At 49.2% G+C, this 72,089-nt stretch overlaps 1 long non-coding RNA gene across 1 annotated transcript; it reads right to left on the bottom strand.

Annotated features, from left to right (window-relative positions):
* Positions 1-26,401: 26,401 nt before the first annotated feature.
* Positions 26,402-33,224, bottom strand: LOC132214577 (uncharacterized). Its single transcript, XR_009448319.1, has 3 exons — positions 33,042-33,224; positions 31,990-32,066; positions 26,402-26,685 (listed from the first exon to the last, which is right to left on the bottom strand). It is a non-coding gene; the product is annotated as an uncharacterized LOC132214577 (long non-coding RNA).
* Between the last annotated feature and the right edge of the window lie 38,865 nt (positions 33,225-72,089).

Raw genomic sequence — 72,089 nt, 5'->3', positions numbered from 1 at the left:
CAGTGTGTGAATGTGTTGACATCAACCTATTAATGCAAATGAGTAGGTAGAACCTATCAGAGACTGTGGTGTGAATATGCTGCAAGGGTGTGTCCCTTCACCACGAAGCCAGACATGAAGTAAGTGAAATGTTTGGGAAAGGGACAGGGATGACTTAAAGGTGGTGTTTTCATTTGGATGAACATTTGATGAGTTTTCTACGGCCACAGGTAAGTGGAATCATAGCTAAAATGTAAATGGTACATAGCCATGTTCATCTTCTTTTTTTTAATCCTCACCTGAGGATATGTTTTTATTGATTTTAAAGAGAGAGGAAGGGAGAGACAGAGAGAGAAACATCAATCGGTTGCCTCCCGTATGTACCGTACCAGGGATCAAACCTGCAACCTAGGTATAGGCCCTGACTGGGAATTGAACCCTCAACCCATTGGTGTCCAGGATGATTCATCCACCAACTGAGCCACCCGTCCAGGCTTTTATCTTCTTTTGATGATTCAATCATGCAACCATGTTTATGGCCACTTTATAAGTTATCACCTTCTCTCAGAGGAGTGATAAATACTCCCCTTAGCATGTCACATAAGCTTGTGTCCCAGGGGAGGCACTGGACAGCAGAAAGCCAGCCTGATAAGTAGGGCGTCCTTCAGCCCCAGTTGGAAGTGAGGTACTTCTTCCCAGAATGAATGACAATGTCATGTGTCGGGGCAGAGACCAGTGGTAGTTCCCCCAGTGTTCACCATCCCCTTTTCATACAGATAAAACTATTATTTCCCAGGCTCCCCTGCAGCCAGGAATGGCTATGTGGCTAAGTGCTCGAGGCTATGTAGGCTGAAGTTATTAGGTGAGGCTTCTGCCCTTCTCCTTCCTCCATCTTCCTATTTGGAATGCAGTTGTGAAGCTTGGAGCTGTGGCAGCCAGTTTGCAATCATTGAATATCTAAACCTCTTGAGTCTTACTCCAAATTCCCACACTTAGTAGTTTAGCAGTTGATCTAATTTTCCCATGCCTCAATTTCTCACCCGTAAAATCAAAATGACAATAATATCTAGTCATAGGTGAGGTCATCCGCATAAATGCCCTTGCAGGATGATCGGATATAGTGTAAGTTTTGTCAAAGATAGGAGCATTTTGTATAAGTTGTAGGAGTAGAGATAATAATAGCAGCAGGAACAATATAATTAGTGGTAACAATTATGATGATCAAATGAGCTGACTGCCAAACTAAGGAATACTTAAAATGCTATGAAGAGCCTGGCTGGTGTTGCTCAGTGGTTGAGCGTTGAACTAGAAACCAGGAGGTCACAGTTCAACTCCACATCAGGGCACATGCCCAGGTTGTAGGCTCGATCCCCAGTAGGGGGCGTGCAGGAGGCAAAAGATCAATGATTCTCTCTGATCATTGATGTTTCTACTTCTCTCTCCCTCTCCCTTCCTCTCTGAAATCAATAATATGTATACATAATTTTCAAGAGCTATTATGAGGATTTTGGCTTTTATTCCATGGAAAGGACATAGTGAATAATCTTAAACAAGAGAGTGACATGACTGCATTCAAGTTATAAAAAGAAAACTCTGGATGGATTCAAGAACCATGTTAGAAATGGAATTAACATCACTTGATACCAACTTATTTTTAGGATCACAAGGAGTTCAATGGGAGACAGGACTGCTATTTGTTGGGAGATTAACTTGATGTCCTCAGAAACCCTGAAGAAAGGATTAAATGGGGTGGGAGTTTCTCCCAAATGCTGTCTGCCCGGCAGGGGCTGATTAAGCCCGGAGCGGGGGGCTCCGGCACACTCACACTTGTCTTTGATTTTCCTTTGAAGGTGCTCCGGGCTTCACTGATGCGGCAATTCCTTAAAGCAGGGTTTTCCTGCACCTTCCTGTGAGCTCAGGCACAGGGATTTGGTAACTCGGCATTTGGACACTAATTTACCTTAAGACGTTAAAACATTTTCAAATCCTAGCATAGCAACTGCAACTGACTTAGACACCAACTACTGGGGTCATTGGCATTAATGGAAGAAAATACTATTTTACAAACATCTATGGCTTTAAAACGGGGGACTATAATTTGCTCCCAATTTAAAAACTGCTCTGTATTGCACCTTCAAGGAAATGGTGTGTGTGTGTGTGTGTGCATGCCTTGCTACAGAAATATTCTATAGAAAAACTATAAGACATTAATAGTTAAACTGGGGTAAACTAGATAAACATCGTTATTTTGCAGGAGTCTTTTTAAAAACTTATTTTGATAGAATCAGAAATCCAAAGGTACTATTATCTAAATTTTCCTTGGCTGATCAAAATCCCAATAGAAGATTGGAGCAGATTATCAAATTCACCACTGCTGCCTCAAATGTGTGTGTGTTCAGATGTCTGTGCTTAGACCCCTTCTAGCCATTGGGGAATCAAATGCTCAATTTCCAACTCTAATTTTTTTTGGGGGGGTGGGGGGTTCAGCACCATCCTGTTTGGGTTAGGTGGTTACAATTATTCCCTCCTAAAGTTCACGCCCAAGGCCTGTAGGAAACAGAAAAGAGGACACAGTCAGCAAAGGGCTCATGCGTAGACCAACACTGGCCAATGGGGACTGACGCTCTGGCGCCCCACGCTGAGGATCCTGAGACTGTGTGTGCAACTTGAGGGACAGCAGACCTGGTTGGTCAGTAGTGTCAGCCACGCCCAGGAGTCGGGAATACTCAACGAGGACCAGGATTCGCCAGCCCTGAGGAGCCTGGATCTCAGGGAACGGCAGCATGAAGTGAAAGTCTATCAAAGCAGCTAGCTGTCTATTTATTTGCAACCCATGTATTTCCAAAGAAGAGTTAAGGCCACTTACAAACATAAGTGTTATATCCATACGATGAAAAGTGAAGAAGAATACGGGCATGAAGGGAGAGTGATGTGGGAATCTAGGACCGTTAGATCTGGGGGCAGTGCACACTCAGGTTTTCATTCTCCAAGAGTGTCCTCAGATGACCTCTCAGGCCTCAGTTTCCTTGCCTGTAAAATCGAATGGAACGGAGCAGAGCCCCTCTGAGGTCTCTTCCAGCCCCGATCCTTGTGCTTTTCAAAATGTCCCACAGCCAGGCAGATGGCCATCGGCACGGCACATTAGCCTCCAGGGCACTTGCTAAGCACCAGGCTCCCTGCTAAATATCTCCTCCTCTAACAGCCCTCTGAACGAGGTGGTTACTACTATCCCGTTATACAGATAAGAACACCAAGGAGCCCTGAAAGTTCTGTAAATTGCCCTAAATCACAGGTATAGGAAGGGCAGAAAGATAAGTATATTGGGAAGCTGAAGAGAAAATGGAAAAGGCTAGGGGAAAAAAACAAACCCATGAGTAAACAGATGACCTGGAGAAAGTGAACTGAGTGAAGGTGTGGACTTTAGTCCACACCCCTGAGGCTGGTTTTGGCCTCCTCCCAGTTTTCCCTGACGGGCACCAGTGGGGTGCGTATCTCACCCGGGTTGGGCCGCCTCGGGAGCCCTCGGGCCCGGCCCCTGTGGCAGAGTGAGGAAAATTGGAGCGATCATGCAGGCAGCAGGCTTTGGCCATGTAATTTTCCTGTCCCCTTCGCTGTGGCTGTCTGGCCTCCCACAAAGCATGGGTCTCTTTGCCAAATGTAGGCCTTCTGGTTTACCGCAGAATGGCCAAGGTGACCACAAAACACAGCTGGAAGCCATGAGAGGAACTGAGGTTACACCAAGGGGGCCAGGGGCTGTTCCTGGGTGGGGATCCCAGACCGCCTTAGAGCCAGACCAGCCATGTCCCTGACTCTGCTCCCAGCTTGACCTTGAGAGAGAGGCCTCTGCCCTCCAGGGAGTCAGGGCTGTGACCCTCAGCTGGTGCTGGAAGGGGCACTGGGCTCTCTACAAAGTGCTCGGCAATCCTTAGAGGTAAGAGCTTTGGGGCCTCGCAACCCCAAGTGGGGACCAACGACAACAACGTCTCCAAGGCGCTGGTTAGACAGGAAGAAGCTGGGGCCCCCAAGACCTACTGAACACAGTGCATTTCTATAATATATTGTTATTGATTTCAGAGCGGAAGGGAGAGGGAGAGGGAGAGACATATCAATGATGACAGAGAATCATTGACCAGCTGCCTCCTGCACGCCCCACACTGGGGATCAAGCCCACAACCTGGGCATGTGCCCTGACCGGGAAACGAACACTGACCTCCAGGTTCATAGGTCAACGCTCAACCACCGAGCCACGCCGGCTGGGCCACTCTGCATGTTTACAAGATCCTCAGGGCAATGAGCGCACGTGAAAGTCTGAGAAGCGCTGGAGTAGAAGACGATTTACAAACATGAAGCGGTGGCTCTCACTTTGACAAAATTCGGACGTCTGCAGCCGGAACTAGAACGATTCTATCAGAACCCTGGAGGGGGTCCAGGCACGGCGAGCGTTGAAAGCCACCCAGGTGGTTTTAATGTGCACCCCAGGTCAAAGCCACGCCAAAATCTGCCTGCCCCCTCTCCAAACTCCAAGCCGGCACTAGCCATTTCTAGACAGCAGCTGGCAAGCCCCTGCCATTCCATGGCAAAGAGCTCACAACTCGTTCACAAAGAGAGGAGAATAAAGACAACATAATGAGCTTTCATTGGCACACACGCATTCTTCTGCAAGGATTGGCTTTTATTCTGAAATCATGTTCTTACTATTTTCTTTTCATCGTTTTCTAAAATGTCCTTCCTTTTATGTATCGTTGGAGGGGGGGTAAATGGTGTTCATTACAAAGTAAAAAGCAGCAAACCCTATTTGGTACCTTGACAATTTTTTTGTAAGAATCCACGAGCCTAAGAATCACAACTCTAGGAAATAGATTTAAAGAATTCAGTGGGTACCCTCCCCACCTCCCACCCTCACCCCATCCACGACCTCCTCAAAGTCGCCTCACTCAGTGAGGTGCTCCATCAAGAGCCAGAAATCAGGAAATGACTCTGGCCTTGTGTGCAGGCATTTCGATAAAAGGGAGGCGGGATCAGGTCAAGTTAAAGAACACAGCGTGTCCGTTATGTAACACGTTACGGTTAACCATCCAAACGAGCCATCGACAAAGGAGTTTCTTGGACATGCGCTGGATCAGCGCCTCTCAAATGTTAGCGCACCCCAGAACAACCCCGAGGGCGGGTTAAAATCTAGGGCACCCGTCTCACCCCTGGAGTGCTTGATTCAGTAGCTCCACAGCGGGGCCTGAGAAATCTGCATTTCCAGCAAGCTCCCAGGTGAAGGTGTTTGCCCAGGCACCACACTTGGAGAATCACGGATCTAGACAAAAAAACTGCTAGGGAAAATATGAGTCGCAAAGATATCTCTTGCAAAAAAGAGAAAAGAATATTTTCAGTTTAGTTTGTCTAGAGAGCATGTGTGCCTCCAGCAGAAATAAGTCATTCGAAGGACATGATTTGCAGTGATCTCATAAAGTGATGTAAATATATATATAATTTCAGAGAGGAAGGGAGAGGGAGAGAAACAACAATCAATGATGACAGAGAAGCATTGATTGGCTGCCTCCTGCACGCCCCACACTGGGGATCGCGCCCACAACCTGGGCATGTGCCTTGACGGGGAATCAAACTGTGACCTCCTGGTTCATAGGTCATCATTCAACCACTGAGCCCCGCCAGCTGGGCTAAAGTGATTTTAAAAACAGCCTCGTGTTAGCTGAGAGTTCCTCGGCGGAAGGGGACTGACTTTCTTCCGTTGGAGGCAGGTGAGTAATTCCATGGACAGGGGTCTCCTCCCGGGCCTGAACCTCACGGCCGCCGGTATCTTCCTGCCCGTCCCTTTCTCACTCCAATTGAACCTCTGATTTCTGGAACACCTCTAATAAGATGCCATCTTCCCAACGCTCGACTTCCTTCCGATCCCACCGTCCAGTGCTGACAGCAGGCCCACGAAAGGTAGCAGAAGTGGGGAAAAAACCCACGCGGCCCCACCTCGGGGCGCACCTGCAACCCACCGGCCAGCCCACCGGCCTCCATGGCGTTCTTAGAAAAATTAGGCTCCTTTTCATTAGCTCTCTGTCCCGTGGCCTCCGCAGGGCTGCAGGAGATGAGGGCCCTTTAATTAGGCCCTGCACCACTCTCGGGTGTGAAAAGGCTCTCAGACACTTTGATTCCCCACCGCTTCCCAGCAGGAAGTGGTTGGCGATAATTGACATAGGATTTCCTTGTTAACCAGCAGCAGACATGCGGGATTAAAGCGACAGAGATCTCCAGAAGAAAGTGGAGGAGATAAGGCGCTCGGGGAAAAGACTTCTGCTTATTTGGCACTTGAGTTCGGGGAGGAAACAGCGACTCCCAGAGTGGAAGGGCGTCCCCTTATCAGGCCCATTTCAGCTTGGCTGATCAAAGATTGACTCCCCGGAAAAACCACATGGGCCTGGGGTCCGGGCGTTTATTAAGCGGCAGGTTTTAGGAGTTATCACAGGTTTAAAGATGGATTGCAGTTTGTGTGAAAGGGGGGGAAGAGGATTATCGGGTTTTCATCTTAACAATTATAAACTATCACAGCTGAAAGCTTGCTTGCAAATGACATAATTTCCCACCGCCGACTCACCAGGTCATTGTGAGGCGGCGCCTAAGCGGTCTCCAGGCGGGAGGCGATGCAGGGAAATTAACTCTGGGGAGGAGTGAGGACCAAGGACCAAGGGCCTCCCAACGCCTCGTTCCACGTCGGAAGCTGGTGCGAGTCCATAGGTAATTACATTTAATTTCTTACCCGGGCTGTTGAGGTCGGCTGGCGTTGGGAGAGAGGGACGCAGCCCACCGCGATGGTCCTTCAGGAGCGGTTGTGATAAATGGTACCGAACTCGATCGCCATGAGCCGAGGGAAATGAAATGTCGACTTTGGAGTAGAGACAATTGTTGTCTGTCCCTTAATAACTTAACCGCACAAGCCGCATGCGGCCTTCCTACAGGGCTGGGGCCGCATGGGCACGTGATGGGACTTCCTCTTGACAGCTCCATGCAGGTCCCGGGGTCGCAGATCTGGGAGCCAGTCCGCAGTTGGCAGGGCTCTGTCCTTAACCGTGGATCCTGGCTCTAGTAACTGCCTCATTACAAGGGCTTCCATCCCCGCTGGTTTAAAAAAAAAAAAAAAAAAAAAAAAAAGCATGTACTGCCTGTTTTTTGTTTGTTGTTGTTAGTAGTAGTTATCACAGAAATATTTGTTATGGAAGAAAATTTAAGAAGCACAGCAAAATATTAAGAATGAATAAAAATACCTCCCCTCCCATCCCGGGGGAATCCCTGGCAAAGCCCTTCAGCTTTTGCTGTTCTATGTACACAAATATGTAATGTCTCTTAAAATCTGGACCATTCCTTGAATTTTTAACAACTGCGTTGTTTACTTCACCACAAATCGCTCCTGTGTTTAAGGCACATGACTCGAAGGTCTGGCTCTGGACCATGGCATTATGGATGACCACTTCATTTGCCCAGGTAATCCCAGAAGTTGGACATTTAGATCGTCATCAGTTGTTTTGCTGTTGCAAGTGAGGCTGACATGACCAGCCTTGGACACACATCGGTGTGGGCATGTTTTATGGCTTCCGGAGCAGAAGTAGAAGTAGAATTCCGTCTCAAAGGGCATGGACGTCTTAAAGGACACTGATACCTACATCAAATTTGTAGATTTTCAACGGAGCTTGAGCATGATTTCCCTGGTGCCGAAGCCAGACGCATTCTGTGGCATCCACCCCGAAATGAAAGCAAGTGACAGCAGCTATTCCGTCAAAACAAGATCCCCGTTCTGAGAGCGTCGCCGGGTTCTTTCCTTCAGATCTGACCTCACGCCGGCAGCCCCGTGACAGACCTGGCAGTAAACAGTGACTCAATAATCAAGTCACTAGGGCCACACTCTGGAGATCATCATGTCAATGCTGACAACTTAAACCCGGAACACATCTTTTACCCAAGAAGTTCAAGTTCTTCTACGAGCACCAATTCATTATCATTCACAAGTGCAAATGGCCTTGGTTGAAAAACACACACACACAACCAAACAAAAGCCTTCAAAGCAAACTGAAAGGGGGGCAGGAGGCGGGGGGCGGCAAGAGGAAGGAGATACTGTTTCTGGATGAAGCTTTTGGACAAAATAGCCCTCGGACCTGAGTGAATATAAAGAAGAGCCTCTTTTCTTTCTTTTTTCTTTTTTACTGTAAAAAGGCTGGAAGCTGGTCAGCCATCAAGCCTTGAAACTGTCTTGAAAACAACAAAACAAACAACAGCTTTGTGTCCTTAACTCCATTCAGTCTCTTCCAAGTGAGGTTTCAGACCTCAACGCCCAGTGGCTCCTCGTCTGAGGGGTGTTTGCGGATGGCCGAGATGTTACTCCTGAATTAAACAAGGCAGTGTGCATAGGCAAGAGAATATGCTACGATGGGATTTTTCTGCAGAATTGATTCATAAAGACTGATGCAAAAAGGATGCTCTCTGTAGATTTATAGCTTTGGAAAACAGATGTATCTAGGAAAAAACCTATGCTTTTCTACATATTTATCTATGAAGATAATCTTGCCTATATATTATCTATAGAAAAGACACTCTTAAAGGACCTATAGTCCCTAAAATAGATATTTATCTATGAAATTATTGTTTTAAAGCTCAATGCAGACATTGTCAATCTGATAACATATTATAAGCAATACTTAGCTGTTTATTATTTCAAAGCCACATACAGTCCTCCCTCTGTGAGCAAAGATGGAAAATGGTTGTTCCCTCTCCGCACTAAGCTCCTGTATTGAAATCACATGGAGCTCAAACACAGGGCATCATGTGCCAGAAATGAGCCTGCTCCTGGCTGGGGGTGGAGGGAGCGGCAGGGGGTGCGAGGGGGAGGGGGAACTAGCATAAATCTATTTATCCCAATTTTTTTCTTGTCCTTTTTATTTGGGGTAATCTCTATAAGGCAAAATCCAATGAGGTTGTTATCCACAGTGTAACCTGGTCATTTATGAATTCTGCCGCTATAGTGGTAACCCTGACTTTCAACACTTTTTTACTCACCTGAAGGGTTGAAGGCTAGCCAGCCTCCTTGTCCTCCCAATCCTGCTGATGGAAGAGACTTAGAAATCATTTCAGCAGCCGGAGCTGCTTTGCTCAGGGAAACATCTGTCCGGGAGAGGCAGGGAGTGTCACTCGCTGAAATAAGAAACAGCAAGGGTGTCACCTTCCCGGCCTGGTCCCAGAAGGTGCCTCGGGAAGGACTGTCCCTGGGCCCCCTGATAATTTAGGGTGCAGAGATCAGAGACAAATGGGTCTCGTTGTAATTGTTTTCTCATTACCAGTACAATGGCCCTGTGCTCCTGTCGCTGTCTGATTCACAATGCCGGCACGGTGGAGCCGAATACAACACTAACTTCGACGCTGGAGCTTCAGACTGTATCTATAAAGGCTTTCCACAGAGAAGACCAGGTGGCTCTTTCTAACCAGCACTGGTCAACCCGGCTTTGCCAGTAAGGATGAGTTTGTATTTCTATCTTATATCCAGGAGAACCCCCATTTTCAACACCTTATAATTTTCTTGTGGGGCCCAAGGAAACAAAATTTGTTTAAAAAAAATCCTTTCATCAAGAAGGGCTTGCAGTTTATTTTTATTTTATTAGCTTGCAATCTCTTGTGCATGATATAAGGGGCATTATGTTACATATATATCACATATGGCATATGTGATGTATCAACACTAATAAAAGAGAAAAATGGTAATTGGCGTACGAGCTACCCTTTTCATTGGCTAATCAGGGCTATATACAAATTAACTGCCAACTAAGATTGGCAGTTAACTGCCAACAAGATGGCGGCTAATTTGCCTATGTAGGCACAATGCAGGGAGGCGAAAGGGAAAGCAGGAAGAAGCCCCCTGCCACTGACAGTGATTGGAAACCCAGGGGGGAGCTAAGAGCTGGGGGGCAGGGCAAAGGCGGCCCTGGGGCCGCCTTTGCCCTGCCCCCCAGCCATGATTGGAGAATCAGGTGCCTTTGCTGCCCTGGCCAGTGATAGCAGGAAGTAGGGGTGGAGCCAGTGATGGGAGCTGGGCACGGTCCAAGCTGGCAGTCCCAGGAGCTAGGGGTCTCTTGCCTGGGCCTAAAGCGAAACCCACGATTGTGGGGCCGCTGCAGCTGCGGGTCCCCACTGCCCGGGCCGAACGCCTCAGCCAGAGGCGTCCTGCAGGGGCAGGGGCGGAGCCCGCGCGATCGCGGCGCCCCCCCGCTGCCACTGCAGGTCCCCGCTGCCCCGGCCGGATGCCTAGGCCAGAGGCGTCAGGCCTGGGCAAGGGGCCGATCCTGCGATTGGAGGGTGATGGGGGTCAATGCCTGAGGGCTCCCAGTATGTGAGAGGGGGCAGGCTGGGCTGAGGGACACTCCCCACCCCACACACACACCCAGTGCACGAATTTCGTGCACCGGGCCCCTAGTATAATATAAGGATATGTTATAATGTTATATGGCAAAAAAAGAGCAGCTCTGGCCAGTGTGGCTCAGTTGGTTGGGCATCACCCAGTGCACCAAAAGGCTTCCCGTTCGATTCCCAGCCAAGGGCACATGCCTGGATTGTGGGCTTGATCCTTCCTGGTGGGGGTGTGCTGGAGGCAGCCCATTCATGTTGTGCTCTCACATCAATGTTTCTCTCCCTCTCCTTCTCTCTTTAAAAAATCAATAAAAACTAAAAAGAGATAGAGCATAAAAAAGTGATATGTATGGACATTTTATAAGTTGTCATTTCTTTTTCAAGGGAAATTCTTTAAACGGAGGTAGAATGAACACATATCAGTTTCAGGTGTACAACATGCTGATGGGATATTTGTGTATATTGCAATACAGTCACACAAAGTCTAGTTCGCATCTATCACCATACATAGCTACAGAACATTTTCTGTTGTAATGAGGACTTATGAGATATAGTCTCTTAGCAACTTTCAAATATACAATACAGTACTTTTAACTATAATCACCATACTGTACATTACATCCTCAGACTTATTTATTTTATCACTGAAAGTTTGTACCTTTTAGCCCCTCCACCCATTGCACCCACCTTGTGAGTGATCATTTCTGACTTTTTAAATCTTTTTGGAGACGATGCCCCGTGTGAAGATTTCTCTGCAGGGAGGCCAGCACTTCTCCACCGGATCAAGCCCACACATTTTTCTCCAAGCTGATTTCTTCTCATGGAAGTCACCCACGTATATCAAGGGCTCCCTGTGTTACGTTGGGCATCGTTGTAAGCATTTTACATATATGATCTCATTTAAGCTTCACACCACGCTATGTTCAAAAACAAATTTCCCAAGCTCAAAGCCTTCATGTATTTATTTGTTTGTTTAGAAATAGGGATTGAGTGTCTGCTATTGGCCAGGCACTGCACTGCCTGTGGAGGATGTGAAGATGAAAACAGGGCACCAAGCACATGTGGGAGATATGGACCCACAGACACACAAGCCCAGTGGAGCATAATCGGAAGGAGGCAGGGCAGGCTGGTTAGCACTGGCTTCTGGCCCGGGCCTTGCGGTGGACTGTCAGCCCCATCACTGACCACCCGGTGACCTTGGGTCACACTTGCCTGTCCATCAAGTGGCAATAATAATACTGACAAGTTGTTGCAAGAACGAAAACAAACCAGCATGTCAAGCAAAGAGCAACAAGCCGACATCTAACATATACTTAATAAATAAATAGTACCTACTTATTATTCTTATTGGTACTATTCCTGTCACTGCTGTGACAATTAGGACAAGTGTTATGGAGTTATAAAAACTTTCAGAACAAGCAGTTTCCACCCCTCATCAGTGTCGCTCCTCACAGATTTTACCGGATCTTCCACTGGTTTCTGAGGACCATCTGCAGACCAGGGCTGAGCAGCAACCACAGCTCTTTTGGTCTGTGGAGCGAGCACCTTGGCCTCTCTCCTAGCGAGAAAGACTGACCTGAGGTTGTGTTCTTTTTCTTTTCTTTTTCGAAAATCTTCATCTGAGGATATTTTTCTATTGATTTTTAGAGAGAATGAGGGGAGGAAACCAGGGGAGAGAGAGGGAGGGAAGGAGAGAGAGAGGGAGAAACATCGATATGAGAGAGACACATCAGTCAGGGATGGAGTCTGCAACCAAGGTACATGCCCTTGACCAAGAATCAAACCCAAGACCCTTTGGCCCCTGGGACAATGCTCTAACCACTGAACAACACTGGATCAGGCGATTGCATTCTTTTTCAATGTCTATGTTGTTTAACATTGTGTGTGTGTGCATGAACATGTCCTTTCTCCATAGAATTACGGAGACAATATATACATTTGTGGAGGGATACTAATGAGATTACTTGGCAATAGTGCTTCCCTGCCCCCAACCTTAACTTTAAACATAATTTTGTCGCTTTACTAAATCTGGGAACCCTTGGGTTATACAAAGTGTTCTTTTCAGCCAAAGCAAAAGTCAACTTTCTTCCTAGAAAAAGTGAGGTTTTGGGGGGAGGGGGCATAGTATTTGTTTGCATTTTTCTGTGGCAAATGCCTTCTTCTGTGGCAGCGGGGCTTTTGAATAAAAGACTCATTTTTCTAAGTGATGCATCTGCTTTTAATGTCTTAAACGCTGGGAGGGAGCAGACATATCTTTCTGGTCTGGGTTTTCTTAAATAGCGAGAAGTCTTCATGATAAAGACAGCAGCCATCTAATAGAGAAATAACTCTAAGACAAAGTGCCCTGGCTGCCCGACGTCGCCTCCCTGACAACCTATAAATGGGCCATATTGATGAAGTGAACGGGACTCTCTGGTCATTTTCAACTGGAAACTAATAATCCCCGTCATGATATCAGGCGTGCAATAACCTCGGTTAAAACTAGGTTCATCAAATAAATCACTCAGGAATTTTTCTATTTCTTTCTCGGGACGCATTGCACATCTGCTCAATGAAAGGCAGGGAGAAGCAATATTTCTTTGATCAGGATTTTTTTTTAATATTCTGTATCTGTCCCCGGGGATGCGAGCTTTTCAAGTGGGTGCAGAGAGCCCATCGCTTTCTAATGAATGCAGAGAATTTATGAATTTGAGCTATAAAACCAAATCTGAGGGATTTTTCGTTTATCTCAACCTATATTTTATAGGAGGAAATAAAGTGGACCACAAGGCTGTATTGTGCCCCGTTCACTAAATCTCCTGACCCCTGGTGACCTTTTCAATGCATTCCATTTGTGGCCACATATGGGCGGGGGATGCAAACAGATGATCGCTTTGTACTTCTCCTCCCAATATGTCTAAATACATGTAACACTTTTCATACCCTCGCGGCCGCGGACAGTCAGAGGTTGGCCGGAGCGTCAGACGTCAGCCTCAGCTAATATTGTCAGATGTTAACATCCTACTGACTCCGTTAATACGTGCTAGGTCTTGGATGAATTTTTTGAAATTTGTAAAATGGACATAGTTGTCATCCTGGGTCCTGGGGATCTGACAAGCCCTAGGTCGGCTCTCCGAGTCTTTTAGAAGAGGTCTTTTCTGCTTGTAAAAGAGAAAATACCAGACAATGTCTGACTAGGGAAGCGAAGCCTTCCTGAATGTGGAGCACATCGTGAATGAAAAGGTGGAGGCTCTTGGTGCTCCATTCTGCCGGTGCCGAGCGGAGGCGAGCGTGGTAGAGAGCACACAGGGCTGGGGTCCAATGGACCCAAGTTCAAATCCCAGGTCTGCCACCTGCCTGCTGGGTGGCAGGGCAATTATGTAAACCTTGAGTTCCTCATGGGCGACTTTGGATAATGGTGCTGATCTCATCGAATTTAGTGAAGAATGAAATGACGTAAGGTTTAGGAGACATTTGGCATCTTGCCTGCGTCATGGTCGATGCTGAATGAATCCAGGTTCCTTTCCTTTTCCTGAGTTCAAGGCTCAGCCTTGCAAGCTGTGTGACCCTGAGAGAGGTACGGAGCCTCTCTGTCCCTCAGCTTCCTCCTCGGAAAATAGAGGCTATTATAGGATGTATCCTGCAGGGTCGTTATAAGTGAGCTAATGGGCACAAGCACCGGGAACAGTGCCCGAGTTACAGCGGGTGTCGTTTATTATTGTTTATTATTACTTTTTAAAACAGTCTTCCTGTTATTTCAATGATCATTATTGTTCCTCTTCTTGCTTCTTTTTCTCCCACTTCTATTTCTTCATCTGGAAACGGAGGGGGGTGGCCAGGCATACTTCCTTCCCTCCCAGCTCTAATCTGTGGAGACTGACATGTGAAATGACATTTGTAAGAGCAATTGACCACAGGAACCCTAATGCAATGTGAGGCAGAAGTTTTGTAATTTGCGTTTTCTACCAATGCTTTTTCCTCCCAAGAGTAGCAGTCGTCATCATTTATTAAGTGCTTGCTATGTTCCCTGACATACTTGGTGTTTAATAATTTTTTTTGTTTGGAATAATTTAGATTTACAGAAAAGTTGCAAAGAGTGTAGAGTGCCCATGTACCCTTCACGAGGTGTCAGTTTTCACTGATGTGACCATCATACATTACCACACTCGTCCGTCTAAAGCAGGGGCGGGGAACGTCCCAGCCGAGGGCCGTATAAGGCCCTGCCAGGCATTAGGGGTGAGTTAATTAAATGTTTGCCCAAACATAGCGGGCTGATTTTTAAGTGGGTAATTTTATATGGCTCGTGAATTATGTTATGATTTTCACCACCCCTGTCTAAAGGAAGGAACCAGGGTCTCTGTATGACTGTGAACTACACTCTGGGCTTTAACGGGATTCCACCATTGCCCCGCATGAATGCCTTCTTTTCCTATTCCACAAAAAAAGGGTAGCCATTTTTCAATCTTTTCTTGTTTTTCACTACCTTGACAGTTTTGAGAAGTGTCTGGTGTTTTGGAGGATGGCTTTCCATTTGGGTTTGCCTGGTAGTTTTCTCGTAGTGAAACGATGGGGTTGAGGGAAGGATACCACAGGGGTGAAGCGCCCCTCTCATGCTATCACGTCATTGAGACGTCGTGATACTCCTGTGACATCATGAGTGACGGCACCTGCCACACCTTTAATGCACAGCCCGTTGTGTGGATCGGTCACAGGTGGCCCCCTCCACAGTCGAGGGATGCCTGCGTGGCTTTCAGCTTTGGTGACGATGACTAAAGCCCCTGTGAACATTCTCATACAGGCGTTTGTGTGCACATAAGCTTCTCGGTCACGTGGGTAAATACCGAGGAGTGGGATTGTGGAGTCATATGGGGAGTGTATGTTTAATTTCATAAGAAATTGCTAAACTGTTTTTCAAAGTGCCTGTATCATGTTGTATTCCCCTAGCAACGTATGAGATCAAATTCTCCATATCTCTGCCAACACTTGGCATTTTCAGTGTTGTTGGTGGCGTTTTTTTATTTTTTTGGCCTTTTTAATAAGTGTGTTGTAGTTTCTAAATTGTGGTTTTAATTTGCATTTCCCCGATGACTAATGATTTTGAGAGTCTTTCATAAGCTTATTTGCTGAATAATTGTCTTCTTTGGTGAAGCTTTTATTAAACTATGTTGCCCATTTCTTTAAAAATGGGTACTTTGTTTTCTCATTATTGAGGTTTGAGAGTTCCTTGTATGAATGTTGGATACGAACCCTTTATTAGTTGTGGGATTTGCAAATATTCTTCCTAATGTGTTGTGGGGCTTTGCTGTTGCTGCTGTTTTGTGCTTTTTAAAACATTTTGCTTAACTATCTTTTGAAGAGCAGAAGTTCTTCATTTTGATTTTATCCATTCCTTTCTTTCATGGATCATACCATTCGGTGTTGAAATGGTATTTGAAACATTTGCTCTCCAATGTCACAAAGATGTTATTGCTTCTTCTAAAAGTAGACAACTCAGAATAAAATCTCAACCCACCAGCCCAGCTCCCAGTGGGGAGCTTTCACCCTCAGGGGCCCATCCCAAGGGGAACCCTCACTTTGTCCAAAGAGATAGCATTTTAAAAATCAGTAAACAGCCAAGCATCTCCAAGTTGGACCAACATTAAAGAAAGACACATTTTATCCGACTGCTCGCTCATGTTTCAAGATGCCCCTTACGGCATCTCTTTGCCTCGTATGGAGTTGGCTTTCGTGTGAGCCCAAGCATGTTTTCTGAAATTTAAGCATTTTCAGGAAGAACCTGATATGACCCAGCTGAGCTGTAAGACACCTGTTCGGCCTGTCCCCCAACACCAGAATGACAAAGGAGGTCTGCCAAACACAGAGGGCCTTGAATTAGTCCAACAGAGCACACCTTTGTGGGGGCCCTCGGGGACTCTGGCTTAATGAATGAAAAAGAGGGATTTATAATTAGCCCAGCAATTGTGCCTGAATGGGTGTTTCCAAAGTGATTGAAATGTACGCCTTACCCACGTTAAAAAGTGCCTATCATTCTAATTATACGGTATATAGGTATAGAAAACCCATTTTCTATAGACAAAGGAAAAGGGGAGGGAAACAGCTATTTCTTAGGAACCTACTATGTGTTTAGCATGTTGCGTTCATGATGTCATCTAAGCTTCACAGAGGCCCTACCCGCTCCCTGCCCCCCGCCCCCCAGGTAGCTAGCAAGTTCCGAATGGGTGGGGCTCAAAACTGAGGTTTGCTATATATTTGTTTCTCCCAGAAAAAAAGGACACATTTCCTAGAAACTGTACCTGACCCATAGGGTTATTATAGTCCATTGTGAGTGCCATTTAAGGGTACAGTGGGGCCTTGACTTACGAGTTTAATTCGTTCCGTGACGGAACTCGTAACTCAAATTACTCGTATGTCAAATCTTAAAGTGAACGAGTGAGACACGTGATGCTGGGCTGATGTTTTGGCGTTCACTGTGCCGTTCGCTGTGCCAACTCGCGGTGGGGTATCTGAAGCTGGCTCGTAACCCGAATTTTAGCTCGCAACTCAAAGCAAAAAATCGGCCGAGAGACGGCTCGTATCTCGAAAAACTCGTTAGTCGGGACACTCGTAAGTCAAGGCCCCACTGTATAATGAACAGCCACGCCCTGGAACTTCATATTGTACAACTCCAGCCAAGTTAGGCGGTCCCGCTGTCTACCCCACCCTGGCCCCTGGCCCTCTGGGAGATGAGATCAGGTGTTTTTGTGATGTTTCTACCAAGAAATATCCTTAACATCCCAATGTGCAGATTTGCCAAGTAGGTTCTGAAAAGCCAGCGAGAGGCAGAGACAAGAAATGCGGTTCCGGTTTCAGGGAGGAGGGAGCAGATAGCAGCTACCCCACTAAGGGCTTTCCGCGTGCAATGCACCGTGTCCCAAATGGACATGCAGATCCCATGTGCGCTCCTCAATGCCTCTGAGCTAAGAGGACACTGAGGCTGCTGGAAATGATAAGGCACCTGAAGTCACCAGTTACTAAGTGACAGAGCTGAGCTCTGACTCACTGAAGATGATACAATTCTCCTAAAGCCAGATTCCTCTTGGCTGCGAAGCTGCCAGTCTTTGGCGCTCTGTGTGCCATTCCGCTTTGCTCTGCTCTCTCACACGGAGCCCTGAATGGAGAACACACGTCCACCCTGCCATTCCAGAGGGTAGCTGAAGAGGAAACTGAGGCAGAGATGTGCCGTGGGGGTGCGAGAGGCTTGGTGGAGGAAGAGGAGGCTGGGGTTCTTCCTGAGCAACTAGCCTTCCTCCTCCCACCAGGATGTTGGCTCCAGAAATAATGGAGGATGACGATGGTGGTAACGCTTTGATTTAAGGACTGGTCGCTGTGTGCCAGGACGACTAGCATTGACCCCAATTTACAGATGCAGAAACTGAGGCACTAGTTTACCCTGAGTAAACTAGTCTACCCTTAGTCAGAGCCCATAATCACTGCCCCACCCACAGTGCATCAAGGGAGAGCTGTTAAAAGGAAGACTTTAAATTGTGGGTCATCATCCCAATGTCACCCTTCTCTGGACATGAAGCCTCCAAGCTGTGGCGTCCAGGAGCCAATGGTCTCCCCGGCACCTGCCACCTGTTCCCAGAAGCTGTGCCTTGGCATGTGCTCCTCTCTCCTCTGAGCTCCCAGCAGGGGTGACACGCCCCTTTGTCCTCATACTTCTCTGTCACCTCCTCCTCCAGCCCACAGTCGGCCGAGGGCAAAGACCACGTTGTTTTGATATGACCTGCTCACTCCTTGGCACACAGCAGGTGCCAAGAAAGTAAGCTCTGAGTGGACTGAGTTGGGGAGGAGACTGCGACAGGGACCCCTCCCAGCGAGGGCGGCTGCCGCGCCGCTGCCCAGCCCTGCCCCGTGGCCTCTTTCTAAGGATGCTGGGATCTGAGCCCCGGGAGGCTGGCTAACATGGCCGGCGCCTCAAGTCCAAGCTATTTGTTTCTTCCTTGGGGCTTTGCATGGGACCAAGCTAGCTTTGAATTCCACTCTGCTCCTTCTTGGCTAATTGGCTTTGGGCAGCTCATTTGACTTCTGCTTCTCAGTTTCCTAGTCTGTGAAAATAGGTGTAGTGATGATATAGGTGTGGTGACGATTAAGTAAGACGGTGGACATAGCAAGAATAGGGACTGGCTCGCTGCTCTGAGCTGTTGGCATCATTTGCATAGGAAGCCACACCGACGACCTCCTCCTTGGGAAAACCCAATGGGCTGGAAGGCCACCCCATCAGGAAACTTGACCCAAATACACACAGAGTCCCCTCAGGGCCCCACGGCCCCCGGCAATGGTGGTCCCCTTCCTCTCTCGCTCACAAGCCCTATATCCGGGGTCCTCAAACTACGGCCCGCGGGCCACATGCAAATACAAATATTGTATTTATTCCCGTTTTGTTTTTTTACTTCAAAATAAGATATGTGCAGTGTGCATAGGAATTTGTTCATAGTTTTTTTTTAGACTATAGTCCGGCCCTCCAACGGTCTGAGGGACAGTGAACTGGCCCCCTGTTTAAAAAGTTTGAGGACCCCTGGCCTATATTGTTCAGGGTTGACTCCCAGACTAGGAGTGAGGACTCCCCAGAGCACATGACTTGGATGGGGGGGGGGGGGCACTGAGTGACACACCTATGGGGCCTGCCCGGGGGAATTCCCAGGAGTGAATTTCTGGCTGATCCAACCAAGCCGACTGGGGTGAGGAGGAGGTGGGACTTTTCCCCTGGATTACTTTTACCATCGTCTCCAGTCGATCATTTATGTCCTAACCCTTTATCGAACTCCTAGGATATGCCACGTGCCAAGTAACCTCCAGGAAAAGGGGGGAAAGAGACAGGTAAATAACCACAGTCATGCAAACCAGGTGGGAATGATTTAAGTAACAGGGCGGGAGGAGGCAAGATGTCAGGGATAGCTTTAAAACATTGGTTCTCAACCTTGGCTGCATATTAGAATCACCTGGGAATCTTTCTAAAATCCTGATTTCTGGGCCTCATCCTCCGGAAATTCTGTTTCTTTGTTACTAATGTTGTGGCCCCACCCCATAACAAAGAAACAGAATTTCTGGAGGATGAGGCCCAGAAATCAGGATTCTAAAGAGATTCCCAGGTGATTCCAATGTGCAGCCAAGGTTGAAAACCACTGATCTAGAAGGAGGGCGCCTCTGAGATGAGATATGTTCCTTTCTTACCCAACTTCCATGAATGGCTAATTCATGCTCAGGGAACAAGGAGAACCAAACCCTTGATTGTCCCAACATCTGACCATGGGGCTTTGCCTCGGGTGATGAGCAAGGGGTCCGGAGTCAGGTGCACTCAGGATGAAATCCCTGCTCCACCACTTGCTCGTCTGTAACCTTGGCCAAGTGCCTTGGCCTCTCCAGCCTCCGTGTTGTCACTTATACAATTAGGACAACGGTAGCACCTGCCATGCCACAACGTGAGATAATGCAGGGAGCACATTGGCACACGTGGAAGCTGTTTTGATTGGGAGTAGCCTGCTGGCCCTTTAACACTCTGCACAGCTCAGGTGGGGTCCAAGCCGGACTTCAGCCAGGAAAGCTGCGTGACTCCTCAGGCCAGCTGAGCCCGGGGCCTCGGAAAGAGCTGGAAGAGAGATTCTTGCACCTTCCAGGGTGTGGAAGAGAAAGGCTCAGAGAGGCCAGACTTACAATGATGGAGTGAGTGAGAAGACAATACGGGGGGGAAGGAGGGAGCTTCAAAAAGAAAATTGGAGTGAACGGGGGAAGCACAGGGCCCGGAGACAGAAGCGGACGGATGAAGTGTGATAAGAAGATTATGGGCTGCTGAGAGCTGGGGTGGGCAGCAAGGAGGGAGATGGTGTTGAAGGGGAGGGAAGAACTTTGCTGCGATAACCAGATGGATCAAAGGTAATGAAGTGCGAAGGGAAGCGGGTGTGTGGGGAGCAAGAGGGAAACGCATGCGAGCTGTGCTGGCCAGCGTGGCCCAACCCCGGGCCCGGAGAACCGGGGAGTTGTCCTACAAAGGCTGTGTGTGCGTGTAAATGATGTAAGTGATGCCTGCTGCGTAGTGTGCGTGTCCATCCAAACAGTTCTACTCACTTAAAGGGCCCAGCACGCATGACCTCAGGTGTGCAAGAGCAATGTGATCTGTTACCTGTGCAAATATCACTGATAATACCGAAGGCCACAGCAAGTATCATCGCTAACCACTGATGACGTGCTAGCCACTATGAGATAAGCCTCAAATGCATGTGATGTTCTCAGTCGTCACCATCATCTGGTGGAGTTGGCACTACTATGTTCCCATTTTAAAGATAGGAATCGAGGCACAGAGAGGTTCGGTTGCCTGCTCAAGGTCACACAGCTGTAAGAGGCAATTTCTAAAATTAGTTTTGTTTTGTTTTACTTTTTATTTGTTGAGTTAAACTTACAGAAAAGTTGCAGGAACAGTACAGGAAACTTCCAGAAAGCCTGTACACAGATTCCCTGAATGATTACATTTGACCCCATTTGCTCGTCTGATATCCCCTCCCTTCCTCTCCCTCTCCCTCTACCATTGAACCTCCTTATCCCTAAATACGTGAATGAATACTTGCCAAAATCAGAAAATTCATTTGTAGTTTGCTTTAATCTGGAACAGTTCCTGAGCCTTTTTCTTGGCCTCAACAATTTTAAGATTATATGCCAGTTATTTTTTGTAGACTGTCCCTCAGTTTGGGTTTGTCTGGTGTTTCTTTATGATTAGATTCAGGTTATGCATTTTTGGCAGGCATACTACGTGATCCTGTGTCCTGCTAAGCAAGCGTTATTTCTTTTTAAATTGAAAGGAAAATGCTATTAAAAAAATGGCTTGATAAAGGAATACAGCCCCTCTCCCCACCAGTCCTCACTCCCTTCGTCCTCCAAGGACAGGAACCATGGCCATGTCTTAACCATCTTGACGCTCTTTGCAGCGTTCCGTATTCATCTATTTTACATTTTATTTCATTCATTTTTTGCCAAACGTCTCTGGAGCACCTACCACCCCGTGCTCACGTTTTAATTTTCATTTCATCTCCTTCATTGGCCACAGCTTTCAGAGCGCAGGCTCTGTCTGAGCCTCTGTCTGGATTGTGCCCGAGCACAGGAGACAACTGCATATTTGCTGAATTGAATTGTGCTGTCCTGCCTCGGCCTAGCCCAGTGGTCGGCAAACTCATGAGTCAACAGAGCCAAATATCAACAGGACAACGACTGAAATTTCTTTTGAGGGCCAAATTTTTTAAATTCAAACTCTATAGGTAGGTACATTGTTATTAACTTAATTAGGGTACTCCTAAGGCTTAGGAAGAGCCACACTCAAGGGGCCAAAGAGACACATGTGGCTCGCGAGCCGCAGTTTGCCGACCTCAGGCCTAGCAGATCTGTGCAGCCACCCGGGGGTTCCTCCCTCTTCAGTGGCTTCTTGGCTATTCTTCGCTACCTCTGTCTCCATGCTGGGGACATGCCATCAAAATGACCCGTCTCCCGGATGTGCCTGAGCTCCTTGAGAGAAACCATGCTCCATCCACCTCCAGCTCCCAGGAGCCCAGCCCACGCTCCCAATCAGTGGTTCATACACGTTTGCAGAATCAGTGGCATTTCCATAACCACCCAGTGTGGAGGGGTCGCTTTTCACCTGGCTCATTCTGTTTTGAAGAGCCTTCAATTCTACATATAAAGAAGCCAAGAGCCATCCAAACGCAACAGAAATCCACGTTTCACACACAGACACACACACACCTTGCTCTTTGGGTGGGATTGGGTGTTCTCATCACTAATATTTGTACGTGCAACAGTCCACGTTGCTCTTGCACACCTGAGAGGATGTGTGCTGGGTCCTTTCAGGGAGTGGAACTGTTTGGATGGGGGGACTTAGTTCAGAGTGTATTTCTTTAATACAAATGGCCCACGGTGCCCCAAACTGGCTGATTCTTTGCTGCAGGCACCTCAGAAATTGAGCATCAGATTGTGTTACTTAAACCAAAGTGACTTAAGAGCAGCAGCCCCTGCTCAGAGCCTAATGTCTTCCTCCCGTAACCCGCAGTTGTCCTGGTAACTTTCTTTGCTTTTAACTCCAAAACCAGGAAAAGTAAACGGGAATGAGCCACTTTAAATTAAATCTGAGAAACAATTCTATTTTGACAATTTAATTGCATTTTTTCTCCCAGCCTAACTTTCTAAACAAGATACTGGCCACATCAAGTCCGCCAATTGTATTTTTAGATTCCTTTGCAATTAAGGAAAGTGTCCCTAAAAAGAGATAAAGTAATTGGTGGACTAAATGGTTCTTTCTTGAGGGAACTATATGAGGAATGAATGCTGAGCCATCACATCCACAATAATGAGCTCTGAAACCACGGAGGACAGATGGAGAACCCCCCCTCCCCCTTGAAGCCACGATCCTATTCTTCACACTCTCCCTTCTGCTCCACGTTCTGACCCAATCACACATCAGGAAATGCCCTGGCTGGCAGAGGCGGGTGGGCTCGTCGTCCTGTGCTCTGTGCACCCCGAGGTGTCTTCAGGGGCGGCCTCCTGTGAGGGGTCGCCCAGGCTGAAGAGGGACCAGCCTATCTTGGGATGTGACTTCAGCATCTGAGAACTGAGGATGCATTTGGAAGCTCATATGCCGCCGTGAAAATGCCAAAAGCTGATTCCACGGATTCAGTGGGGTGGGAGAGGGAGAAGTGATTAACTAAAAAAAGGAAGGTGCCAAATGGTACCATCTCAGTTGGTACCATCAAGATGTGCACATGTTGAAAACAGGCAGAAAGAATGTACCTCAAAACATTAACCCCTGGGTGGCAGGATACATGGCGGGCTTTCCTTCTTTAGCCTTTTCTTTGTAATCAGCAAAAGCTGGGTGTCACACAGATCTTTACAGGGTAGGGCTGCAGCACATGTGGTCGGAGCCAAGCTCAAAATGATGACCTCCACAGCATCGATATTTGATGGTGCTTATTATGGACTGAATTGTGTCTTCCCCAAAATCCGTATATTGAAGTCCTAACCCCAAGTCCTTTAGAAAATGGTCCTACTTGTAGACAGGGTCTCTAAAGAGGTCATCAAGTTAAAAGGAAGTCATTAAAACCAGCCCTCATCTGTTCTTACTGGTGTCCTTGTTAGGTGAGGACACAGACGTGGAGGGAAGAGGAGGTGAAGACACGGGGAGAAGATGGCCATCTGCAAGCCAACGAGAGAGGCCTCCGAAGACAGGTGAGCTTGGGCCTCACACCTTCAGAACTGTGAGAACATCCATTTCGTTGTTGAAGGTGCACAGTCCTGGGACTTGGCGGTGGCAGCCCGAGCAGACTGATATGCACCACTCGTGAGAAAGTTCACGGTGTCGGGGCAGTTTTATGAGCACGTGAGCCAGCCATGCCGGTGCACAGGGCCCGTGCTCAGAAGGGCCCTGCACTTGTCTCTGTGCTCTGTTGTTTCTGTCTTCAAATTCTTGATAATTTTTGAACAAGCAGCCCCACATTTTTATTTTCCACTGGGCCCAGATTATTTAGTCAGTCCTGATTGTACCCATTAATCTGTGTATGCTTCCACTCTTCAAGGTAGGCCAAGTAGATACTCCTTTGTTTGCTAAGCATTTATTGAGCACCTACTGTGTGCCAGACACTTTGCTCCAAGACAGAGAAGATCTTGTCCTTAGGAGCTGAGCTGAAGAGGGAGAAAGGCATGTAGACAAACACCTCAGTGTCCATATGTGGGGGAGGCAAAGGGTCATGGGACCATCCTCAGGCCAGATGGCTTCATACCAAACTCAGCCACATATTCTACCCCACACCCATTCTGGAGACAATGAAATTGAGGCTGACCTGCCCAAGTTCAGCCAGCTGGTCAGTGACAGGATCAAACCCTGGTCTAATGTCTCCTTGGTCCATGAGGCCACTCCATCCCCAGAAGTGCCCTTTGTGGTTTCCGATAGAGTTAACGTACAGACCGAGGGATCACTGAGCAGGTATGTGGTATATTCACACCTGAGGGTCAGAAGGCGGTGGGTACACTGTGAGGTCATTTTAGAGGCCCATGTCTTCAGCACGGGCTCTCGAATCATGAAAGGTGGACAGGGCATGTGAGGACAGAAACAACTGTAGGACAGAGAGCCTGAAACCAGAGGCAGAGGTTCCTAAGAGGACATTAGAGTTAGCCTTGAATTAAATCATTTCAGAAGCAACAGTGTCTGGGTTTGTTCCTGGGCGCAAGAACCCCTTTTGTGGGTGTATTAATGCCCACTCTCTACCAACTCTTGAAGTGGTAGAGACTAAATCATTGATTTCCCAATATTGGCAATATCACTGATACAAGAAAGTTCCATGCCCAGAAATTATAAAGACAATATTAGACCAAAGTCTGCATTATCAGCGACTACTAGTATAACGGGGTTAGGGTGCCGGCCAATTGCAGAGTAAAGATTTCTCTTATAACTTACCAGGCCCCCACATACGTGGCTTTCAATTTTCATTTGACTCTTGAACTGCGGCCAATTGAACTGCTTGGGTCAGTTGAAAAACATCCGCATATAAGTGGACTCGTGCAGTTCAAACTCAGTTCAAGCCCGTGTTGTTCAAGGATCAACGGGAGATGGTTTATTTCCATTGAAAACAATGTCCTGTTTACCGTGATCCCCTCCTCCCCTGTCTGATGGATTTTGTTCAATATCTGAGCACGCCTTCCTTACCTGGCTCAGAGTTCTGTCACTTTATTTTATTTTTTTAAACTAGAGGCCCGGTGCACAAAAATTTGTGCACTCGGGGTTGGGAGAGGAGGTCCCTCAGCCTGGCCTGTGCCCTCTCACAGTCTGGGACCCATCAGGAGATAAGGACCTGCTGGTTTAGGCCTGCTCCCGGGTGGCAGAGGGCAGGCCTAATCCTAGGTGTAACCCCTGGTCGGGCTCAGAGCAGGGCCCATTGGGGAGTTGGGGCCCCGCCTCCTGTCATGCACAGAGCAGGGCGGATTGGGAGGTTGCGATGCCACCCTCAGTCATGCTCAGGGTAGGGCCGATTGGGGGGTTGGGGCACCACCCCCTGTCACACTCAAGGCAGGGTCCATAGGGAGGTTGCAGCGCCACTCCTGTCATGCACAGAGCAGGGCCGATCAGAGGGTTGGGGCTCCGCACCCTGTCACACTGATCCCGGTGCTGGGGAGCCTCGCTGCTCCGCTGATCACCGGGGGCCGGGGGGCCTCGCTGCTCCACTGATCACCGGGGGCCCGGGGGGCCTCTCGGCTCCCCTGATCCCTGGCCCGGAGGCCTCTCGGCTCCGCTGAATGCGGGGCCGGAGGCCTCTCGGCTCCGCTGATCACCGGGGCGGGAGGCCTCTGGACTCCGCTGATCACGGGGGCCGGGAGGCCTCTCGGCTCCGCTGATCCCAGGCCCTGAGGCCTCTCTGCTCTGCTGCTTCAGGGCTGTTTGGCTTCGCTCTGCTTGGAGCCTGAGTATGCAAATTAACCGCCATCTTTTAGCTTCTATAATTGAAACATTGTATCTTTTGGAGTTGTTGCTTCAGGAGCTCAGAGCCCCGGCAGCTGCGGGGATCCTTGACTTTCTCCATCGCTGGGGCAACCAAGCCTCCTATTCTCAGCTGCCTGGCTGCCAGCCGCCATCTTGGCTGACAGTTAATTTGCATATCTCGCTGATTAGCCAATGAAAAAGGTATCGGTTGTACGCCAATTACCATTTTTCTCTTTTATTAGTATAGGATATGTTTTTATGGATTTCAGAGAGAGGAGGGAGAGGGAGGGAGAGACAGAAACATCAATGATGAGCGAGAATCATTGATCAGCTGCCTCCTGCATGCCCCCTACTGGGATCAAACCTACAACCTGGGCATGTGCCCTGATTGGGAATTGAACCGTGACCTCCTGGTTTGTAGGTCGATGCTCAACCACTGAGCCAATGGGGGAAGTGGGGGAAGGGTGAGTCTGCCACTTTAGTAACCTTATTACTTAAGATACCCGTTACTTAAATATGGTTAAGAGATGGGTAAGATTAATCCTTTTCCAAACTCTCAAGCCAGTGAAACTTTGTCATTTTTATTACAGCAGGAATGAGGAACCATGTGCTTTCACCTGCACCAAGCAGTCCTTGAATCCGCACTCGCCTGGCCAGAGGCGCAAAGGGTTTCCGTCCCCCGCTGGCTAGTTCAGCACCGTTTCTTCTCATATATCAACCCCGTTCGGGCCTGTTAGCCTGAGTGCCCCACAGGCCATCGAGAAGTGGCACCAGACTCCATTATAACGTCTCTTAGCACTTTCTGCACATCCACGCCATGCTGGTGGGATACCTGGCTGGGTGAGAGGTGCCTGCAAATGGGATTCGAGACATAACATCACCTTGCCTGTCCCCTCCAGCGGGCAAGGGAGAAGCGGGTCTCGCTAAGCAACCAAGCCGGTCCTTTGACTTTCTCAGGTCTGTTGCCACAGCCCCCCACCCCTCATTTCCACTTCGATGGGTGAAACCAATACTTTCCAAACCAGGGCTGTCACCTAAGGGACCTCTGTATAGGCAACTAGGGAAACTGAGTCATGGTGACATAGGGCACAGCATCTTTATGCACAAGCAAGATTGTGTCACCTTTCAGCTCTGATTTCTGGGTCCCGATGGTGATGAGTGTGTGTGTGTGTGTGTGTATGTTTTCTTCCACCTCCTGCCAGAAGAACACGGCAGTCTAAAGAGAGGGTACACGGGGTTCCAGGGAAGCTGGGGACATCAGTTGACCAGGGCATCTGGGCCAGGCAGGCAGTGGAGGGCCTGAACAGTTTATCTCACACACACACACACACACACACACACACACACACACACACACACACACGGAGTCATGGGCCTTGCCTGTCCAAGTTCAGTAGAGTTGACAACTCTGAGCTTCACTTGGTACCATTTGGACCTTGCCCGAAACCCCTCCAACTGTCCCAGGCAGGAGAGAAAGGCCCTCTGCTAATTACCCCGAGGCAGCTTTCTGCCCCTTTGAAGTGCTCGCTTTGATGTGATCTAATTCCGCTGCCAGGCCCGGCTGTGCCCAGATTAAGCACATAATGAGCAATTATCAGCTGGGCTTGCGGAGTGCGGCTGAGGCAGCGCTGCCTGCGCCCGCCACCGAGGATTCAGTCCGCCGCCAGCTCCCTCTGGGGCTGGGTTCTGTCCCAAACCCCTCCCCTCCCCACCCCTGCCCTCCAGTGATGGTTTTCCCATCCGTGAAATGGGGCTCGAGGACCTGCTTCAGTGGCTGCTCATGGCACAAGGGAAATCCTAGGAGATACATCCTCGGCCAGCACGGAGCCTGAGAGGTCAAAGTCATCTAGGAGCTGCGTGAAAGGCCAGGGATTGACCTCCTAGCCTCAGTCCCCCGTCAGGACAGGCAGGACCCTGGGAAGCCGCATGCGGGATTGTCAGCTGTCAATGGAGCTCCATGCCTGTGTCTAGCTGCAGCTCAATCCACTGAGCTGCCGGTGTAACCCGGGGGTTCCCATTTTTGGTCCCACGGGGCAAAGTGGGGATTGATGGGCTTATAATATGCTAACTGAGGCACAGACAGAGTGAGCTGCTTGTCTGTCTGCTCTAGCCTGGTCGGCATGGCTCAGGGGTTGAGCATCGACCTAGGAACCAGGCGGTCACGGTTCCATTCCCGGTCAGGGCACAGGCCCAAGTTGTGGGCTCGATCCCCAGTGGGGAGCATGTAGGAGGCAGCAGATCAGTGATTCTCATCATTGATGTTTCTCTCTCTCTCCCTCTCCCTTCCTCTGTGGAATCACAGGCTGCTCCCCAGCGGGAGGGAAATACCAGCCAGAAGGGAGCCGCCTCCTGGCCCAGGAGCGAGGGCTCCGCTAAGGAGCTGGGTCCTCAGGACACTCCTCCTGCTCTGACTCCCTTCAGGCCCGAGAAGCAGAGCTCCCTGGAGAAGGACAGGGACTTGCCTCTGGGGGGTTCCCCCTGCCTTCCGCCAGGTTCACCTGCAGAAACCCTCGTTCTCCGGGAAGACCCCCCGCCCCCCCACCCCCCGCTACCACCTCCCTGGGCGGCCATGTGGTGGTGTGTCTGAATTCCCAGTGTCCCCTCTCGGGCCCTGGTCTCTGGGTCTTGCAGACGGGTCTGTGGGGGCAGTGGAAGGGCCCTGTGAGCACCGGGGCACAGGCCACACCCTGCTCACCCTGCCCGCACAGCTACGGAGTAGGACCCTTCACTTTTTTCTCTTTTTTTAAAATTTAAGCCAATGTCCTGAGATCACGTCAAGAGCAGGATTGGTGGAGAGGGAGTGAGCCCAAGCATCTGGGGTGGAGCGACTGCCATAGAAGGAAGCACTGAGGGGAGGCCACCTCCCGCTGGCCTTGGCCATCTTGAAGTTCCAGAATGTTCCACGCGCTTCGCCTTGGGGAGCCAGCCTTGCCTTCACTCCGGCCTCCCTCCAGACCCTCAAATGAAGCAGATTCTGTCCCGTTCCTGCTCCTTCTTACTCGCTGTTCTTCCTTCCTCCTAACCACATGCCCCCACTCGAGTCCCGGGGAACTCGGCTCCCTTCCTCAGAGAGGCCACCACCTCGTTGCCCAACCCAAACGGGGTCCCGCCTCATCCCACGGCACCTTTCCTCGTCCTTCATGGCCTTGTGCCAGTTCCCCCGCAGACACTGAGCTGTGGGAATATCTGATTGACGCTCATGTCAGCAGCCACAGTCAGACACCTCACGGGGGCAGCGCCCGCCCTGGCCCAGCCCAGCCCAGCCCAGCCCAGCGCCCGGGGCTCGGACAGCAGGCGCTCGGGAAGGATTTGGTGATGAATGAATGAATGAATGAATGAATGAATGAATGAATGAGCGTGACCACCACTGTTGCTGGGGCCCAGGTATCAAGTCTACCCTGAAGCCCAGGATGTGCGAGGAGGGAGTGGGTCTGCTTGCTGTCTGCTCAGAGGAGACCCCCCCAAATCACGTGAGCCTCAGCCCCCATTACAGCGTTTCTCCCAATAAACTCAGGTTGTGTTCCAGCGGGACTGTAACCACAGCCCAAGCCCACAAAATGCCCTTAAAATAAAACACCCGCCCTCTCCCCAAGGGGGCAGTTTTAGACTCTCGCCTCCTTTGGGAAGAGTCACCGTCACCTACACGCCCCCCTCCTCCCCTCTCCCCCCGCCCCCAGGTAGCTGAGCCACCAGAGTGGCCCTCCCAAACCTGAAACCATGGTCACCTCAGGGGAGGCCAGAAAAGGCGGGGGGCGGGGGGGAGGCAGTGAGGAGGGGGAGCAAGCAGGCAGTTTTCACCTCTCAGGATCTGACATGATTGCCTTTCTCTCCTCGCCCTGCGGGTGGGAAGGTGTGTTATGAGTCGGTGGCTTCAGGCTGGGCCCAGAGATGGAACAAGTCACACAGTTGTCGGGAGCAACTTAGCAGGTCCCTCCACACCCATCACAACTGAGGCCTGGAGCAATCCACAGCCCGTCAGCGGCATTTATACAGGCGAAGGCGGCCTGGAGTGGGGCAGTGAGGGGCTGCGAGGGGCAGCGAGCCGCTGCCAGGCCAGAGACCAGGGCCAGACCCCATGTTGCAGAGACAAATGAGGGTAATAGCACCGATGAAAAAAAAAAAGGGCAACCCTAGCTGATTTGGCTCAGTGGGTAGAGCATCAGTGAGATTAATAATATAAATTAATGAGATTTTATAAATTAATAATTCAAACCTGTGGACTCAAGGGTCCCAGGTTTGATTCCACTCAAGGGCACATGGCCGGGTTGTGGGCTCAGTCCCCAGTAAGGGGTGTGCAGGAGACAGCCAATCAATAATTCTCTCTCATCGATGTTTCTATCTCTCTCTCCCTCTTCCTTCCTCTCTGATATCAATAAAAATATATTGAAAAAAAGAAAAGGGCAGAGAAAACCTTGCCTGCCTCGGGGCAGCTACAAGGAAGGGCTGTCCAGGAGGATCCCCACCCATGTCCCCAGATGCCGGGGAAAGGGCCACAGGCCGCCCATACAACCCCATGGGGAATGCCTTTTCTCCACGTCCGTGGTACCAGGGACAGGGCCTGGCCCCTAGAAGGTTCGGGATTGCTTCATCTAGTGGTAGAAAATGGAGAAAGGCTGTGTTTGGGGTCAGACAGGTTAAGGCTCAAATCTAAACTTGGTCACTTGCTGACCAAATGACCTTGAACAAGTCTTTAATATCTCTTAGCTCAGTGGTTCTCAACCTTCTGGCCCTTTAAATACAGTTCCTCATGTTGTGACCCAACCATAAATTTATTTTCGTTGCTACTTCATAAATGTTGCTACTGTTATGATTCGTAATGTAAATATCTGATATGCAGGATGGTCTTAGGCAACCCCTGTGAAAGGGTCGCTCAACCGCCAAAGGGGTCGCGACCCACAGGTTGAGAACCGCTGTGACTTAGCTTGAACTATCTTCGGCTTCCTTGGGGACTGAATACTTTATGAGGTTCTCAGGATAGTCATGGGTAAGGTAGGGACGCTCTCCACGTGTTACCATGGCACACACGCCAGCACCCTTCTCCATGGGATGAGGAATATGTTCCCCCGGGCAGAAACCATGGTCTTAAATAAGATATTCTCTCTCTCTCTCTCTCTCTCATTTGTACTCACCGTTGCCCACGGCCTCCCTTCAGTCCAGAACCCCTTTCCCTGCACATCTTCTTCGCTTATTTCTTGGATAGAAATTACAGCCAATGATTAGATGAGAACAGAAGACAGAGCCTGAGTTTGGAAATGTGCTTCAGAGTTGGCCGCATTTTTCCGCACAGCCTCGCCTGACAGACAGGGAGTCTTGTTGGAATGAAAAACACAAAACAGGTGGACGTAAGGAAGTAAATGGCCTCGCGGCCCCGCCTGCCCAGGGGTGAGCATCTGGCCCGGGGTGTCTCCGTGTGGCTTCTGCTCGCTCTGACAGCAGCATGCAAACAGCGCCTGCGGCCTTTGGAGATGCTGGTGTGAAGGTCGGTAAAGTGGTTTTTCTTTTTCAAAAAAGGGGAAATTCCATAGTGATTACCAATCCTCTATAGAGAAACCTGGCCATTCCAGCTGTTATATTGCCACAGGTTTCTCATTTATACCTGCCTCTTTAAGGAGGATTTGGCATGAGTTACTCTTACATATAGAGTATTTGTATATATATATATATATATATATATATATATATATATGCAAATGATGAAGGGAGGATAGACGTGCTAAAATGAAATTAATCCAAAAATTCGGCCATAAAACTTGGAGCAGTTGCTACAGTGGGGCGATTCTGATATTAAAATACCCAGGGATGGAGAGGTGGGCTTTAATTACGCTCATGTAAAGGCGTTCTTTTATTCGCCCCCAAGCCCCTTGCCCAGAGCTTTCTGGAGGCACTTGCGACCCTATGTCACTAATCCCCCACATGGCGGCGTCTTGCCTCGAGTCACTGTTTTACAGTGAATTTATTTCCTGGCACGAAATTACTCTACCTTTAGAGCCATGGCCTCTGTCATCTCTCACCTGGGATTCTCCCAGCCCAGGTGTCCGATAGCTCCCAGGTCTGGGGTAGCAATCAGCCCATGAAGAAGGCTGGGCTAAGCATCTTTGGAAGAGAGATCTGCTCAGTGAAATGTCGAGTTGTCCCTAATTCTGTTGTGTACTCACCATCCTGAGTGCTTTCATCCACAAGGGGGACCTGCCCTGTGCTTCCGCTGGACGCCAGGCAGACGCGACTCCATGATCTGCAGAGAAACCAGTACATCCCATGGACCAGCCACATGGAGCTTTTGTTTTATCCCTACAGACTCTTAACGCGAGTTCATTACTAGGGACAATGGAAACGAAGTTGTACAGTTCTGGCACCTCATAACAGATCCAGATCCACCCGTCTCCCCCTTCCTTTGGTGGTATGGATAGCAGCCCCGGGTTTGCAGCCCACCCCGGCACTCACTAGCTTCGTGAACTTGGGCAAACCTTAACCTCCCTCAGCCTAGACTTTCTCGCCTATAAAACGAAGTAATAACAAATATCCACATAATCGAGTTATTGTGAGGATTAAATGAGAGAAAGTATATAAAGTATCTAGCCATTTCTTGCACTCAATAAAAGTCAGCTGCTGTAATTTATATTATTAATCTCAGGACGATGATGACAATACTTTAAAGCAGTGGTTCTCAACCGGGGACAATTTTGCCTCCCAGGGGACATGTGCAATGTCTGGAGACAGTTTGGGTTGCCTGAACTCCGGGGCTGGGAGCCTGGGGGCCGGGGTGCCACTGGCACCGAGTGGGTGGAGGCCCGGATGCTGCTAACCTTCCCACAATGCACAGGGCAGGCCCCAGAGCAAAATGATCCAGCCCCACACGTCAACAATGGCAAAGGGTGAGAAACCCTACTTTAAAGCACAACAATGCCTTGTTCCGAATTTTTACGCATTCTATTACATCATCTGGACCAGTGATGGCGAACCTTTTGAGCTCGGCGTGTCAGCATTTTGAAAAACCCTAACTTAACTCTGGTGCCGTGTCACATATAGAAATTTTTTGATCTTTGCAACCACAGTAAAACAAAGACTTATATTTTTGATATTTATTTTATATATTTAAATGCCATTTAACAAAGAAAAATCAACCAAAAAAATGAGTTTGCGTGTCATAGGTTCGCCATCACTGATCTGGACAAACCACAATCTTTTTTTAAAAAAAGGAGGGAAATACCTTTGCCGATTGGGAAAGCGTCTGCATGATTCGGCACGGTGTGCTCCAGCCTCGGCGCTGCCATCTGTAAAGTGGCCGCATCCGCTCGCTGGTTTCTGTGTCCTTCTGGCTCTGACCCTGTCTGCGATTCTGGTTTTCAACAATTCCCCTTTGTGCACGGAGAAGAGGGACCGGGCGAACCCCTGCTACATTCTGGATAAATAAGAGCACAATTGAATTCCTTTGGGAAATAAATCATCTTTTCATATAAAATCTTCTGAAGACCGTTCCGTGAAGAGTAATAGATCTGCCAGTCCAACACCTGCAGGGTGGGCAATAATTTACTTGGCCCACGACTTGGAGGCAGGTCCCGTTGGTGATAAATGGCCCAATTAAGCATCTGTTAATCACAGCATTATCTCATCGGAAGGTGGAATACCTACTTCTCTCAAGCAGTTTCTCAGTGAGATAACATCACAAATTCCCCGAGAGGCGAAGGGCATTGAACAGCACTGGGGAGCGGCATGGGGGGAGCCATGCCCCTCTCGGGGGCTGCAACCCTAAAGGTTGCTGGGAATATCCTCTGTGCCCCATCCCCGCCCTTCCCCCACCAACCTTCCTATAACCTCGGCTCCTGAACTCTCCTGTTCGTCTGAGGCCTTGATAATAAAGCAACATCTGCAAAACCTACAAGAACTTTACTGCAGTTAATTGAGTAATTGAAGCAAGATGCAGGGAGAGGTGATCTATGGGCCTGGGTTGAGGGCCGAGAAGGGAGACAACGGATTTATTGCAAAGGCCGTGGGCGGCCTTGGGTCCAGGCCCTGGTTCACGGGAAGTTTGAGGTCATGTGGGATTAAAATATCTTCAGAAACAAATGGAATAATTTGACTGAAATCTCGGGAACGCTGTGCCAGCTTATGCCAGGAGGCCAGGTGTGATTGATTTACCTGCGCCCACCGCATTTTTTTGATATCTGCTCCATTAGTCTAAATTTATAGATTATTGAGCAAATGGCTATCCCTTGTCCGTGTCTGTCCGTCTGTCTCATCCTGATTGTTACATGAGGCCTGGCTTTTGTAGTTCAAGATTAAGTAACGTAATGCCTTAAAAAGACTGGAGCCCCGGAAACTACCCAGGTGGTGAGCAGGGCCAAGGATATTTACAATCTAGTGGTTATATTTGCTCCAAAGAGGCTCGTTCGAGCCAATGAGCAATTGGTGGTAATATCTTCTCGTAGTAACCTGAATAAACCCGTAAATCTTTACATGCAGGCGTAATTCACCACCTTGAAGTCATTGGGCACGATGCAATATATTTGCTAGCTTTGCAGATGCCAGACATACACATTACAGAGACATAAAATCGCCCACGTGAGTGCCTGGCATCGGAGCTGCCCCGGGACTCGCCCGAGCACACGCCCTTCGCCTGCAAGAGGATCGGCTTTGTGGAAGGTTATTGCTCCTTTTGTAGTTTCTCCGCTGCTTTATTAAATCCCCAATTCCTTGCAAAACTGTACAATTTTAATAACTCAAATCCGCGTGGATCATAAAGCTGTCTAAATATACCTCGCACCCCGGGTATCAGACGGATCCGTGGGTGATGATGTCACTGGACCTGATTAACCGGAACAGGTCACCGACAAGATTTTATTACAAGTGTCATTTAGATTTCTGACAGCTTTACAAGGCTTAATGGCTTTTTATTAAATACATTGTGTTCAAGGAAGCTGACAGTCGGGGATGCCTTGTAAATACAATGCCGTGGAATTTCCTTAGAAGCCGCGTGAGAGAAAGCAGAAGGAGCAAGGGACGTCCCTCCCTGTCCCCAGTCCCACTGCTCAGGAGGCCCGGAGGTCATTGTCTCCTGCGACTAAAGACAGATGACCCCCGGCCGCTGCCCCCACCAGCTCTCCCAACCCAGCAGGTCTGCCCCAGGTCAGCCCAGCTGTTCTCATGGCACACCCTCCAGAGAATTAAATTCCTTGGCCCAGGGGGTCACCCACTCTGGCCACACTCCCCCAACCTCCCCCCTAAGCCAGGCCCTCTCCTAGGAGTCAGGGAGACTGGCCTCCCTGAAATTCCTGTTCTCTGCGGGCAGACTGGCCAAGCGGTGTTTGCTTCTGCCCAGCGGTTCACTGGACCCACTTGGAGAGCCGGGAGGAAGGATGGATGGACGTACCCTAGCCCATTGGTCGGCAAACTGCGGCTCGCGAGCCACATGTGGCTCTTTGGCCCCTTGAGTGTGGCCACGAAGTTTCAATCGCACTGTACGTGCGCGCCCGCACGAGGTATTTTGTGGAAGAGCCACACTCAAGGGGCTGCAGTTTGCCGACCACTGGACTAGCCCCTACGGCCATCCCAGGTGCTCGGGGCCCTGGCTAGATTACCTCATCCCATCACGCCACCACCCAGCGGGGCAGGTGTTTTTCCCCGCCTTTAACAAGCGAGGAAATACAGGTCCAGAAGGATTCGACGAGAGAGGGGCAGGGGAAAAGGGGCGCTGTGGCATTTCATGGGCACCGGCTTGGGAGGAGTGCGGTTCTTTCTTTCTCACCCCACTCTCTGAAGGACGTGCTAGGCCCCAGCTGTAAAGATGGGGACATGCAGGCCCACGTGACTTTCCCCAGCCCCATCACTCAGCCCAGACCGGGGCACTGTCACTGGTTACAGCAAGAACAGCTGCCCCTCCCGGCCTGTGCTTTTTGCCTGGGTTCTACCCGAAGTGCTTCCCCGGCCTTGTCTCCTTGAACTCTGACAGCAGCCCTTTAGGGGTGCATACTGTTCCTCTTATCCCCGCCTCACGGGGGGAGCCTGATGCTCACGCAAACAGTCAGTGGCAGAGGCAGGATTCGAACCCAGGGAGGCTGTGCTCTGAATGCCTGAGCACTGACACGCCGAGACTCCCCAGCTCACAGCGGATCGGAAAAGCATGTGAATCCCGAACACCTCTGGCTTCTGTACTGCCTCCACCTCCTTGTGCAGGCATCTTCTCGCGAGATTTTCACAGCTGCATTTGCAAGGCAGCGAGACGAGGAGTCATGACCTCCATCTTCCAGATGGGAGAGCGGAGGCAAACAATTTTCTCCCGGCCCCGTGGTCCCCCAGCCTGCAGGCCTGGACTGGGCTCCCGGGGTCTCTCCCTGTAATTTGCTCACCATTTCTGATCTCTGGGGCTTGGGAGTATAATTTTACGTGAGGGTTTGGTTTCTCAGACTCCAACTGTGCACGGACTCATTTTAAAGGGAAAAAAAATAATTCATAGATTATGGAGAATTTATCTCGGACCCCACTATGCGTCGAGGCAAAACGGAAGGCTTCTTCGACAACGAAGCAAGTTGTTATTGCAACAGAGAAGATGTGTTTAGATGTCTGGTTAAAGAATTCTTTTTGATATTCTTAAAATAAGATATGATCTTTCTAAGCTTGTTTGGGACTTAATGGCTTTCCAAGACTACATCTATGGGCTGCAGTTTGAGAGTCACTGAATTAGGGAGAACTGCGAGGTGGGGTCATTTGAGAAAGGCCAGGGCAGCCTGGAGGGATGGCCACGCCAGCCTGTCTCATCCATCATGTCACCTCTCAGCCTGAGGGAGTGGACACCTGGCTTGGGCCCCTGTGCCCACCCCCAGCGTTTGGGTGGCAACTTGGAGCTAATTCCCAAGGCACTAAACCCGCCTCCCTTGCGTGGCAAGCCAGCACCTGCCCCGTTCTCCTTGGGGGCAGGTCGAGTTCTCCTGTGTGTTTCCTTTTTCCCCCAGAATAAGTGCCACCTGTGGACCCAAATCTCAGTGGTGGTAGGTTCACCTTCCAAACGGGACATTTAGGAAGTAGCTCGTGGACTGGAGTTAGAAAGTAGGCACCGCTTGTAGGAATAACAGGATTCATCTAAACTTGATGGCAACTTGCTGAGCAACACATTTTCATACATTTTCTAAAGGGGGCTCCACGCCCAAACCCTCTCTTCTGTGTGAGGCTCCCGCAGCCACGTGGAAAAGACACCCCTTGACAGGAATCAGAAATAAGTGAGCCCCCAACTCCCCGCTGAACATCACACTGAACCTGTGAGCCTCAGCGTTCAGCTCAGTAAAATACGGGTCCTATCGGGCTTCCCAGAGGGTGGCCAGGAGGGGTGAATGAAATAACCACGGGGCCCACAAAGGGCCCAGCACGGAATAAAGGCCAGATGCTCCCGTTTCACCCCTAAAACTCACTGTGACATCAGAGGGGGGCCTCTCCATTCCTGGCCTCCCCCAGGGCAAAGCAGTCTGTTTGGACAATGCATCATCAAAAAGGATGCTAAGTGCCCTAGCGGCTAGCTAGAGCCTAGCCAGTTTGGCTCAGTGGGTAGAGAGAGCATCGGCCTGTGGACTGAAGGGTCCTGGGTTCGATTCCAGTTAAGGGCACATACCTCGGTTGCAGGCTTGATTCCCCGGCCCGGGTCAGGGTGGATGCAGGAGGCAACTAATCGATGTGTCTCTCTCACCTCAATGTTTCTCTATCTCTGTCTCTCCCTCTCCCTTCCCTTCCACTCTCTCTCTGAAAAATCAATGGAAAAATACCCTCAGGTGAGGATTAACAAAAAAAGGGAAAAAAAGAAAGAAAGAAAAGGATGCTAAGTGCCAATTTTTTGGAGATGGTGTCAGATGCGCCATGAAATCATAAGCAATACTTTCCCCCCATTTCCCTCAGCTTTTTTCTTGGGTTGACGTTTACCTGCCCGCAGTCCCCACGACCCAGGGACTCCAGGTAGAGCCCACAGTGGCTTAACGCGGTATCTACGCTGTTAACTCCTAGTGTCTCCAGACTCGATGGCTCCTCCCGCTCACCGTGCCACTGACTGCATGGGACGCGGCCAGCGCGGGCCAGGCTGGGGGGCCTCTCCTCTCTGCTCCCCGCTTTCTGTCAGGCAGCGTTGCCTTCAGCGCCTTGAAAAGGGTCACGAGGAGTCACCCGAGCAGCACTGACAATGATGGGAGGATGGGTGGAAATCAGGACCATATTCTCCACGCTGATGGACCCACTTCCTGCCAACCGCCCCGTGAAGGGAGGGGCAGGAGAAGATTCGGAGAGCCGGGCATTGCCCACAGACAGCACCTAACTGCTCGGGGGGCCTGCCTCTCCCAGGAACCCTCATGCCTGCTCACGTCACCGAACAACTGCAGAGCCGCACAATATTCCAGCCCCCACCCCAGTCCCCCCCAATCCTGAAGGCGTGTCTCAGCGATGGCTGCACTTACCTGTCATGCTTCCACAGTTCCTGACTCTTCCATGTATCAGCCGTGTGACCTTGCACCTGTGATTTACTTTCTCTGAACCAACCTCAACTTTCCCATCAGTGAAAATCGGCATAATGATGCCTACTTCTGAAAGAGCTAAATTAGTATGGGAAGTCCCGCACCAGAGCCAGCGCATAGTCAATGTTCAATTAACTTAAAAAATAATGATTGCTAGAGGACGTTCATATCGCACACCTTTTTGGAAAGAAAGCGTCCCATTGGGCATAATGAGTACCTCTGCCTACCTCACCAGGCCCCATGAAGAAAAAAAAATAGTCCCCATCACTCAGGCCAAGACGTCTTGATGGTTTACAGATGTGCATGGCACCCAGGGCCACCCACCATAGCTACCTGGTTGGGTGAGGAGCCTGCACAACTTCGTGGCTGCTCTGGGCCAGCTCCTGCTCTGTGTCCGGGGAAAGTTCTTTCTCGATTTTCAGTCCCCAAAGCCATCCAACTCTATCAGTTTATGTCTTAACAGACTTGAAAAAGGAGCACCCCATCTGTCCTCCCAGACCTCTCCTCCCTGTGACTGTCTATACGTCCCCGGGAGTTCCCACCTCTGAGTCGGGGCTCAGGGGTTCAGGCTCAGACAAATGTGGGGAGGACCCTGCCTAGAGTAGTCCTGGGGATGGGGGGGGGGGGGCGGTCATATCCCAGAGCCAGGTCTCCTGGCAAGATCTCTCCACACTCCCTGGCTACATACCTACCCAGGCTTGGCTCTGCTTAACCCAACACACCCCCTTGCCAGCCCCCCTGTTAATAAAGTCATACCCATTCGACCTGCCTAGCCTTCCTGCTTCTATTCCTGCTCCTCTCCACTCCCCTCTCCGCACCTGGCCCTGAGCCTCGAATGTTACCCACCCCTTCTTAAACCAATCCGTGGCTTCCGCTCTCCTCCGGTGAAATTCCAAACTCCTTCCCAGGCTGAGAAGATTCTGCTGAGCTTCCCTCTGCTTTTCTGCCCATCACCCAGCTAACTCCTACTCCAGCGTCAGGTCTCAGGTGTCACCTCTTCCGGGAAGGCTTCCCTGATACTCCTCCTCAAAGCTCCCACCGCTGCCTGTTCTTCCCCATCCGAGCAGGTACCAAACCCCGCGGGCTCAAACGGCCCGTTCACCTGCCTCCCCGGCTGGCTGAAGTAACTGACTCCTCTCTGGTTCCCAGTGACTCCCTCGATGCTGAAAACCACGCCGAATTCACGAGTGCCTAGGTTTGTAGTGGCTCCTTCTGGAAACCATCCAGGGTCTCTCAGATTGGGACAAGCAGCTCAGAGCTCGCCAGAGGCACCGGGAGACTTCAGAACCCCAGCCTGTGGCCCTGCGGGGTCTGCCTGGCAGAGGTCTGCCTGCGAGGCCTGTGGTTTTACTGCTCATGGAAATTAGGCTGGCAGATCAAAGGCACGGCTCCTCCAGCCCAGATTGCCAGCAGCCAGCACTATCGAAATTTCGCTTGCATTGGTAATTCGAAATTAAGTGGGTTAATCATTGACATCGATTTGTAAAACCTGGCCACCACCTCGCCTCCTGCAAACAGGGGCTGGCTGGGAGCTTTCCAACAGGAGTTCATGTAGCCCTGGCCATGCCCCGCCCCCACCCCGACTTTAAAGGGCCCCTGTTCTCAAAAACTCTCCGCCATTCCTGCGAAGAAAAGGCTTAGCACCTGAGATCCCCTTTCAAAAATAAAAACTCACAAATTTGAGCCACAGAGGAAAGCTTGGTGTGACTTTGCACCTGTAACACATGAGTCACTTGATTAAGAAAATGCTCAAAATCAAGTGTGCAATTTCTCTCTGTGTGGGGTACAGGAGAGGGGGGGGGCGGGGTTGGCGCAAGGAGGGTGAGAAATACCTTCAGCTGCACCACCTTTCAAATCCTAACCAGGGTGGCTAGAGCATTGGCCTGCAGACCAAACGGTGAGATTCCGGTCAAGGGCATGGATGTAGCTTGGTTGCAGGCTCCTCCCTGGCCCGGGCCCTGGTCGGAGCCCATGCAGGAGGCAACCAATTGATGTGTTTCTCTCACATCGAGGTTTCTGTCTGTCTTTCCCTCTCTCTTCCACTCTCCCTAAAAATCAATGGAAAAATATCCTCAGGTGAGGATTAACAAACAAACCAGAAAAATCCTAACCAGGGCCTCTAAATGAAGCATGTCAAACTCGTGGCCCTCGGGCCTCAGGCCTCGTTTATTTGGCCCGTGTTAGCCTTTGAGTTTGACATGCTTGGTCTAAGTATCAGGGGCCGTCCGTATTTCGGAAAGGGACTTTTTCCCATTGTGCTTTATGGTGCGACCCGTCCAAGTGAACAACTGTTGGAGGACTTCAAAGCCACCCCACCACGGGGCAGGCGGGCTGTCTCCTCACCTTTGTTTGGAAGCTGGAGAGCACAGGGGCTTCCAGAGGAGGGCGGGGTCCCCCTGTATCAGATGAGAGACATCCAGCCAGGAGCAATCCTCATGCAAAGCCTCCGGTGGACTTGGACTTGGACATTCTCTGACGGTGCACAGAGAATCCGTGGGAGAAACACATCCTTCGTGAAGGCCCCTAGTCCCACTGGGTGCCTGCTCGGCCTCTGCACAGAGCTCAAGTCCAGATAAGGCCCACCGGCCCGGTCCAGTCCATCCACACCTCCTGGCATGCGGGCAGCCTGATTCTGAGAAGGCTGACCTGGGCTAAGGATGGCTCCCCAGGGAGGACAAGGGCAGCCCTGGTTTTGTCTATAAACTGGGGACAATCGTTGCTTTCCGTCAGGAAAAGGGAGGAGCCAATGAGATCATTGACCTAGAACAGGTGGCCCAGTGCCCAGCACCTCGCCCTCCCAGCTCCCCTGAGAGGCAGGCACATTGGTTGCTAATGATTGTGACTCACATGGTCACGCAGGGTCACTCCGGGAATGCGTTTTCCTGCTGTTTGTTTGTCTCGGGCCTTTCTGGAACGGAGGCAGGGGAGCCTGGAAGAGAGAGGGAAGGTGGCTGCTTTGTCACGTGGGACCTCAGGGAAGGGGAGACAGAGGGATGGAGGACAGGAGCACGGGGTGGGATGGCTCCCTTCCCAGAGCTCTGCCCCCTCACCAGCTCCTGCCTACGGTGGGATGGAGGGCGAGGGAAGGCCACCTCTAGCTTCCATCACGTATGTCCCTCTGCCCAACTTCCCAAGTTTGTTATGCGCGAGAGATCCTGGGTTGCATATTAATAAAACAATGGAATTTTTATTTCTTCGTCTCATAAATTACATAATTCAAACCTTAAAACACCTTTAATGAACAGTGACTGGGCATGTGACACTTAATAAAACGGGGCTCGGGTCAGTTTCTGCTTGACAGGCTACCAGCCGGGAATGTGCCTTGCGAGTCAATGATTAAGAGGCGGGGATCTTTCCTGGGCTCCACTATTAAACACTTCAAAGGTTTCCAAAGTCAGATAAAATGAAAAGCAAATGTGTTTCACTGCCTCTCAAATGCCTCAAATGTTTTAGCAGGTGCAAGCAATGAAACCTGCCATGGTGACAGCATTTTAGGGTCTGCAAAGTGCACCCGACGGAATTCTGGGAATTCTGGGCCGGCTTCATAAAAATGCATGATTTCCAACGAGGAGACGAGGAGACGTGGTCGTCTTCAGAGCCCATCTGCATATGGGGCACGAAAGGGACAGATCTCAGGGTCCTGGGGTCACGGGTCAGCTTAACCCTCTCTGCCCCAGGAGAGACCCAGGTCTGCATGGAGCTCCGAGCATCCCCAGCTGGGAGGTCAGCCTTGTGCTGGCAAAGCAGACGAGCAAGTCTCTGGGATGGTCCAGACTTTCAACAGCACATTAACAGCCAGGTCAAACCCAATCCTCTTTTTCTGGGCACGAGTACATTTTTACTAGTACATGGTCTGGGAGTACCTTGCAGACTACAGACTTAGGGCACATAGATGGTAGATGTTGTGCCATTTTTAAACTTTTGTACCCCAGTTTCCTCATCTGTCAGATGGGGGTAATTGTGGTGCCTGCATCACAGGGTTTTTGTGAGGTTAACATTCGTGGAGCGCGTAGATCCCACAGCAGAATTCAATGCATGTTCTCAATTCTTATTGTCCTGTTAGGATAAATGAACCCGAATGTCAGCATTCTCCAGCGTGGCCACTTGAGATTTCCGTTTAAAATTTGCTGTAACTGAGCTTTACACGTCATAGTCATGTCTCGCATAGACATATAATGTTTCATGGTTTACAGAGGACGTTCTGAGACGTTACCTCATTCCAACCCTTCCACAGCGAAGCTGGCACAACCAGGGACGGGGTTTCTGCTCCGCCGTGGAGTTGGACCCATCACTGGGGCCTCTGCGTTCCGAGGGCACCCATCTGCGAAATGGGCACAGAGAGGCTCCCTCTGAGTCACAGCACAGTCCACCCTGAAGAGCTGGCACCAGCAACACCGGCTGGGTTCTCAGAGCTCCTGGCCCCCTTGTCAGCACAAGGAACTCCAATGCACTTGACACATTATCTCAGTCATTCATCTTGCAGGCGCTCTCTTATGAGACCTCAACTTTTATTCTTCCCCTTTGGTAATGAGCAAGGCAATGAAATGGCATTCCAAGAGCCAATGGAGGAGAACCCTTCGTTCTCGCCTCGGGGAATAGCTGAGCAGTGATCGTTATCACCGAACATTCTGCTGCCTTCCTGGCAACACGGGATTACTCACCTCCCCCTCAGCCAGGGCGCTCTGCGGCGCACGCCCCTGAAAGCCTTGTCGCTCAGGGGACTTGAAGTCGAGACACATCCCACAGCCCCTTCACCACATGGGCTTTTAAAATAGGCATACTCACTCATTTATGGATAATAAAGACCATTATAAACTGATGAACAAAAATAGATACAGAGGCAGAGCAGCATCGAACAGACTCTCAAACTACAGCGGGAAGGCCAGGGAGGGATGGGGAGGGGAGGGGGGCGGGTAAGAGATCAACCGAAGGACTTGTATGCATGCATATAAGCATAACCAATGGACACAAGACACTGGGGGGTAGGGGAGACCGGGGAATGTCAAGGGGGAAAAAAAAAGGAGACATATGTAATACTCTTTGTAATACATTAAGCAATAAAACAAAATTTTAAAAAATCAATAAAAAATCTTTTACAAAAAAAAAAAAAAAATAGGCATACTGACCGGCCAGCATGGCGCAGTGGTTGAGCATCCACCTATGAACCAGGAGGTCACAGCTCAATTCCTGGTCAGGGCACATGTCCAGGTTGTAGGCTTCCTCCCCAGTGCGGGGCGTGCTGGAGGCAGCTGATCAATGATTCTCTCTCATCATTGATGTTTCTATCTCTCCCTCTTCCTACCTCTCTGAAATCAATAAGAACATATTTTTTAAAAATAAAAATAGGCATACATCTCTTTTAGTTTTTCTATATATAATTTGTACGTCTAGTAAACAAGGGATCATTCTAGACCCACAGCATTATCATACGCTAATTTGTAGCCTAGCGTGACACCTAGAAGCATCTCACTACCCAGCCACACAAGCCCCCCCCCCCCCCCCCCGTCCCCATCTGCTCTACGGCCTGTGGACAAACAGTGGAGATTCCCTTCTACAAAATCATGCTTAGTGTTTCAGCTCAAACATCCCTCCTCTCCACCCCCCGCCACCCAGTCTATCCCAAAACCATGTTAGACTCAGGTTGACCTCTACTCTGCTCCCAGCACATGCCAGCCATTAACTATCCACTCATACCTTTCTAACCATTCTATTTAAGGACATAATTGTAAGATGTATGTAAAGGGGTGATTGCTAGATGTTCTTTATAGCATTGTTTATAATAATGAAAGATGCAAAACATCTGAAGTGTCCAGCATTAATAACAATCGGAACAACCATACGCTGAAGAGCTGGGCTGGTACTTTCAATGAGGTGGGTGTTGTGTACATGAAAGCACACTCATGTGTCATGCTAATGGCACATGAGCATGTGGTCAAGTCTAATGAATGTCTAGAGTGATCCCGTGTTTACTAGAAGTACAAATTTTGCTCATATATATTGAAAGCTATATATGCCCATTTTAAAAGCCTATGAGTATGTATAGGAGTTGGTTTATAGTGTTTCCTGCTCAGTAATATGATATCAAATTTAATTTGCTCTTCAATTTCTGTTCTCAGTCCTATACTTTTGGATTTGCTATGTTGTTCCATTTTCTTTCTTTGGCCCATCCCTATTTTCTGATTTCCTTATAGAAAACACAATTTCTTTTGTTATATTAAAAAATAGAGGCCCAGTGCGTGAAAATTCATGCACACGGGGGGTCCCTCAGCCCAGCATGCACCCTCTCACAGTCTGGGACCCTTGGGAGATGCCCACCTGCTGGCTTAGTCCTGCTCCCTGAGAACAGAAATAATCATATCCTTGGGTAAGGATTTTTTAAAAAGGTAATGGTCGCATGAAAATTCACTGCCAATGAGGCTGAAGGGACTGGGCGACTTAGGTGGCAGGCACGAGGAGCAGCCGGACCCGCCTGGGGGCGGGCCCAGCAGTGCTGCATACCACCTGCCACCTCCCTGGCAGGGCTGAGGGGACTGGGCACCACCATCTGTGGTTGTAGGCAGCACCATCTTGTGAGGGCGTGATGGACAATTAGCATATTACCTCTTTATTATATAGGATGTTTTTCTTTGTTAAAAAATACTTAGCGTTTCATGGCTGAGAGTGGCTCTGGAATTTATCTAGTCTGGAATGGTCTTCGTTTCTAGTTGGGTAAACTGAGGCCCAGAGAAGTGAAGTGCCTCCGCCAAGGTCCTCAAGCTAATTTGGTGGCAGAGACCAGGTCCCCAGACTGATCCCAGTTCTTCTGTGAAGGCCTGTGATGTCATAAGTTTTATTTTTTATAAACATGGAAGGATGGCTTCCATGAGGCCGAATGCACAGGACCCCCTCTCCTCTCCCTGAAACTGGGCATTCCTCCATTGGTTCAAAAGCAAATGTGCCTCCTCCTGCATCCACCTCCAACCCGCTCCCCCAGGTGAGAAAACCAGCAGCACACAGAGCAGATGCGCCCAGACACAGGGAGAGGCGTCGCTCCAGATGTCAGCACGTTATTCTTGTCCAGGCTACTGTTCAGTGTGCAGAGAAACTGTGGGGCGCTGCCCTGCCCTCAGCCTGCGCTACCCCCAGGCTCATCCTGGCCCCTGGTTAATGAATAACATGGCCACATGAATGGGCAGAGATTGTATCAGCCTGTTTCAAAGTTATTTTTTTCCTGAAACACCCTAAGCATTTGTGGTTTTTCCTTCTCACTCATCATGACTCATTCATTTGCTGATGCTGAAATGGAAGGTGGTTGTTCTGTTCAATTGCGGTAATTTTTCCATCCAGGAAAGGAAAGAAGTGCTGTCCTAACAGGACCCTTAGTGAGGCCATAGCCGCAGGGATGGGAAGGAGAAGAAGGCTGGGTTGTAGCTGAGCACCTGCCAAGGCTTTCAAGAGCAAGCTCAAGCTGGTGTGAGCAGTGTCCATCCCTCACTAGGGCTCAGTGCTCCCCCTCCCCTGACCTTCACCTCGTTGTGGGGATCCCCACCAGCCTCTGCACCAGGCCTGGGCATTCCTCTACAGATGGGGAGACAGAGGGTGTACAGAGAAGCTGAGTGAATTTCCAAGGTCACAGAGCTAGTAAGATGCCCCTGCCCCTAGTTCAGTATTTCCCCCTACACTAGCCTCAGGGAGGATGTGAGTAGCTGTGGGACCCCGTTGCTCTATCATAGTAGGCAGAAGGAACACTTGGAACCATTTAGGAATGAGAGTAGAAAAGTTAAGTTATAGACAATGTCCCAACTTCAGAAGCTCCCAGCTTGGGGCTCATATCACATGCAACATTTTTTTCCCTTCTCCAATATTTTTCTCTTTAAGCCTTACATCATCCCAAAGTCTCTGAATTCTCACTTCTGGGATTCTGTCCCGTAGAAATAAAAGCACAATTCCCTAAAGATACGGATGTAAATTTAAACACATAAGGATGCCTGTTAATAGCCTGAAATAAAAATGAAAAATAAAATGAATTCCCTTCCGTGGAAGAATGGCCAAATAATGTCCCAGATATGATGGGCCAAGGTGGGGGTCACAAAACAAGATTGAAAATATAGGCAAAGGGTGCCTCTCGGCATCCGCCCCCCCCCCCCATCCCCGGGTGTGGCCACCCCAGCCTCTCTCCAGCATCTCTGCCTCATCCTGCAAACTGGGGGCCCAAAACAGAGCTCAGGGGTGGACGTGGCCGAAGTTAACAGGGCTGAGCAGTCTACCTCGTGGACCTTGCAAAGGTTCCTCCTGTTGGTTTGCTCCCATGTCCTTGGTGTGAAAGAGAACAGCACTTCCCTGTTAGTAAGACACTGGCAGCCTCTCTGCCCCTCGGTATCCCTGAGCGGCGAGGCCTCACAGCTCTGACTCCTGGCTCTTTGCCCGCTGGGCATCAGGATGGCTGCGTTCGCATGGCCCCTGTCGCTTTGGGCGGCTTGCCACAGTCATCGGCCACTAGCCCAGCCCCATGAGAAGAGTTGCCACTGAGATGGATCACACTTTTAAGCAGTATCTCTGGAGGTGCCACCCTGCTGGCTCAGGACAGTCAGACACACTGGGCAACTGCCTCAGGGCTGCCTCTCACCCGGACAGGAGGCCTGACACTGACATTGACCTGGCAAACAGAGTGTTGCTGTGGATGGGCAGGTGACCCCCATTCATTCAGATGCAGAGCAGCTTATTTCAGAATGGCCAGGCGCTCTCTCTCTCTCTCTCTCTCTCTCTCTCTCTCTCTCTCACACACACACACACACACACACACACACACACACACACACACACACAGCTTATTGTTGCCTTCAAAAACAAATTTAAAACACATTTATAGAGTTAACAGACCGTGAGAGGGTTTTTTTTTAATAAAATTAATTTGTAAAGGTTTCAGGATGTTAACAAATGATCAATGAGACTGTTTCATAATTGATTTTAAAAATTCATTAGGTACACAGTGTGGCTTTCTTATTAACTTTGACTTTCGCTTCCAGTTGAGCCTTTGTTGCACTTGAGTGGACCCAGGAAGAAGAATTCTTGTGGTCACTGGGTCTGAGCCTTGCACTGGGACCCCGCCCTTTACTTCAAGGCTTTCATTGACCCATTGGCTCTGGGATCCGGTTTGGTAACCTTGCACACCAGTGGGGAGGGGAGGAGTGGAGAGGGGGTTTCAGGAGACTCAGGGAGTCCTCTAGGTGCCTCCTGAGCCCACCTCATCTTCCCAAAGTATTCCCCATGGGCAGTGGGCAAATATCAGGGTGAGGTTCCCACACTCTCAAGGCCCACTGATCTTCTAGATGGGTACAGGGCTGCCCTCAGCCTCCATCCCATTCCAAATATCCCCATGACAACACCTTTTCATACATCCATCCATGCATTCATTCATGTACTATTCATTGAGCTCCCACTAACACTGGATACTGGAAAGCTCACTCCCTATATCTCTCTTTTCGCTTGTCTCTTTCCCAAGAAGGGACAGAAGTGGGAGCCCAGGGGTCTCAGCAGAAAGCGGCAGCCAGCTGGTGGCCAGTGACTGCCAGGACTTTCTGTCCCTTGGAAGGGAATTCTGGGAGGCAAGTCTGCAGGCTTCTCTGAGGTCCTGGGGGTAGAGTCCCCCACTGCTCATCATTCTCACCCCTGCCGCATTGTTTCGTTTTTCTCCATAGCATTTATTATCCTTGACATGTTCTACACGTACTACATTTCTCATCTCTCCCACCAGAATGTAAGCTCCACACATGTAAAGGTTTTGTTTTGTTCATTGGGATTTCACTCGTGGCCAGATCAGTGCCTGGCACATGGTGGGCAATCAAAAATATTTGGTTTTAGGTGGACAGATGGGGGATGGATGGATAGGTGAGTGGTTGGATGGATGGATGGATGGATGGATGGATGGATGGATGATGACATGGTCCTTGCCCTTGATGAGCTTTTAGTTTTGTGAAGGAGACTATGAATCAAAGAATCATGAACATGAAGAATGTAACAAAAGGCTCTGGCCTGATCCGGGTGAGGAAGAGAGCGTTGCTTTGAGGAAGTGGCGTGAGCTAAGGTCGGGGAGTGAGGAGGAATCCACTGGAAGATACAAACTGTCCCTCTGTGTGGCTTCCCGTTGTGTGAGCTTTGCTCTGCACTCCCCTCTCTACCTGCTTCTCCCCAGGAAGAAGAAATGAGCAGGAGCCCAGGTTTCCCAGGAGGCTGTGGGCTGCCAGCTGGTGGCCATGACGCCCAGAGGAAAGACAGGACTCCTGCTTCCGCCATTCTCCCAATAGTGTCCCAGATGTGATGGCCCGCAGTGGGGTTGCAAAACAGGATCGAAAACATAACTAGCCAAATGGTGCCAGCTGGGGAGGGGCTTCTTTCAAGACTGAAACAGCGCTTTGGGGGGCCTAGGAATCAATGAGTGCCCCGTCTTCCCCTGGGGTCCTTTCAGTGCATCCCCCCGCAGGGGGAAGAGCACTCTCATGGTGTCAGCTCCCTGGGTTCAAGGCTTGCTCCGCTCCTTCCCAGCTATGTGGCCCGGGGTCTCAGGCGGGGTTTGCTCTGCCTTATGGTTTGACCTCTGCTGCTGAATTTGGTCAAGTTCGCGTCTTTGCCCCACACCTGACAAGTCCAGCATCCCCGCGGCTGCAAGGATCCGAGGAAGACGCGTTAGCGGGGGTGTGGGAACCCTGCCCTTGAGGAAGTCCCAGTCCTGGCGGAGAGGGGAGGCTCCGATAAAGGCAGGCCAGGCCCAGGCCCTGCTCAGAGCCGCTGAGGGAACCGGGGTGTCAGAGGGAGGCGCTCAGCTCACTCGGAAGCCCCCAGAGGGGCTGCAAAAGGAGGCAGGGCTGGGTCTCCCTGTGAAGGTCCTCCCACAGCCCCGAGAGAATTCACCCTGGCTGCAAGGGAAACTCACCTCCAACTGGCTTCCGGGGAGAACACAGGGCAATCGTGGCCCGTGTCATTGAAGAATCCGGGAGTGCGGCCGGATCCAGCTCCTGGGGAGCCCACCTCCCCTCCTCAGCTGTTGGTGGCAGGAAGGCCTTCTGCATAGCGTGGTCCGGTCGCTCTGGACTTGCATCTTCTGGGTCAAATCCACGGCCAGGGGAGCCCGGCTCTCCAGAGATCTCTGGCCAGAGCCCTGGCCTTGACTGGTTCTGATTGGGCCCCAGAGAAATGCGATGTGCTGATTGGCCGGGCCGGGTCATGTGCTCCCCCTGGAGCTTGGGGGTTGGAATCCACTCCCACCAACCACGCGAACTGAGAGTCCGAGAGCCAGGCTTCTGCCCGGAACCCTGGAGACTTTCACCGGAAGAATGGGCGCTGCTGCTCAGAGGGGCAGTGTTCACCACCGAGACCGTTATTATGGCCCTGCTCTTAACAATGAGAAAATGGGGGTCCAGAGAGATTAAGCAACTTCCCCCAAAACACGCAGACATTTGGAGCAACGTTTCCCACCTCATTTAACCATGCCGCTCCCAATAGCGTCCTGGAAAAATCACCATTTCCGTCTGCGCTCTCGGGAGAGAGGTTCTAAGAAGGGTGTTTAGACGAAGGAGGCTTTGGTCTGAATAATCACATCACCTGCCTTGGGGGCTAAAGAAAGCTCCACAGCCCTCTCCATAACTAGAGCTCAGAGTTATCCTTGGTGTTCCTTCCCTGCACCCCCCCCCCCCATTTTTTCTTTTTACTCTTACTGGGTTGGAATTGAAACATTATTGTCCTGACTGTTAGTTTCAAGGGAAAATTGTAATTGCTTCTAGACCCACTCACTGGCTTCAAGAGCGCTTTAACCTTTAACTTTCTCAGTACAAAAGGAGGCTTGCTGGGCGGCGAATCTAACAAGACCATCATTTATCGCTGGCAGAGTTCATTAGTCAATGGTAACAGTTTAATTATTAGCATTTTAATGCGTGCGCATTGAACTAGACAGAACAGCAAGCTTTGGGAGACAGAACAAGACTTCTGAAATGGAGCTGAATTAGCCCGCACAATTGCTTGTATTGTGGTGTGTTATTAAAACGAGATGATTAAAATGCAAGAAACAAATGGATCCGTGTATTTAGCCAACACACCAGCATTGGGCTTTGAGGTATTGAGGGAGGCTTTTTTTTTTTTTTTTTTTTTTTTAGCTTGAATTTAAAAATCTTTATTTTATTTTTCCTGCTCTAAATTTTGGGCTAAAATGTTAACCAGGGGATATCCATTTTGATCTGCTTACTGTGATGGTGGCTTTAATAAAGAGGAGGAGACTCAAAGAAGGGAGCCTGCAATTGGTCAGCGGGGCCCAGCCCGAGAGGCTACCGTATGGGCTCCAGGCCCTGGGTTCTGGCTGCAGGGGAGAGTCAGCCGGAGGGTTCTTTAAATGGCTCCACCCAGGAAATCTAACATTCCGACGGTCCGGAGTAGGGTTTTTTCTTTTTCTTTTTAACTCTCCAGGCCACGCTGACAGGCAGTCAGGGCTGAAAACTGGGCTCCACCTCACCCTGAGATGAGATGGATCACTTACCCACATTTGTCAAATAAGAATAAGACCGGCCAACGGAGACAGTCTAGTCCAGCCGTGGGCAAACTACGGCCTGCGGGCCAGATCCGGCCCATTCGGCTGTTCTATCCGGCCCGCGGAGCCGAAAGAGCGGAGGGTTCTCTTGCTCTCCCCTCCACTCCTTCACCAGCAGCAGTGTAAACATGGCAACGTCGGGAAACACGGCCGCAGCTCCTTCTTCTGAGTCCAGTTTAAGAACCCCTTGTGGCCCTCGAGTCAAAAAGTTTGCCCACCCCTGGTCTAGCCCCAAAGCGGAAGCGATCCTAATGTCCGCCGACAAATGAATGAATACACAAAATGCAGTGTCTATACCCAATGGAATGGTATTCAGTCTTGAAAGGGAATGAAATTCTGATGCACATTACAATGTAGATGAACCTTGAAGACAGAATGCTTAAGTTAAAGGAGCCAGGATCAAAAGGACAAATACCGTGTGATTCCATTTACGTGAGGAACCTAGAACAGTCCAATTCATAGAGACAGAAAGTAGATTTGAAGTTACAAGGGTCTGTGGAGAAAAAAGATGGTGGGTTATTTTTAGTGGATGTAGAGTTTGTGTTTGGGATGATGAAAACGTTCTGGAAATGGATAGTGATGATGATGGTAGTGTTGTGAATGCACTTAATGCCACTGAATTGTACACTTAAAAGTTGTAAAGATGGTAAATTTTATGTTATGAATATTTTACCAGAATAGAAAATGGAATCAAAGCGTGTTATCAAATGAGATTGTAAGCTTAAAATGATGTTCGCATTTAGGTGGTAGTAATATTCTTTATTTGTTTTAATCATATTGTTTTCATAAGAGGCTACCCTACAGACAGCTGAGAAGGTTAATTAATAATGTCAAACCCAAATGAGTGTAATTAATGTCACTTAGCAAAGGCCTTCACTTGACTCAAAACATATTTTCTCTCTGGGGTAATTGTGGCCTGATTTGTCCAAACAGTTTCTCTTTTGACCGGGAGGAAGGAACTATTAGAAAATCTGGAAAGAAATGGAAAAGTCTTGCATTTTTCTCTTGAGACTGGACGTTCTTAATGTGGTCTCACGCATTGTTGGTGGCACCCACATACTGGCCTCTTGGAAGTAAAAGTCTGCAAGCCCTACCATGGCCTCTCCTAGAACAGTCATCAAAACGGACAAGGTGTAACAAGGAATAATTATAAGAGCCAACATTTGGTGAATCTTTTATAAAAGCCAAGCTTCTGGTGTAAGTGACGGTTGAAAGTGGTTGGAAGCATGGAAGGACAGAGAAGAGGTAGGAGGCCTCCCTTGGCCAGGCAAGAAGTAACTCAGAATCCCAAAGAATTTTTCTGGTAGCTCTTTGCTTCTGATTCAAGCAGTATAATCCGACCCAGCGAGTCCATGGGTTGGTGGGGATTTGGACTTGACTCCAAGACTATGAAGATGTCACGTTGGTTCTGGGCTGACACCCAGACTGATAGGCAATGGAGGTTCTGACAAACCTGCCATCTGACATGTCTCCTCATCTTGGCTGAGAAGTCGCCCAACGCCCATGGAACCGAGTCCCACCTTGGTCACAGTCATAGCTCAGTGATGCCCCCGCCTCCATGGAACTTCCTGGAAAGCTCTCCAAGGCCCACTAGGTGCAGAGTGAACCTAATAGGCAGAGTTGGGATTCCAGCAGGGTACACGGAAGTCCCTCCACTTCACTGGTTCCTTAATTGCCCTTCGAGTTTGGATTTCAGCCTAAAACATCACTTTAGGGAGCCTTTCCCCAGTGTGCCATGTGCCACCCACCAAAGTGGTGTCATTAGGTGTCATTCCTCTCTTGTAAGATCCTGCTCTTCACCGGCACAACATTGCCCACACCTGCAACCGATCGGTCAACATCAGCCTTCCCTGCTAAAGTATAAGAACCATGGAAACAGGGATGGTTTCTGGAGAATTCCCTGCTCTAATTCTAGGACCTAGGCCAGTGATGGCGAACCTATGACACGCGAACTCATTTTCTTGGTTGATTTTTCTTTGTTAGATGGCATTTAAATATGTAAAATAAATATCAAAAATATAAATCTTTGTGTTACTATGGTTGCAAAGATCAAAAAATTTCTATATGTGACACGGCGCCAGAGTTAAGTTAGGGTTTTTCAAAATGCTGACACGCCAAGCTCAAAAGGTTCTCCATCACTGCCCTAGGGTAATGGCTGACAAACAGTATGTAGTCAGTAAAAGAGAGTGAACTCAGCTTAGCTTCCATCTCTGAGCATCTCTATCAGGAGGTGCACGTGGAGAAAAGGAAATAGAAAGAGGAACAGTTCCGGTGCACAAAAACAAAAGCGGGCCAATCTGAGGAGTCAGAGAAAAATACTTTCCTGAGAAACTGGTAGCGCAGGAAGCAGGGAAATCTTTAGGAATTGTTTCATCTGTATTCTCCGCACCTGATATAAGAGCACGTGATAACTTAGAAAGAACATCTGAGATCAGCAAATTCTACAGAGTGCTGAGTTCAGAGCAACAAATAGTAGCTTGAAAACTTTTAAAACTGTAAATCAATGAAATACAAAATACGGTCAAGACATTTTCCCAGAATAAAGAAATGAATATATTGAAAGCAAAGATTTTTTTAAAGGATTAAATAGATTAAATTATTATTTGTTAGGAATGTCAATGTAAATAACAAAAAAGGATGGAAGATAAAATAATCTAACAAGTAATAAAATCTTTATAAAACTAAAAAAGAAAGAGAGAAAGGAAGGAAAGAAGGAAGAAAGCCTTTCCATTTAAAGGGATCCCTGAAGATTATGCAATATTAATGAAAATAGCCAATATATAGACATAATCTGGTAATTCTGTTTTAATGTTAGGTAATGAAAATTCTGTAACTCTACCCAAGAAAGGAAGACCTGTCTGGCCTCAGAATTCTCCTCAGCAGCACAAAGCAAAAAGATTGCATTGCACTGGCCATTGTTGGTGCCCCCTACGCCATGAAAAATGTGTAAGCAATAATATATAAAACTTAAAGTACACAAGTAATCGTAAGTATACACCTAAATTAATTTTCAAAAAGAAAACACCCATATAATCAGCACCTCATTAAGAACCTGAACCCTTGTCAGGCCTGAACAGCTATTCTCTACCCCAAACAGGAACCGCTATCCTGACTTCTAACACCATCGGTTAGTTTAGCCTGTTTTAGAGCTTTGCATAGATGGACTCATTCATCATTTATGTCTGGCTTCTTTTGTTGAACATGGTGTATTTTGCATGTTGCTGTGGTTTGTTCATTCTCATTACCCTGTAGTATTCCGTTGTATAAATATACTGCACTTATTCCATTCTACCGCTGGTGGGCATTTCATTCATGAACACTAACTGCCTTTTGATGCACATATGTAGGCATTTCTGCTGGGTGCATATTTACAAGTGGAAATGCTGCATCATGGGTAGACATATGTTTACATGTAATGGATACTGCCAGACCAATTTTTAAAGTGATTGTACCAACCTGCATTCTTATATGAGGGTTCCAGTTGCTCCACTTCCTCCCAACATTTGGTATGTCTGTCTTTAATTTTAGTCATTCTGGCAAGTGTGTAGTGGTATCGCAATGTGGTTTTAATTTGTATTTCTCTGATGACTAATGAAGTTGAGAACCTTTTTATATGCTTATCAGCAATTTGAATATCCTCTTTTTGAAGTGTCCATTCAAATTTTTCACTCATAGTACTCTTTTATCTTAATTACTATTTTTTTTAATAACATCTTGATATCTGGTAGTATAAGTCCTTCATTTGTATTTCTTCTTTAAGATTGCTTTAGCTTTCTTGGCCCTTAAATTTCCATATAAATTTTAGAATCAGTTTTTGTTTTTTTTTACTCCACAGGGGGGAAAAGCTTGCTAGAATTTGTTTGTGATGGCATTTAATCAATAGACTGATTTTGGGATAATCAACATCGTTACAATATAAAGTTCTTTCAATCCATGAACATAGTATATCTTTCCATTTCCTTAGGTCTTCTTTAATTTTTTCAATAAAGTATTGTGGGTTTCAGAGTAGAGGTCTTGTATACCTTTTATTAGATTCATTCCTGGGTGTATGATGTTTTTGGTTTTTTTAATGTGGTATTACCACAAAAATAAACAAGTAGATCAATGGAGGTTCTAGACTATTCTGGAGTATTAGAAATGTTTTATATCTTAATATAGATGTTTACACAATCGTGTACAATTGTCAAAACTAATTTAAATATACTCTTAATTAATTCATTTCCTTCATTTCCCCTATGTTTGTTTTGCCACCACAAACAAATATGAAAAAGAAAATTATGTAAAAGATATGGTAGATCATTCAAAATAGAAGAAATCTACTACTAATAAAAATGTAAATGATCATAAAGTACAATAATTGTTGTAAAATTAGAAAATTTTTTCTCTTTTGATGATATTACTAGTATAATAACCATAAGGGCACAAGAAAGCATGGACTTTTATTACTACTAGTGGGAATATAAATTGGTATAACTGTACTGGAGGACAAGTTGGTAAAAGACCTAAAAATGTACATACAAGTCACTTCCAGAAGTTTGTTTTAAAGAATCTATCATGAATATAGCATTGATTTAGCCATTAGTGTGTTTATTGCAAAATTGTCTATGATAATAAAATAATGAAATCTACTTAGTAATAGGGAATTAATAAAATAAACTATAATATGTAACAATGAAATAATCAACCACTAGAAATTATGACATAGAAAAGTGATGATATAGAAAAAATATTCTCAATGTAATATTCAGCAAAAGAAAGTAGTCTAAACATTGATCTCTCCAGAAGTTTCTAATTTCCATTTTTAAATTTATAAATTGAAATACATATTGAGAAAAAAGATGAAAAGGATATGCAACTAAATGTCAGCAGTGACCACTTCTGTGTATTGAGATCATGGCAGATATTTTCATTTCTTCCTCTCGTGCCTTCACTTTTTCAAAATGTTTAACAATGCGCACCGATGACTCCGGTACTAATAAAAAAATAGTATTTGAAGAAATTACAAGAGGAGAATAGTACTTACAGCCATATTCTAATGAATATGAAATTAAAATTTCACATTTGGAAATCTCAGTGAATAAAGGTATTTTCTTGGCAAGAACGAAATTGACCAGAGAAAAATTATACATTTATATACATAAAAAAGTGCACCAATGTTGTATTGAAATTGTGGGTGATTTCTTTTCCTTCTGAACATCCATCTTTAGTTTCCCAGCTTTCTCCACTAAATATGTATTAATTTTATAATTAGGAAAACATAAAGGAAGCAGACATAGTTTCCTATGCTATTGGACTATTGAATACAGAACCAGAAACAGAAACTCCCTCTCTCCCCAAACAAAAGCTCGGCCCCAGTGCCCACACTCCCTACCAGCCGCCCTTACGTGGCATTCTCTCACATGCACTTCACAGCAGCGGTGAGGGAGGCATGACTGTCCCGATTTTTACAGGTGAGGACACTGGCCCACACAGGACGGTCACTCGCTCCGAGAGGCCCAGGTCACATCAGGGGGAGAGGAGGGATGCGAACCCAGGTCAGCCCATTCTCAGAGCCCAAGCCCTTCCCACTACATGAAGACTTTTTATTATCATATCACAACCACGACCACCAAAACGTCGTTACAAACTCTTACGCCCCATGCGGCAGGGCCTCCTTCTGGATAAATACAATCTGTTCGGAACGTGCCCGCGCGAGTGAAAATGTTGCTGAAATCAAAGCATTTTACCCGACTTTGTTCATTGCTGTTATGGTGCTCGCGATCTTTGTGGGATTTGTTTTTCATTCCCTGCTGTAAGCCTGCCGATGCTTTACAGCGACGTTGCAATTGAAGGGAGAGAAACGGTTTTCCTAGAGAAAGCTCAGCTATGTGTTTCATCCTCCTTTCATATGGTTTTTGGGAAATTCTCTCCTCCTGTACCCCGTCCCCTGACCTCAACCCCCACAAAGTGCAGACTTAATACTCTCGCTGCCATTTAAACACCCCCAATTGTTCAAAAGAAATTAACTTTGCGGTTACAAAGTTTTGAAGCGTGGATTGCGTCCCGGCCAGCTCCACCTGAGATGGCACAGATCATTCCGGTACAGAGGCAGCCAAGTGCCCGCTCCACAGTCCGGGATCAAGTCCGGGATCAAGTCCGGGACCCTGTTGCCTTGAAGGATGAGGATGGGTTGCAGGGAGAGGCGGTCCAGGAACGGAGAGGCCGGGCCAGAGCTCTGAGATCAAAACAAACTGCTTACCTTCATCTAGTCCAGTGATGGCAAACCTTTTGAGCTCGGCGTGTCAGCGTTTTGGAAACCCTAACTTAACTCTGGTGCTGTGGCACATATAGAAATTTTTTGATATTTGCAACCATAGTAAAACGAAGACTTATATTTTTGATATTTATTTTATATATTTAAATGCCATTTAATAAAGAAAAATCAACCAAAAAAATGAGTTCGCGTGTCACCTCTGACACACGTGTCATAGGTTCGCCATCACTGAGTCCTAGTCACTCCCCAGACACGGTGGTTTCCATGGGCACCAGACATCGCTGGCCCTTGAGCAGCTTACCATCCAGGCCTGGCTTAGGGGAGGCAGATTTTAGGAAGTGAATGTCATTCTGCTTACGCCCATGGATCCTGGGAAAGTGTCTTTCAAATGGAACTCTAGGGACGCCTCAGAGGTGCCCTGGAGGCTGTGAAAGGGAGAGGGGGGAGCATTGAGGACTCTTCACCCCCCACCCCCACCCCACCCCTCTCTTCAACCGCAGTAGCTCTGCCAGCTCTGTTTCGTGTACTTGGATTCCCTGTAGGTTTAATTTTGGCTCAAAGTGGCTTTTAAAAAGTTCGAAAAGAAGCCCTGCTTCACTCATGGATGGTAGGATGGCAAGCGAGGGCTCACTGCTCATCAGAACGTTGGAAGAGTCAAAGCATTTCCATCTACAAGTGCCCAGGACCACCCTCCTTGGTCCAAACTCCTCTTCTTAATAACGGAAGAAATCTCTGAGCAGAGCCAGGGAAGGCGCAAGCTCAGGGTCACGGCCATGTCTCAGCAAGTGCCACCGCAACACCTGGAAAGGGTCATGGTGGCTACTCCATCCCACAAAACTCGGCCACGGCATTCCAGTAAGCAAATCACATTTCCAAAACGCATCGATTTAGTTCAGTCTTGTTTCTGTTCAAAACACAGGAATAAGTAGGGATAGCAACCTGCCAGCTAATATTATTATTGAATGTTGAAATTAATGCAAGGTCCACAGTTATGATCCACAGTTCTAATGGATGAGGAGACATCGATTCTTTTTAAGGGAGATTATTTCTGGTGGATTGTACCAATAAATCCAGAGACTAACTCTCCCTTCAAGACTGGCTCATTCAGTCAGTTTACATTTACTGGGCGAGCTCACCCACCGGCCCCCTCCACTGACATCACACATGAGATCACTGGTTTTGTAAATTGAGAAGCTGAACCTCTTAGTTTTGCTTTTCTCATTCTTCGGGGTCACATCGATTATCCCAAGCTTTGCATTCTGTGTAACGTGTGTCTGAAGTACCAACTTCACAGAGAGAAGCAAAGAGCCGAGGGAAGGAGAATGGAGTGTCTGTGCTTGGGGGCACGGAGTATCCCAGGTACCATCTCATGAGGTTGCATAACCCTGTGGCTTCCTACTCTATCACTCATGTGTGTGCTCAGTGAAATCCACACTGCATTTCAGCTCATTCTCACCACACCACAGCCCCTTAAAGCGGCTCCTGGCCTCACAGGTACGGAAGAGCCAAGAGCTACCGGGGCGCAGAGCCTGCCCTGGTTACAAGGGTCTTTAGTCAAATACATCAGCCACCTGCTGAGCGAGGCAATCCAAGTCCCCGAACAATACAGACCAAGCCCCTACCTTCAGTGACCTCAGTCTGGTGAACAGAGACAGTCAACGTTCAACAGACAAAAATCAACCAAAAACAAGCCAGACAATCACAGACTGTGTCATAAGCTGGGAAGAGAACAAGCCAAGAGAAGCTATGGACAGCAGTTAGGATGGGAGGAGCAGGCGCGGTGCTTCTGGTGGGTGATTAGGAAGGCCTCTGGGAGGATGTGACAATTCAGCTGAACCCAGAGGATGAGAAGCAGCCAGTGAGCCAAGGTCTGGGTGGACCCAGCAGAGGCTGGATTTGCACCAGGCAGTTGCGGAGGCCTCAAACCACCTCCTGTCTGGCCGCTCTGAGAGCCCTACAAGGTTCCATCATCTCCCCCCCCACACACACACACACACCCCTACACACACACTGGGGCTCAGAGAGGTTAAGTGATTTGATCAACACCACACAGCCAATAGCAGTGGAGCAGATGTTAATCCAAGAACATCTGGTCCAAACCTCCGCTCTTAGCAGGGACCTCGTTTGATTCGACTCATTGATTTATCAGCTACCACCACTGGCAACTCCGTTAACTAGTGAGTTAACTAGTTAGTTGTCTATTTACATGTTTTTATTCATACTCAGCCTCATTCCAAAGATGGTTCGAAGCACCTGATTCTCTATTTGCCTGGACTGGTGACACCGAAATCCCATGGGGGTGTCTTCTCAGTGCAGGCTTGGGCTTTTTAAGAAGCTCTCACAGACAAGACATCCAAGGAGATGCTTAGAAACCTTCTCAGCTCTGTTGGCTGTTCTCCAGAATGCGGTCGTTCGATCGGCAAAGGTTCTACAGACACCTGGAAGCTCAGGCCTCCCTTTACCAGGCCAAACACCAAGCCAACCGACCAAAACCCTCCCATGTGGTCTGGTGAGGAGCAAAGGCCCCCGGAGAGTCGGAGAGTCGCATGGGGGCCGTGAGCTCTGCCCCTCCCCCTGCCTCCCCTGCCATCATTCTGAGCACGGGTGTCCTCCGGCTGCATCTCTCACCCAACCCAGCCCTGACTTGTGCTGTGCAGCCCCGAAAGTGAGCCAGGGTGGCAGAAAAGACTCTTTCTAACCCTCTGGCTCGCTTCCCAGCCTGCGGGTTGATGAAACCCATTGCAATGACCTCCCTGAAATGCAGGAAAATGGGTCACTCCCTGATTGCCAAGTCTGCCAAAAATAGGTACGTTACATCATGGCCACACAGGACCTGACTCTCCCTCAACCAGGTGTGCATTGGGGGAGTTTTTGAAGGAGCTTGCCAGCTGAACAAAGAGGCTGCCATTCAGGGCGCCCTGATGGGCCTGGAATAACAGCCAGCGAGTGTGCTGGGCGCTGGGCCTGCTCTCAGCCCTTCACTCGCAGGAACTCAGGCCTCCTCACAGCAGCTCGACCGGGTGGGAGGCGGATGCTACGGGCACCCCTGGTTTACAGGGAAGAAAACCAAGGCCCAGAGAGCGTGCACTGCCTGTCTGCAGTCCCAGCCGGAAGGGAGCAGGGCCTGGACTTAAGCTCCTAGCTGCTCACTCTGCTGGGTCGCATGCAACGAAACAGCTTCTCAAAGGCCTAAGAGAGGGTTTTCATGACGTGACTCAATCAGACCCTCCTATCCAGCTGCCATTATGGGCACAAAAGGACAGATGGAAATGGCAGAGATGATCTTGCAGGTGGTTTTCAGATTCCAGTTTCACTCTGGTCACATGCAAAAGCCATAGAGAATAAAGAATTAAAAATAAATAATTAAAGTGTGTGTGTGTGTGTGTGTGTGTGTGTGTGTGTGTGTGTGTGTGTGTGTGTTGGGGGCAGATATGGTAGCAGAGATTAGAGATGTTAAAAGTCTTCCATGCGGGGGCCCGAATTAGCCTCTTCCTGTGACGTGTCAACTCCCTAGTTCTGATTGTTCGGTCAAGTGCAGGACGGCTGGCCTCAGCTCCCCAAACCTCAGGTGACTGTGAGCCAAGTCTACCAGGAGACCTCCTGGGGAATGGCGCTGCACCCTGGGCATTGCCAGGGCCTCTGCCCCCTGGGCTCCCAACCGCCCAACTCCCAAAGGAAACGCCTCCTCCAGGCAGCCCCCTTGATTTGGGGTGGTGATGGGTACGTTCTGGGCTGAAGACAAAGTTTGCTTTTCTGCAGAGAGGCAGTTTCAAGAAATGACATTTCCCAGGTAGAGAGTAACCATCTCCATAGTGACAGCGTTTTGTCTGTTTTAAGTTCTGAGAGAGAGATTACGGGAGAGACTAAGGCTCCTTCCTCGCCCTCCATCCCTGCCCCAGGCAAACTCACTGTCTCCAGCAGTGGGAGAAAACAAGCCACACAGGTTCCTGTGGACACGCGCGTGGACGTCACCTTAGAGTCCTGGTGAAGAGCCGTGGACTCCCGGGTGCCCATCTCCCGGGGGGACCTGAGGGGCAGTCTGCTCAGTGCTGTCCGATAGAAATGGAACATGAGGTCATCTTACATTTTCTAATAACCATAGTTTTTAAAAAAAGGAACAGGTGAAATGAATCTAATACATTACTTAACCTAATATATCCAAAATGTCATCTTCTCAACATGGAATCAATATGAAAATTATTGAGATGTTTACATCCTTTTTGATATACTAAGTTTTGGTGTATTTCACACTCATAGTTCATCTGAATTTCGATGCAGCCACATTTCAAAGGCTCAGCAGCTGCATGTGGCCACGGCCACCCTACAGGACCACAGAGGTCCAGGTCACTGCTCATCTGGATTATCAGGAACCTTCTTCAGCATCCCCTGCCCGCCCCCCAGGAATCAGCCAGCTCCCTGCTCCTCAAGCGAGGTCACTGGCTTCTCAGTGTCACCTGGGGCTCCTGGAAATGCAGACTCCCAGGCCCCACCCAGGACCTATTCAGATCAGGATCTGAATTTTAACATCCCCGCGGCCCCCTCTCCCCCCACTGCCCAACCTTCAGGTGATTCATTTGAACAAAAAAACTCTGAGAAGCCTGATGCCTCCTCTTAAATACTTCCAGTGGCAGGGGACTCACTACCCATCCCCAAGGAAGCCCATGCCATCTTCAACGGGTTCTAATGGTTGGAAAGGCATTTACCCGTCCTTCACTGAGTCCCCATGAGCCGGGCAATGCGCTAAGTGCATCAAATAATTATCTCACTTAAGCCCAGCACTAACCTATGCAATGGGGGCTCATTTTGGCTCCTTTTTTTATATACAAGACAAATGGAGGCCCCCACAAAACTAGATCACTTGCCCCAGATCACAGGGCTTATGGCAGCCTGCCTCAGTGCTAGTTTGCTTAGCCACTCACTCCACCAGGGCCTCTGGTAGCTCCTGCCCGCTGCCCCACCTGCACCCGACCCCAAGGCCATTGGAACCCAGGAGGCCTTCCCGCCTTCATAGTAAAGGGAAGTGTGTCGGCCCTCAGCACACTCCATCTGCAGTACCCTGGCCTTGTGGTTGTGTGGGTGTCATTTTGGACAGATCTCATTCCTTTTCGTTCAGTATTTCATTTATTGCTGAAGAAACCCTGGTGGTCGCTGCCCGCTCAGCATGTCCTTTCCCCATCAAGGATTAGGACACGTTTAGAAACTGGCATCTAAGTAAATAAGCAGGAATTAATACAAGGCATCTGATGTCATTCGACCACTCTCACGTTCCTGGTTTCCAATTAAATACGGCATGTGGCTGGAGCAATTATGTAGGGTGCACACATTACATGAGGGACCCCAATGACACAAGTTCACGGAGAGGTGCCCCCATAGGGAGGACACTGAAGATGCCACGAAATGCCACGAGGTAGCATGATGGGAGTGTGACCCGATGGGAGAACAGGCAAGAGAGTAAGCCAGCTGTGCAGGGGGGTTACCCCCTAACCGTCCTGTGTCTGCCCCCAGAAAACCGCAAGAACGAGGCTTTCCATCTGGCTTCCCACCAAGGGCCTGGCCTTGCCAGCCCCATGGTAGAGGGCTGAGCACCGATATGGAACGTAATCCGTTGTCCCAGAAATGAACCATATTCTCCAGTCAAAGGACAGTCATGTGTCCTGAGTAATAAGGGCAACGATTGGAAGAGGCGCTGCACTCTTTGGTAAAGATGTTGATGCTTTTAAAGGACTATCCCATTCTTCAACTTCCCAGGAAGCCAGGACTCACTGGTGTTTGAGGGGGTGGGGCATGGAAGTGGGGGGGCGGGATGGAAGGAGGCGATGGATTAGCACCAATGGGAACCAAGTGGCATCTGCCCGAGGCCCTAACATCAAATCCACGCAAATAAAATGCCTCTGTGCCTGCTGGCTTCCACATCACATGTGATGCCTGCATCGATTTTCTCCACGTTTAGAAAGTATATTTGGGTGGCCAGACGTAAGGTAGTGACTACGTGGAACACACAACATTCACCTGGGGGGATGGGGGGGCGGTTCAAGGGATCCCAGAAGAATTCACAGCCATCCTCCTGAGTCACCAGAGACCTTTTTTGTATCAGTTGAGAAATATCAGACACATCAAGAAGCCCCAACTGAGAAAACAAACAGTGGTTTCAAATACGAATCCGGGTCTAAAGTCCTAACAGCAGACCATCTGACTGGCAGCCATGACTTAGGACCTGGATCCTTCTGACATGGGCATTTCCATGTGGCTGCAGGCGCTGGTGGGTTGAAAGATGGTTCATGATCGTCCAACGCACTGCAGCTGGGTGTGAAATGACCCCAAACACCACTTGGATGCCTTGGAAACCCCACTCCACGGTCACCTGCGTTCCTTTCCTTCCTGCAACACTTGGCGTCCATGTCGGGTGTCCTCCTGCAGACGCGGGCCAGCGTCTCCAGCATGAGTGAGGCTCCAGGCGGCAGGAAACTGCATTGGTTTCTATGCAACAGACCCTTTGGTACAGAACCAATCGCGGCCACCGTTGCATCCTCAGGGCCCGGGTCACTGCTCAGCTCGCCGTGGGCACTCGGTATAAATTTGCCAGCTGTCCGTCCTGGGAGGCCTCACCCTTGTATTCTCACCTCTTCCTCCGGCGCAGTAGGGATCACAGCAGGTGACCCTCACTGGCGGCTTATTTTGTCCCAAACACCACACTAACCGCTCCACTGGCATCGGCCCCATGACCACCCACCCAGCAAGGTGACATCCGACCATCGTTTCTCTCTTCCACAAAAGGAAACCAAGGTGCCCAAGACTCAGTCACATGTCCGATGTGACAGTCACATGACCAGGATGCGACCCCTGGTCCCGGCCTCCTTGCTGGAGCCGTTTCCCTCGGATGCTTCATCCTTATATTCGCTGTGGGCACCAGCGGCTCAGGGTGACCCACGGTGCTCCCTCGAGGGGAGTGGGGAGGGTCGCTCTGCACCGGAGCTGCCCCCGTGGCGACGCCCCTGCAGCCATGCCACGGGAGAGCCCCCGGTCCGCTCTGCCTGCCGTTTGCAAGTCATTTGGGAACCTGGGCCCCGGGCCAGGCGCTGCGGATGGAAGGATGAACAGTCTGCGGTTCTGCTCTCCAGGACACGCAGGCTGGTCTGGGGTGCAGATGAAGAGACGGACGATGTCAACACAACATGGCATTGACACAGACTTCTGCCCAGCCGGTGTGGCTCAGTGGCTGGGCGGCGACCGATGAACCGGGAGATCACGGTTTGATTCCTGATCAGGGCATACGCCCAGGTGGTGGGCTCGATCCCCAGGGTGGGGCGTGGAGGAGGCAGCCAATCAATGATTCTCATCACTGAGGTTTCTGTCTCTCTCCCTCTCCATTCCTCTCTCTGCAATGAATAAATAAATATATATATTTTTTAAAAAAGAAACAGACTTCTACCAAACACTGCCGAGCTGGCATCACCTCACTAGGCCCTGAACAGGGTGTGGGGACGGTGCAGACCCTGCCCTCGTCTGCCCCCAAACAGCTCAGAAGCTGGGCAGTCCACACTGGAGCCCGAATACAGGGTCGACACCAAATGTGTTGGAGGCGTGCAGAGGGGGTGAGATCATTGCGAGCTGAGGTCATTGCCACCCTCAGGGAGATGAAAGCGAAATCGGTCCTGGCAGATGCCCCGAGCGTCCCTGTCATCCTTAAGCATTTCTCTGGAGACGGTTCTGTGGGAGAATTGGATGGCAGCGCTTGCCGTGGCCACATCTGTACAGCAGTCCTCGCCGGGGGCTCCCGTCACTGCCTGGGAGCCTCCACGGTTCCCCTTCGGCTAGAGAAACCTCGGGAGAACATCATCTGAGTCAAGGGTGTGCAAGGCTGAGCCCAGTCAGGGGCTGGGGGATTGCTGAGGGTCTGTGAGGTCGAATAAGCTCCTTGAACTTGGCTCTGACTGTGAATGGCACATATGAGCGGCGTTAGCACTCCGAAGGGTAACATCTAGTGGAAATAGCCAGGTCTTTCTCCGGAGGGCCACACGGACACGCCCACTTTTCAGAGCCCGGACCAAGGCTCTGGGGTGTTCTCTCAGCCTTCACGCAACTAATTTTCCAAAGTGCTCTGTGATGAATGCTTCCCCCAAAAGATCCTCTCCGTGTCAAGGGGAAGAGGAAAATAAAAGCATTCCTGCAACTGGTGTACACCTTGGGCAGAGCGGGTTCATGGTCAGCCTGATGTGAGTAGCAACAGAGCCAGTATTTCACAGGGACAGCCTGTCAAAGGCCAGCCAGGCATGCTCATCACTTCTCAAATGCAGAAGCCCAGTGGCCATGGAGTGTGCAGGAGGCTTTGCTATGAATGGAACAGTTTGGTTCTTTTCTATGGGATTTCGGAACGAGAATAGCTCGTTTAGTCTTTGTGGCACCTGGCACAGCATCTCTTAAGCACAATCTGTTTCTGTGCAATGCATGGGTTTATTCATTCATTCACCAAGTAGTTACTGAGCACCTGCTAAATGCAACACACTCACTCATATAGAAGCTGGAGAAAACGGACGAAGTCGCTGCCCTCAGGGAACTTGTATTCTTATGGAGGAGGCAGACATATGAAATAATAAGATACACCTGTTACATATATTCTAATTTGTGATAGATGCTGTGGAAAAAAAAACCAAAAACAGAAACAAGCAGTGATTAATTTTAAGGAAAGGTATATTTTGGGTTCAGGCCCAAAAAGGATCTTGCTACAAAGGGAACCTTGATGCTTCATTTAAAAAGGAGCCACTTGCAAAGGACAGAGAAAGGTACATCATCCATGAGGCATAGCTTGTGCAAATGTCCTGGGGCAGGAGGGAGCACAGCATAACTGGAGAAGCTAAGAGGGAACCAGGGGGGCTGCAGTGTGATGAGTGGCAGGGAAGGGGCTGAAGGAGTGGGCAGGGGCCAAGCCAAGTGCTCCATGCTCTGAAGGTGTCCTGCCTTCCCCATTCTTCTCTCTGGCTTCACTTAGCTACTCATTGCAACAGACCAGTGCCTGACTCCTTCCCCTCCCCCCACCGAGCACCCCAGGGGCACTGTGAGGCTTAACATAAACCGGACACACTCTGGCCCCCTCTGCTCTGTTCCAGCAGCTTCTGCAGCGATGAAGAAGCAGGCTCCGTAAAACAGAGCGCGGGTGATGTCCCCCCAGCACACACGTTCCTCCCACCCCACCGAGCCAGCCCGGGGTGGCGCACTCCGTATGCTGCCGCGGTTGCTGGTAATAATTGTTGCATTAATTGGTGCTGTCCGGACCAGACAGAACGTAAAAGATCCCACTGTGTCCAATAATTAATGTTTTTCCCTCACTGCAACGCCATTAATAAGCGGCTCTTCCAAGAACCGAGTAATTGGCTGGCTGGGCGTCATTAGGGTATTTATAGATAAGCTTTGGTCTGCAGACGGAGAGGAAAGCTGATTATGTTTATTTAGACTCTATTATCTATCGCTAATGTGTTATCGTGCGTCCCGATCGTCCCCGTTCTCCGGGTCCTAACGACACAGGCACAGCCGCCGTGCGGTCTCGGTGACCTGCCACACGGCTCTCCCTGTCGCAGGGGAGACGGGGGTCGAGGTGGGGGGGGGGGGCTCGCGGGTTCCACTCGCTCCCACTCATCCACCGCAGCCCTGCCCTTGCCGCGGAGAAATTTAGAGCGAGGCTCTCAGAAATACCAGAAAGACAGCTTCTCCTAATTAAACCTCAGAGGAGTGCAAGTTTCTTGGGCTTGTGATCATTTGAAGGGTTTTTGAAAATGTAATTCTGGTTTCTCAGAAACAGCGCTCTGAAAAAATAGAGGGAGGAAGAGGCAGCTGGGGTTGGAGACGAGGTAGCAAGCGATGAAGTCTCGGCGGCCGGCAAGCCCGGGCGGAAACACACAGCTCCTGGGGCAGGTGCTCACTGGGCCCTGGGAGGTGGGCACAGGGCGCCTGGGCTGCTCTGGCTCCCAGAAGCCTTCGGTCCGTGTCTCCTTTGCTAGAATTTTTGTGAGGTTTCTCAGGCTTTTTTAAAAAGGCATAGATATACACAGCAGTGTGGCTGTGCCTGATGCCACGTTATTGTACAGTTAAAAGTTATTAAAACAATAAACGTTATATTACCAGGGGAGTAAATAGAATAATGCAAGTTATAAGCAGAATTTAAAGTCTAAAAAATCTAAGGTTTTAACTTTATAACTGTAACATGTATCATATTAATTTTAGAAACAAACAAAAAACCCAACAACTTCTAAATGGCCTTGTCTGCACACAGAACTATCCTCAAGTTAACTCTGAAAAATGCTTAAATTGCCCTAACCGGTTTGGCTCAGTGGATAGAGCATCGGCCTGCGGACTGAAAGGTCCCAGGTTCAATTCTAGCCAAGGGCATGTACCTTGGTTGCGGGCACATCCCCAGTAGGAGGTGTGCAGGAGGCAGCTGGTCGATGTTTCTCTCTCATCGATGTTTCTAACTCTCTATCCCTCTCCCTTCCTCTCTGTGAAAAAATCAATAAAACATATTAAAAACAAAAACAAAAAACCCTTAAATTACTAACAACAATTCAAGACAATTATCTTGTCAATTGAATGAGCTGGACTTGATGAAACTGTAGAGAGAACTCAACCTTATTTGTTTTTACCAATTCTTACTAACCTTGCCCTATGGACAATTTTTTATTCTCTCCTAGCGGTCACCTCACACGGGCCCATAGCTTTTCCTGTGACTCTGATACAGTAAAGAACCCAGGCCACCCAATAATAAAAAGTACAGCTGAGTGCGTATGTGCATCTACACTCCGCACCCACGTGATGTGCAGGTCACACACACACCCCATTCACATCTCTCACTGCCCTGAAGGGTGAGCAAGATGTGGGATAAAGAGCCTGGAACCTGGGTTCAAGTTCAGGCTTCGCCCATGTCACACAGCACCTAAGACAGGGGTCCTCAAACTTTTTAAACAGGGGGCCAGTTCACTGTCCCTCAGACCGTTGGAGGGCTGGACTATAGTTTAAAAAAAAAAAAAACTATGAACAAATTCCTATGTGCACACTGCACATATCTTATTTTGAAGTAAAAAAAACAAACGGGAAGAAATACAATATTTGTATTTGCATGTGGCCTGGGGGCTGTAGTTTGAGGACCGCTGCTTAAGAGGTAAGAACAGACATTAAACTCATTGGGCCTCAGTTTGCACACCTGTGAGATGAGGCTGCGGTTAACATGCACTTGGCAGGGTCGGTCCTGGAAAGATGTGAGATGACGTCTGCGGAGGCACCTGGCTCCTGCAGAAAGGAAGCCCCTTGATGATCCATCTCTCCCCATCTGACCTTGCACCTGGGAAAGCGCCTGTCACTCACAGTCCTCTGCCCCGCCCCCTTCTCCATGAAGAATAAACTGGGGATCCCTGACCTTCCTCTGGCTTTGAAATAAGCTCCCCGAACGTTGACCTGTGCACAAAAGTGTGATGCAACTTTGCAAATTAAATGTGTAACGCTTTTAGGAAAACAGTGCCCTTTCTTCCCTGCTTCCCCCACCACGGGGACCAGGTGACTTGTGGGCACATCTGTTACAGGTGTTGGGGAAGAGGTTCGGAGATATTCTTAGATCATAGCCTGGGGTCTGAAGGTGGACGAGCTGGCCCCTGGGACACAGCGATGCCTGCAGCATCGGTCGGGTGACAGGAGCGAGGCAGGAGGGCCTCTGAGCAGGGCTGGGCCTGGGCAGGTGACCAAGATTAGTGAGCAGATCAGCAAGCAGAGAAGCCACAGAGAACTAGGACTGACGTCGGGGGCAAGGAACGGAGGCGGGCACCCCTAACCCAGACACACACCTACACCCTTATTGATCAGATATTACAGATATGCCCTGGCCCTCGCAAGCAACTGAACTCCGCCGGGCCTCAGCGATCTCCTTGGTAAGAGAGGAGCCCGGACCTGCTTAGCTCATGGGCTGAGGCGGTCCTGGCTGGTAGCACTTTAATTTACAGAGTGCCTGCTGGGCACCAGCATCGTGCCAGGTGCTGAGGGAGAGGGACGGAGGATCAAAGAGAAAAAGAGGAGATGAGATCATCCCTCTTGCCTGAAAGAGCCATCATTCTTCTTCAAGTCTTGCCATGACGCCTCATTTTTCTCAGCAGAAAATCCTGACTGTGTATCAGGGGCCTACAAAACACTGGGGTCCAGCCCCGTGCTTCTGTCAGACACTGTTTGTAATGCTCCCTTTGTTGCTCTAAAACAAAACTCAGAGGTAATAGAATTCATCTACACACAAGATGTTTGAATCAGTAGAATGTCTTAGCTTTCATATAAAGGGGAAAAGAGCCCAGCCAGCATGGCTCAGTGGTTGAGCGCCGACCTATGAACCAGAAGGTCACAGTTCGATTCCCAGTCAAGGCACATGCCCAGGTTGTGGGCTCGATCCCCAGTAGGCGGCATACAGGAGGCAGCCAATCAATGATTCTCACTCATCATTGATGTTTCTATCCCCCTTTCCCTCTCCTTCCCTCCCTGAAATCAATAAAAAATATATTTTTTAAAAAGAGGGAAAGAGAAGTAATTTGTAATAAAACCGTTTGCATTTCGCTACATAGATTCTCTGACACGACTTCGTTAATCAACACAAGGGCTTGAGTTTGTGCATGAAGCCAGGGTGAATGCCGCAGCTCCTAACACAGACTGACAACAACAACGGGCGTGTTGTTTTGGAGACTCGAATACCATGAGTGATGTTGCCATGGGTGACGTGATTTTCCCAACACGGTGAGCACTGCTTGGCAATATTCCAAACAGAGCACTGTGCCATCTTCCCTTAATCTATAGCAGTTCCATTCCCAGATGATTCCATGGATAATGGAGGCCGTGTTAAAACTACCTTCTGGCCCAATTGCTGTGGCTCAGTGGTTGAGCACCAACCTATGAACCAGGAGGTCACAGTTCACTTCCTGATCAGGGCTGGCTTGATCCCCAGTGGGGGCATGTAAAAGGCAGCCAGTCAATGATTCTCTCTCATCATTGATGTTTCTATCTCTATCTCCCTCTCCCTTCCTCTCTGAAATAATTTAAAAAATGATATTAAAAAATACAAATACCTTCTGTTTATATAAATAAGAGAGTTATGTCCAGGCTCAGATCATTAGAAATTGCCTTTTCACATACATGCATGTCTATTAGGACACCCCGAATTCCTGCAGGACCCAGGAGCACCCATCTTTGTAAAGGACTGTTTCATGCACTGCTTGAAGTCCGGATCCTTGGCGCCTACTCACTGAATTTATGGCCTCCCACTATCCCATAACTCTCCCCAGTAAGCTCTAGGGAGCAATAGGGTCCCCCTGGGGAACCTCTGATCCAGCCCCTGCCTACCTCTCCACATTGGTCTTGCCCTACTCGCCCCTCGTTCGCTGTGTTCCTGGCCACACAGCTTTTCTCCGTCCTGCCGACACATCACCGGGCCTTTGCACATGCCGTTCCTTCCACCGGGGTTGCTCTTCCCCAGCTGGCCACGCGGCAGCCTTTTCATCCTTTGCGTCTCAGCTCCCATCACATTTCCACAAGAGCAGCTTTCCCCGGCACCTAATCTACAGTAGCACACACAGGCCCACCCTGCCAGTCTCAATTCAACCATGTCCCCTGTTCCCGTCCCTCAGGGCACACGTCGCCCCAGAAATGATCCTTCTCCAGGTTGTCTTCCCCACCCGACTGGCATCAGCCAAGTTTTCTCCGAAGGGCCGGAGAGCAACTATTTTAATTTTGTTGGCCATATGGTCTCTGTCACAACAACTCAACTCTGTATTACAGCTCAGAAGCAGCCGTAAACCGTAGGGAAACAAATGGGCGTGGCCCTGTTCCAATAAAGCTTTATTTACAAAAGCAATAAATAAAACCCAGGGGATTGGATTTGGCCCATTGACAGTAGTTTGAAGCTCCATGCCTGTCTCTTTTATTCTTGGATTCCCCGGGTCTAGCGCAGTGCGGGGCCTGTGAGGGGAACTGAACAGTGTATGTTGAAGATATGGGTTTGTCCCGCAGGAATGAGGAACAACAGAAAACGTAACAAACACCCACCTATTCTTAGCACCTACAGAAGCATTTGCATGTCGGTTGCCCAACCAGCACTGCAAGAATCCTAAGAAGGGAGGGCAGGAGAATTCAAGGAGGGCTTCCTGGAGGAAGTGGCCCTGACTAGCAGCTGAAGGAAGAATGGAATTTGGGCCATGGTAATCATGGCACTCACTTGTTCAATCATTAATTCATTCCTTTGGGGGACTTTTTTAATCATTCATTCACTCGGGGACTTCTGCTGAGTGTCGAATCAATGGGGTGCTGACAACACAAAGGTGAACAAGCAGAGCTCCCAGGGAAGGGGGAGCCTTTGTTCCTGGTGTCAGGATAGTTTTGGATCCCAAGGACGCTGTGGCCCAGTCACACTTCTGTGTGGAACACATGGAGAGAGGGGGCCACAGCCCAGAAGCTACGAAGGGTCACGAATGGCAAAAATCCCCAAGGGTTGCTCTTAGTGGAGTGACTAAGAGCCAGGCTTTGGGATCAGAGAACCGCTCACTCATTCCTTTGTTGGCCCATTCAGTCAATCCGGTACTTTTTGGGGTCAGGCACAATGCTGAGCTCCAGGGAAACAGGTGAACACGCCAAGGAAAGTTTGTGCCTGCACCTAACCTGGTCGTGAGGGGACCACCATACACAAGGGAACTACCATACAAACAAGGTTCCAAGCTGGGCTAATGTAACAGGATCAGAGGGGCAGTGGGAGGCAGACCAATCAAGGAAGGCCTCTTGGAGGAGGTGGCATTTGCGCTGGGCAGAGGAAGCAGAAGTCAAGAGAAGCAACAGCCAACATCCAGAGCCAGAAACAAGAAGGCTGGAAGACCAGGAGGGGAGCGGCTAGGGAGGCTCCCTGCCTCCCCCGAGGCTTTAGGGTGGAGAGCAGCCCTCAGGATGCCTGGAAATGAGGACAAGACA

Source organism: Myotis daubentonii, chromosome 13, assembly GCF_963259705.1.
Source record: "Myotis daubentonii chromosome 13, mMyoDau2.1, whole genome shotgun sequence".
Lineage (NCBI taxonomy): Eukaryota > Metazoa > Chordata > Mammalia > Chiroptera > Vespertilionidae > Myotis > Myotis daubentonii.
This window is presented reverse-complemented; position numbering and strand designations above follow the sequence as displayed.